The sequence below is a fragment of the Lissotriton helveticus genome, chromosome 10 (assembly GCF_964261635.1).
Source record: "Lissotriton helveticus chromosome 10, aLisHel1.1, whole genome shotgun sequence".
NCBI classification, from domain to species: domain Eukaryota; kingdom Metazoa; phylum Chordata; class Amphibia; order Caudata; family Salamandridae; genus Lissotriton; species Lissotriton helveticus.
In genome coordinates, this window is record NC_136071.1 from 1161019205 (window position 1) to 1161091293 (window position 72089).

Sequence of the window (72089 nt, forward strand, 5' to 3'; positions counted from 1 at the left end):
CAAATTCCTAGGGGGCCCTGTTAGTATAGCCCTAACAGCTTCTGGGTTCCTAAAGTTAATAACAACTATGTCACCCTCAGTGTTTTTTTCCCTGGTACCTAGCCAGGGCAGGCGTCTAACATGGACTATCTCCCCATCGATGTAGTATGGGAGTGGTCTATTTTGACCTAACCAATGTAGAATCTTATTCTTAAGTTGGGGATGGCCCTCCTTTCTGCCTGCTTCTAATGGGGGGACACCGGTGAGTACAACTACAAAAGGTAGAGACTCTGGGGGTAATTCTACATTGGGTCCGTGTGGGATACCATTAGTGGACTTAACAAACCTCCCCCTACTCAAATACTTGGTCTTAGTACTAGAATTAACGTCACCCGTCTGGGCTTCTCTTGGAGCCTGAACCATGATTTTTGTTGCTGTTTGGGCAGGAGCCTGGGCCTGTTGAGAGACCAAGTTTTTCTGCTGGTTGTTATTTGAAGACTTACTGTTTACAGTAATTGTCTTAGCAGTAGTCCTTGGAGGGTCTAAAGTGCCCTGTTTATTACTGGCAAGGGGTTTAGCGACTCTATTATTACCTCTATTAGAGTCATTTGGGGCCAGCGTAATAGGAGCAGAAACTGTTGGAGTCTGTGGTAAAATAGTCGACACAGGGGTAGACATTAAAGAGGTCATAGGAGCACTTGATTTACCGTTGTACAGAGCCTCCAAGTTGCCTAGTCGGTGCTCCACCCTTTTTAAGATATCCAAAATCGGGAGCATAAAGGACCTAAGCAACTGCTCAACTGTATTCCGCTCAGTATCAATAGGGGCAATAGTCACTAAACTTGCGATAGAAACAGCCTCATCTTGCCTCCCTCTGGTGTTACCAGGTTGTATGTTGTTAGGGTCTGGAGTTGGTACCGCTGTGGGCACTGAATCAGTCAGTACCGAAGTTTTAGGTGCGATTACGCCAGAGGTCTTAAGTTTAGATGTCTTGCCAAACTCAGTGTGACTGAGCTTGCCCCTTTGGGGAGCTCCTAACCCCCTCCTCTTTTTAGTAGGCGGAGGGCCAAGGGTTTTCGAAGTGGTAGGTGGTCTACCTAGCCTTTTCGGCTGCTCCTTAGGTAGAGAACAAGGTACATTGGCCACATTTGGAGAGGGACTAGGAACACATGGAAGCAAAACATTAGGTGAGGGAACAATTAATAGGGAGCCCATAGGCGGTGAAGTGCTTCTAAGAAGTAGTGGGAATTCATCCAGTGACAATGGATCGTCAAGGGGTGTGTCAGTAATAATGTCCGACATAATGGGTGGGGATGCCAGATCAATTAATGGTCTATTTTTCAAGGATTCGATAGAACGACGTCGTTCAATCCTGCGTTCGGATAATGAATCATCCTTATCCAGATCCAGAGCAGCCCTAGTGAAATAGTTGTCAAGTGTCCTTTTGCTGGGCCCCACTATGCTCGAGTTCTCAGAGTTAGCCGCCATGAGTAAAGGCCTACCTTACAGTTTGAGTCCAAAAGTGTTAGTGGGGTCGCCCGTCCCGTCCTCGGACGTCCCCGGACGGCCACAGACGGTCCCGCCCTTGTTCCGGGCTTCTCCCGGCGCCCTCCCGCTCGCTCCCGCGACGCGGGAAGCTGAAGATCTATATGTACTAGCCGAGATTGAAAAGGAATGGGAGGAGCCTGCAGGGAGAGCGTCCCAGCTGATGTTGATTGGGAGTAGTGGGCGCTCCTGGGACTTGGAGTCCTGCGCCCACAACACGCTCGCAGCCCTGCAGGTCCCCGCAGTTGGCAGTAAAAAATCCTTCAGAGAGGCAGAAGGGCAGTGGCCTCAGCGAAGCGGGACCCGCGCAGCGGGTTCCGCAAGCAGTAATCCGGCAGGGCAGAGAAACGAAGCAAAGCACTTCCCCACAGCGCACCCTGCGTGGAGCGCGGTCAGAACAGCATGTATCACAGGAATCCACCAAAGTAGAAGGGCGGACAGCTTTATTAGCCTCACAGCAATCCAGGGGAGGAGCCTGCAGGGAGAGCGTCCCAGCTGATGTTGATTGGGAGTTGTGGGCGCTCCTGGGACTTGGAGTCCTGCACCCACAACACGCTCGCAGCCCTGCAGGTCCCCGCAGTTGGCAGTAAAAAATCCTTCAGAGAGGCAGAAGGGCAGTGGCCTCAGCGAAGCGGGACCCGCGCAGCAGGTTCCGCAAGCAGTAATCCGGCAGGGCAGAGAAACGAAGCAAAGCACTTCCCCACAGCGCACCCTGCGTGGAGCGCGGTCAGAACAACATGTATCACAGGAATCCACCAAAGTAGAAGGGCGGACAGCTTTATTAGCCTCACAGCAATCCAGGGGAGGAGCCTGCAGGGAGAGCGTCCCAGCTGATGTTGATTGGGAGTTGTGGGCGCTCCTGGGACTTGGAGTCCTGCGCCCACAACACGCTCGCAGCCCTGCAGGTCCCCGCAGTTGGCAGTAAAAAATCCTTCAGAGAGGCAGAAGGGCAGTGGCCTCAGCGAAGCGGGACCCGCGCAGCGGGTTCCGCAAGCAGTAATCCGGCAGGGCAGAGAAACGAAGCAAAGCACTTCCCCACAGCGCACCCTGCGTGGAGCGCGGTCAGAACAGCATGTATCACAGGAATCCACCAAAGTAGAAGGGCGGACAGCTTTATTAGCCTCACAGCAATCCAGGGGAGGAGCCTGCAGGGAGAGCGTCCCAGCTGATGTTGATTGGGAGTTGTGGGCGCTCCTGGGACTTGGAGTCCTGCGCCCACAACACGCTCGCAGCCCTGCAGGTCCCTGCAGTTGGCAGTAAAAAATCCTTCAGAGAGGCAGAAGGGCAGTGGCCTCAGCGAAGCGGGACCCGCGCAGCGGGTTCCGCAAGCAGTAATCCGGCAGGGCAGAGAAACGAAGCAAAGCACTTCCCCACAGCGCACCCTGCGTGGAGCGCGGTCAGAACAGCATGTATCACAGGAATCCACCAAAGTAGAAGGGCGGACAGCTTTATTAGCCTCACAGCAATCCAGGGGAGGAGCCTGCAGGGAGAGCGTCCCAGCTGATGTTGATTGGGAGTTGTGGGCGCTCCTGGGACTTGGAGTCCTGCGACCACAACACGCTCGCAGCCCTGCAGGTCCCCGCAGTTGGCAGTAAAAAATCCTTCAGAGAGGCAGAAGGGCAGTGGCCTCAGCGAAGCGGGACCCGCGCAGCGGGTTCCGCAAGCAGTAATCCGGCAGGGCAGAGAAACGAAGCAAAGCACTTCCCCACAGCGCACCCTGCGTGGAGCGCGGTCAGAACAGCATGTATCACAGGAATCCCGCGTTAGTCGGACTCTCGGGAAAGAGACTTGTCGGAGGACACTCAGGTGTTCTAGTGTCACTGTCTGACTCTATCGATGATCGGACAGGCGACAGGACGAGGAGTCAATTAATTTATTTCTTTATGCATAGCTGCCAAGGTTTCAGATTGCTTATGTGTGACATTTCCATAATTTCAGTGTAATTATGAGTGACATTCAACGACGATGAGTGACACTTTCTCGAGATCAAAATCAAGCAATGAGGAAGTGGTAAACATATAAATATAAGAAATTACACTCATTTGAGCAACGAAAAACTATTAAAAGATCTTAAACTGCTGCACAGCACCTGGGAACTGAGGACACTGCAGGATGTATGAGTGTGTGTGTCAACCTTGCAAGACCCATCACATTAATTTCCTTTTTCTTTTCACTCACTTTTATTAGTAATGTGACTAGTAGCGCCACCTCTCAGTCCTGCTTGAAATCGTACTCCTAACCATTCACATCTGATGTGTGACATCATGACGAATGAACCAGCTACGTGTGTGCAGCAAATAAATTAGTGTGACAATCAATTTATCAAAAACAAGTGTGCAGCCATATCCTAACCAGCATTAGTAATACACTGGTTTGGCCTATGTGATTAATAATAAGCTGTTTTTGTAATAAGTTGTAGCTTGGTATTGCACAACTGCTTACTAAGCTACAACTTATGACAAAAAACAACTTATTATTAGTGTAGAAATGCTATCTTCTCTCATTTAAAAACTACATTTCCCCAGCTTGCCCTTCTTGCCCCTCACCCCTGTGAGACCTGGGGTGATGATCACTCCTTCCCACACTTTCCCTACCAGCTGCATCTGGACCGGCTGCATCTGGACCTTCAAGCTGTAACTCTGTCATTTTGTTTGTAAATCAGGATCTGTATACTCGGGCGATCCTGTTTCAGCGTGGTAAAATGGCTCAGTGAGTGAAGGCGCTCGCAAACATCATCGGGTCAGGCCTCCCTTACGTACTTTCCTCCTCACGAGGTAGAATTGAGGCTCACGGAGGTATGACGTAGTAGATAACAAAGAGAAGGTATTATTATCGGGGACTTCTATGTCAAACTATAAATCACCTTTATAGTTGGTCATTAACCCGAACAGCCTATTTCTTACTAGTAACTCACTGTCACCTAGGCTAAGAGGAACGAACACCGCGAGGCACAGCGTGCTGCCTGATAGCGCGCAGGCAGCCATATGTTTTGCAAATGTGTCATTTTAAAATGCAGGCTGGTACTTACTTGGACCGGAGGACGGTGGCGCTCCATTAACTGCAGGCCATTCACACCCAGTGTGTGCAAGGCAGGCTCAGGCCTTGAGCCACCGCGGGCTGCGGTAATTCGGATCTGGCGCCCTGGCCAGCCTCCAGTTAAAGTTGTCCGTCCAGGCTGAGAGGGGCCGTCCAGTGACAGAATGTCCTGGCGATAACTGCAACCCTGGTCATCACAGACTCCTCTACAACGGCATTCGGCGGAGGGGGGCGGGGAGTATTGCCGCCAGTTGGGTTCGTACCCTGCTTGATAAAATAACTGTCCCCTTGGCCTTGCACAACTTTGTCATGCTGCGAGCAGCCTTACCATTGCATGCAGCCTGCCACAAGTTTAGCCGCCAGCCCGCTCACGGCGCTGTAGCGTCATGACGCATTAATGTAAAGTCAGCAATCATGCTGCGTGCGTGTAGTGAATCGCGCAGTGCGCACAGCGCGCGGGGGCTGTCGCAGGGCCGTTACGTCATCATACGGTAAGATTGACGGCCCTGGGACCCAACTGCTGGCTGGCTGCCTGGGCAAATAAGTGAAACCAAACCCACCCATGAATGACTATGACTACTGAACTGTAATCATGTAAACAACACAGCGCTCACGCGCGCCGTCGCTGCCATTGCCCGGTCGGAGGCCGCCGAATCCTGCCAGGGGGCCGCCAGTGATAGTTCCGAATCCGATCATCTGATCCTCGGCTCGGTGAGGTCGGCGTCGTGGCGGCCCCTCGGGTTTGGTGGCCCTGTGCAGGTGCACAGTTTGCACATGCCTAGGGCCGGCCCTGCTTGTGTACCTTTTGTAACGTACCTGGTTCTTTTGTATAGCGCTCTGACAACTTTGGGTAAAGATTGTGCTATATAAAACTGCATTAAATAAATAAATAAATAAATAAACCAGAATTTCATCAAGGCCTCACTTTAACCCTACCCACCCCGGTACCCTCAAGTCACCCTCACTTTTCTTTACCTCTACGCACCCTGAACCTCTTCCTCCCTTTACCTCAACCCACTCCTCAGTCGTCAATTCAACTCCACCTCCATTTACCTCTACCCACCTCAAACTCTCAAGTCACCCACACATCCATGTACTTCTAGCCACCCGCGAACCCTCACGTCACCCTCACCAGCCACTCTCACCACCATTTTTCTCTGCCCACCCTTGAGCCCTCCGGTCACCCTCAGGTCACCCTGCCCACCCTCAAGTCACTCTCACCAGCCACTCTCACCTCCCTTTTCGTCTGCCCACCCTTGAACCCTCAGGTCACCCTCACTTCCATTTACCTCTACCGACGCCTGAGCCCTCAAGTTACCTCCTTTTACCTCTACCCACCCCAAAACCTCAAGTCACCTTTGTCCCTGCGCTCTTTTGCCGCTGTCCTGATGCGGGCCATCACTGTGAATGTCTTCTTAGTAGTAAGACAATTGAACAGTTTTTATTTTGTGAAGGCAGAGAATTCTCACCATGCTAAGAAAATGGATCACAACCCCTCACGTTCCAAGCTGACCACATCACAGCCCTCTTTTTCAAACTTTTATCCCTGCTGCGCTGCATCCACCCTGCTGTTCAACATGGCTAAAATAAATTGACAGTCAATAGCTCTCCCACAGGGGAGACCTATAGGCTTTGGCAATGCTTGATTTGTCTGATGTGGTCCTTGTGATTTCCATGCCTCAGGGTTCCCCCCAGACCTCCCCTTATTTCTACAGCACAAACATCAGGAATCAACTTCAAGGTAGAAGGAAAACACTTCTACAGAACCCCTGTGCAGCCAATCACATTTGTCAAAAGATTCAAATGTGATTGACAGGTTGTGTACCACTGAATCATCATTTTAAATGGCATATATGGATTTGCAGCAAGCCAAGGAAAGCACGGTTTCTGAGAAAAATTATTCTGTAATGCCAAGTTTGGTGTAAATCTGTTCAGCAGTTTTAGCTCTAGGTGCAGCAAAATGTCCCATAGAAGCTAAAATGGGAAAACATATTTTATTTAATTCCACCCACTTTTAACTTTTTTCTCCTGCATGGATCTGCGAGAAAGTTGGCATGCCAGACCTTAGCTGGCTACATCACATGAATGCCAAATTATGTGCAGATCTATCAACGGGGTCAGGAGTCAACAGTTAAAGGCAAATAAAAAAAGCCTCTCTGCGTCAAGGGAAGTAGCAAAGACAACATTTGGTCATGACAGGACACCTCTTCCTACAAAGAACTGTCATTAAAAGGAAGAAGGAAGAAGAAATTAAAAAATCGAAAGAATTGGTGTTATCACCACAAATGGAATGTAGACACAACCAATAGTCGTAAAGGGATTTGCCAACTGTGACCTTATATTTACAGGGACAAAGAAGATGCCACATATGGATATTAAACTCAGGTCCCAAGAAGATTGACTTCTTGCCCCACCTTTAGGTCCTCAGCCGCATCCAATTTGCTGCCAAGGGAGTGAACCAGGATATTCAGTTGAAAATGACTCAGTACCAGTGATTCTAAGAGCCCTGTTTACTTTATGTATTTGTGCCACTAACCTCAATGCCCTTGTTTGAGGCCAGGGGTACCAAGGGCAGTGCCAAAGGGTCTAAAGGACAAGCCAGGGATGGCAAGTTCCAGCCCTGGCTGCCTGAAATAGCTTTCCATGACTGAGCTGCTTCAATTCTGCAGCCCCCCCCCCCCCCCCCCCCGTCTTCAGCTGCATTTAAAGATACGTTTTGTGGAGGTTGAAATCCATATCTTTAATAATAGTTTGTAAACTATGAATGGCCCACCAGTACCCAGCATCCCCAGGGTAAGCCTAGTCTAGAGTTGTCAGGCCAGGCTTCTTTACCTTTGAGCCTAATACAATAATTGTGGCGGGGCTGGTGCAGCCTCATGATTGACAACTTTCAACAACTGCATTTGATAGAATATCCTTGACCAGAGTCATCATGGAGGCCTCAGGATCACTGACATCCTTATAGGGAGGGGCAGGTATAGAGTCACACTTGAGGCCTCAGGATCACTGACATCCTTATAGGGAGGGGCAGGTATAGAGTCACACTTGAGGCCTCAGGATCACTGACATCCTTATAGGGAGGGGCAGGTATAGAGTCACACTCGAGGCCCCAGGATCACTGACATCCTTATAGGGAGGGGCAGGTATAGAGTCACACTTGAGGCCTCAGGATCACTGACATCCTTATAGTGGAGGGCAGGTATAGGGTCACACTGGAGGCCTCAGGATCACTGACATCCTTATAGGGAGGGGCAGGTATAGAGTCACACTTGAGGCCTCAGGATCACTGACATCCTTATAGGGAGGGGCAGGTATAGAGTCACACTCGAGGCCCCAGGATCACTGACATCCTTATAGTGGAGGGCAGGTATAGGGTCACACTGGAGGCCTCAGGATCACTGACATCCTTATAGGGAGGGGCAGGTATAGAGTCACACTTGAGGCCTCAGGATCACTGACATCCTTATAGGGAGGGGCAGGTATAGAGTCACACTTGAGGCCTCAGGATCACTGACATCCTTATAGGGAGGGGCAGGTATAGAGTCACACTCGAGGCCCCAGGATCACTGACATCCTTATAGTGGAGGGCAGGTATAGGGTCACACTGGAGGCCTCAGGATCACTGACATCCTTATAGGGAGGGGCAGGTATAGAGTCACACTTGAGGCCTCAGGATCACTGACATCCTTATAGGGAGGGGCAGGTATAGAGTCACACTCGAGGCCTCAGGATCACTGACATCCTTATAGGGAGGAGCAGGTGTAGAGTCACACTCGAGGCCTGAGGATCACTGACATCCTTATAGGGAGGGGAGGTATAGAGTCATACTTGAGGCCTGAGGATCACTGACATCCTTATAGGGAGGGGCAGGTATAGAGTGACACTTGAGGCCTCAGGATCACTGACATCTTTATAGGGAGGGGCAGGTATAGAGTGACACTTGAGGCCTCAGGATCACTGACATCCTTATAGGGAGGGGCAGGGATAGTCACACTTGAGGCCTCAGGATCACTGACATCCTTATAGGGAGGGGCAGGTACAGAGTCACACTGGAGGCCTCAGGATCACTGACATCCTTATAGGGAGGGGCAGGTGTAGAGTCACACTTGAGGCCTCAGGATCACTGACATCCTTATAGGGAGGAGCAGGTGTAGAGTCACACTTGATGCCTCAGGATCACTGACATCCTTATAGGGGAGGGGCAGGTATAGAGTCACACTTGATGCCTCAGGATCACTGACATCCTTATAGGGAGGGGCAGGTATAGAGTCACACTCGAGGCCTGAGGATCACTGACATCCTTATAGGGAGGGGAGGTATAGAGTGACACTTGAGGCCTCAGGATCACTGACATCTTTATAGGGAGGGGCAGGTATAGAGTGACACTTGAGGCCTCAGGATCACTGACATCCTTATAGGGAGGGGCAGGGATAGTCACACTTGAGGCCTCAGGATCACTGACATCCTTATAGGGAGGGGCAGGTACAGAGTCACACTGGAGGCCTCAGGATCACTGAAATCCTTATAGGGAGGGGCAGGTGTAGAGTCACACTTCAGGCCTCAGGATCACTGACATCCTTATAGGGAGGGGCAGGTGTAGAGTCACACTTGAGGCCTTAGTATCACTGACATCCTTATAGGGAGGGGCAGGTATAGAGTCACACTTGAGGCCTTAGTATCACTGACATCCTTATAGGGAGGGGCAGGTATAGAGTCACACTTGAGGCCTCAGCATCACTGACATCCTTATAGGGGAGGGGCAGGTATACAGTCACACTTGAGGCCTCAGGATCACTGACATCCTTACAGGGAGGGGCAGGTATAGAGTCACACTTGAGGCCTCAGGATCACTGACATCCTTATAGAGGAGGGGCAGGTATAGAGTCACACTTGAGGCCTCAGGATCACTGACATCCTTATAGGGAGGGGCAGGTATAGAGTCATCATGGAGGCCTCAGGATCACTGACATCCTTATAGGGAGGGGAGGTATAGAGTCACACTAGAGGCCTCAGGATCACTGACATCCTTATAGGGAGGGGCAGGTATAGAGTCACACTTGAGGCCTCAGGAGCGCCTCTCTGCTGCGTGGCAGGCTGCATTGTCTATCAATGCCTTGCAGAATCAGGTTTAAAATCCTCAAGCTGGCGTTTAAAGCCCTCCACTTTACGGGCCCGGATTACCTCAGGAAGTGTATTGCTTTCTACGTTCCCCGGAGGAAATTGAGATCTGCCGACCTGGCTAAAGTGGAGGTGCCAGTGATCAAACGAGTGCGGATGGGAGGCCGGTCTTTCCAGTTTATGGCAGCCCGTTTCTGGAATGAGCTCCCTCTCTCACTTCGCAAGGCTAACAATCTTCTGGCCTTTAGGAAGGAGCTGAAGACCGTCCTTTTCTCTGCATAACCTGTGCGTCGATAGTGTATCCGCTTCTGGGTTTTCTTGGTTATGTTTCAGGCCTCTTTGCTAAAGCGCCGGGACACCCGTCCTGGGTAGCCGTGCGCTCAAAAAGAGCAGTATTAACATAACATAACATAACATCATGAAGGCCTCAGGATCACTGACATCCTTATAGGGAGGGGCAGGTATAGAGTCACACTTGAGGCCTCAGGATCAATCACTGACATCCTTATAGGGAGGGGCAGGTATAGAGTCACACTTGAGGCCTCAGGATTACTGACATCCTTATAGGGAGGGGCAGGTATAGAGTCACACTTGAGGCCTTAGGATCACTGACATCCTTATAGGGAGGGGAAGGTATAGAGTCACACTTGAGGCCTCAGGATTACTGACATCCTTATAGGGAGGGGCAGGTATAGAGTCACACTTGAGGCCTCAGGATCACTGACATCCTTATAGGGAGGGGCAGGTGTAGAGTCAACATGGAGGACTCAGGATCTCTGACATCCTTACAGGGATGTGAGGAACTGAAATCTGAATTAGGCCTAGTAAAACATATGGTAACAGTTGTTAATTAGCGTGATGTATCTGTTAGTCTAGTGAAGACGTTCGAGTGTTACTAACCACACACACATAGTAATTAAAGGGTCAATACATGTCTTATGCAAGTCATTTGCCCTCTTTTATAAGCAATATAGATTAACCTGACCAGCGCCATTTTGTGGCCTAGTCTGCTTGCGTCACTAGTGGAAACCTACCATTGCATTTAGTAAGAGTCGTTCTCTCGAGAAATAGGCTGACAAATGTAGCCAACTGCTGCTTCTGCCCGTTAGGCCTGTCAAGGTTGTAGATGGGGGTAGACTGGATAAGCACATTCCAGGAGGTGCTGTGCGGACTCTCCTAGCGCTGGCAGAAGGGAGTCACCCTCCTCGACCTTGCTATAACGAGCTGAGCTAAACTAAGGATGCTTTGTGTTCCATATATGGTCTTTACTTTGCACCAACCTGTACCAACTTGTATTTTTCCTTCTTAGGTAACGGTTTCGAAATGCAATAGTATATATGTGATCTGTTGATAATGTGCCAGCAGTCTTCTCGGCGGACCTCGAGGGGTTAGGTCGTGAGAGGCTCCTCTGGCAGAGTTTGTCTGTTTAATAAATGATTGAACCTTCTACACTGCCAACTGACTGATTATTGGTAATTGGTATTGGGGATATTTGTAAGTATAGCTCTATTTGGGTTGTAATTATTTTTTCGGTACTTCAGTTGGCGACTCCGCCGGGACTCTGCGTTGGGGTCGTCCCTCTGTAATCAGAACGAAACGGGACATTGGGAAGGGTGATTTTGAACGGGGGGAGGACCGACCGAAAATTCGAGGGTTGCTCCGCTCTCCCGGTCGAGAGAGCCTAAGCTGCTAGTGACCCCACGCCGGAGTCCTACGGGTGTAACCCGGGAACAGACCACGTTGAGTCTGCAGGAGTTGGCAGTGGAGAAGCTTGCAATCAAACCTGAGTGCACCAGGTGAGTGATTTGTTTTGTCTCGTGTTGGATATCATTTGGATTGAATTTGGTAATTGGTGGTTTCACGCCACGGGGAACCCAGAAGGGGGTCTGACGGGGCAGTATTGAGACTGCACGGGCAGATGCCCCTGTTTTGGAATATTTTGGAGAATAATAGAGATTGTGACCAGACACCTTGGTGTAACTTGTGGAAGAAGTGTGCACTCGGCCGGATTGCTCTCGGAAATGCTGACAGCTGAGATTGGGTAGCCCTCGGACAGATCTGGAGCGGCGCTTGGAAAAGCGGGCTCAGCCAGAATAGTCCGGGATTTGAACCATGAAGGCTGCCGGATGGTCCGTAGGTCGATCTGTGGTTTAAAACCTGTGTGGCTATCTCTAGGCAATCTAAGGACAAGACTGTTTGATTTTGATGTTTGATTTTTTGGGGGGGAATTTGGAAAATACGTGCGTTCTCCATAGGTGGGAGTTGACGGGCTCCACCTTCTGTTTGAAATACGTAGTTTGTCATTTATGTTGATGTAAAGATTGTTGTTGGTCCATTATGTGTGTATAAAGAGGGGCAATGCCGTGTTTTAGTAAGTAATGCTTTGGCTGTATTTGCCGGGGGGGTACGAGACTAGACGAAAGCCAGACGGCCCCTCCGGAGGGAAGCCCCAGCCATGATATGTATTGTAAGCATGGGATTGCCCCACTCTTATTCAATACCCTTTGTTGGGTAGCTGTGCGCATTACAAATGTAAACAAATAAATAAATAAAATACCCTATGGCATAAATACACCAAAGACAACGTAGCGTTACAGTGGCCGCTGACAAGCTCCTTTGATGAGAAAAAGATCCAGTATTTGCAAGATCGTCTGTTTGCTATACGCAGCAGACAGGCCATGTTTGAAACCCTCAATAAGTGGCAGAAAGAAGCAAAAAGGAGACGTATCAGAGCAGAGAAATTAGTGAAGATAAAGCAAGGACAGACCATAACTCAGAAAGTCGTTGCTCATGATAAGAATCAGACTGAACAAAATATTGAATGTTTAGATAGACAGTTTAGATTACAGGTGGACAAACGTTATGTGACCCGAAATGAAGCAGAAGATGAAATAGAGGATTTACTGGATGTTCGACCTCCCCCACCATATGCGCCACAACGCATATATCCCGCTGTACCTCTACACACGGCTACGGCGCCTTCAGCCTCCGCCCTGGAGGCAGACGTGTCTCTCACTCCTTTGGGTGCTACTCGTGCCACGACTACCTCATTGAGAGACATGGCTACCCTTATCCCGACACACGGCAGCCCCCGGGTACTTCCCGTGTCGTTTTAGCAGCGCCGAGTCCCATATGGACATCTCAATCAGCTGGTGCGACCCCTGAGGATAGGAATCGTACTCCATTGGGGGATCCAGGTGGGATGAATGCTAGGCGACTATTTACGAGAGCTTCACTGGGCTATAGTGAAAAAGAGGCTATAGCGGAACAGGCAGTGAAGTGGATGCGGAAGGATGTATATACAGTGGCCGATTTGTGGAGTACCATAAGGGATCTCGAGCCGGTCATGCAGCAACATGCTTTGCATCAAATGTCTCGATATCTTATTGACGCATGGGAACAATGTTTCCAAGACGGATCAGCCCCTCAAGTATTGTATGACATCTTGGACCGAGCTCATAAGTTCGATCTAAGTCCGGTAGAAGTGTATAAAAATGTAGAGACGCTGGTGAAATACCGAGGTAGAATGTTTGTAAAAAGTCCCAACTGGAATTTTCAACATCCCATGAGAGAAGTGCATCCTATTTTCCATCCTGAGGTAGCTGAAATACGTGATGGTGCTAACCAAGTTACAAGAGCCCGAGAGGATGCGCGGTTTCAGGAACAGTGGGTATATATGCCATGGAAGCGAAGTGAAGTCCTTGCTCTAAAATCACAGCTGCCTGACCCTCGTAAAAATCCCACCGCTTACTATAAAGATTTAACTGAAGCCGCAGCATCAGCTGTAGTGACTTTAGCTGATGTCGAATTGTTTTTCGGCTTTTGGTCCCTGTGGATATATGGCGACAGGTTCATGACACCGATCATGGAGCAGAATTAGGGGGAACCTGGAATCAGTTGAAAGACTGGGACCGGGACCGCAAGTCTGGAGACAAGCCTCGAGATGAAATTACTACTCTCCCTGCGAAAATAATTGCCTATATGCACACGTTAATTCCGTCACGCAAAGTCGACTGGGATAAATTGACTGCTTGTAAACAAAAGAAAGATGAAAGTGTCTCTGATTTCTTCACTCGATTTAAAGGTACTTTTATTGATTTTCGTGGGCAGGACTTTGCCACGGAAGGCGGGGTCCGGTTGTTTGTAAATCGCTTCGTGACCAACCTGATACCTGAAGTCTCTGCTCGGCTGCAAGCTGCAGGGAGTACCTGGACGACCTCTACCCCTTCCATAATACTAAGCATGGCCCAATATTATGAGCACAGGGAAAATGAGAGTAAGGATAAAGTAGAGAAAAAGGCTAAGGATCTTAAAACTCGGGTGTTGTTACAGCAAGTCATTCGAGGACAAGGAGGAGGGAGAGGAGTCCGAGGGCCCGTGTCCAGAGGGGTGGGGACAGGAAGAAGTGCAGGCCCGGCCCAGTCATTAGGGATAAATCAGTGTGCTTATTGTAAACAGGAAGGACATTGGAAAGCTCAGTGTCCATTACTGCTTGCCCAGAACGGAGCTGTCCGAGGACGGGGACGTGGTTGAGGTGGTCCGGACCGAAGCGATATGCGTAGGGAGGAAGTTGCCCAGGGCAGGTCTGAACGAAACCACTTTGATAACCCTCAAGGTAGGTAATATTTTAATGAGGATTATGCATTTGGGGATCAGGATGGGTATACTCATCCATAGGACAGCCAGGGACAGAGTAGGGACCAAGTGTCGATCCCAGTCAATCAGCAAGGACCATATGTGAAAGGGGAATTGATGGGGACTTCAGAGAATTTTCTAATTGACACAGGAGCAATGAATAGTTCTGTTGCTCGATCATTGGTTCCAGGGGCGGCTCTGTCCGGGCAAAATAATGTATCCGTGGGATTTTCAGGAGTTCCGGTGGTAAGCCCCATCTCTAAACCCCTCCCATTTACCATTGGCCCTGCTACCATTGATTCCCCCTTTTTGCTAACTTCACATTGTGGTGAGAATTTATTAGGTCTGGATATGTTGAAGAAATTGAATGCAAAAATATATTGTTCCCCTGATGGTGTTTACTTAACGATACAACCCTACACAGAGTTCGATGCTATCACTAACTTATTGTGGGCAACAGGGGATGCGGATGTCGGTAAATTAGACATCCCTCCCGTCCATATTAAGCTGAAACCTGGTGCGAAATTGCCAAGTATACCTCAGTATAAGATCTCGCCAGCTGGTGAACGAGCTTTACTTTCAATTATTCAGGATTTGATTGATAAAGGAGTGGTGGAGGAAACCGCTGCCAATATTTGTAACAGTCCTATTCTCCCGATTTTGAAGAAATCTTCCGATTCTGGATCTCCCGAAATATTGATGCATATCGTTTTGCAATAGACCTGCGGGAGGTTAATAAGATTGTAGTACCTCAGTACCCCGTGGTGACTGATATCACTACTATCCTCACCATGATCCCACCAACTGCCAAATATTTTTCGGTCATTGATCTGAAGAATGCTTTCTTCAGTATCCCGATTCATCCAGATAGCCGGCAGATCTTCGGCTTCTTGTTATCTGGCCGAAGCTTTAGATATTGTCGCGCACCTCAAGGCTATACTGAAAGTCCGAGCATCTATAGTCAGGCCCTTAAGGCCCTTTTGGATGATTTAGTTCTGCCCGCGGGTAATGTACTATTGCAATATGTGGATGACTTGTTGATAGCGTCCGACACCGAGCAAGGTTGTAAGGATGCCACTGTTAAGTTACTGCACCATCTGGCGGTGAAAGGTAATAAGGTATTCCTGTCCAAATTCCAATATTGTCGACAAGAGGTGACCTACCTAGGTCATCTACTGTCGAAGGAGGGTAGGTGTTTGACTCCGGAACAAATTACTACTATCTCTAACATGTCTGTCCCTTGCACCCAGCGTGAAGTTAGTGCTTTTCTTGGCATCACTTCCTACTGTCGCCAATGAATACCTAATTTTTCTCTTATTGCTAAACCTTTGTTACATTTAACCACTAAAGATGTGCATGAACCCTTCCCTGGACTGATGAATGTCAGCATTCTTTTGACTCTTTGAAATCTGCTCTTTGTTCTGCACCCGTCTTGGGTACTCCTGACTACCGTAAACCTTTTGTACTCTATGTGCATGAGGTCGACGTTTGTTCACTTTCAGTGTTAGCGCAAGGATTTGGTGGTAAGCAAAGACCTTGAGATTATTTCTTGGCCACATTGGATAATGTTGCCAGAGCGCTTTCTAGCTGTCTGAGGGCCACTGCAGTTATTGCGGTGGCCATCCGGCAGTCGAAGGGGCTCGTTCTAAATTCTAATCTGACAGAGATGGTGCCGCACGCAGTGGATGCATTGCTAAATAAAACAAAAAGGCAGCATCTTACAAGTGTACGCCTCACCGGTTATAATTTGACATTGTTTGCTCCCCATATTACGATCATGCGATGTGCCACGTTAAATCCTGCCACATTGTTACCTCTCCCTTCGAATGAAATTACCAATGATGTACATGATTGCATATTTTGGACTGAAGAAGAAACGAAGGGGAGGATTGACCTCACTGACATCCCTCTATCTGACCCCCAAGGGGAATTATATGTAGACGGGTCTTGTTTCAAGTTAGCAGATGGCACAACAACAGCTGCATATGCAATCACTAAGCTGAAAACGGTAGTTGAGACCTCTCGAGTTCCCTATCGAGCAGCTCAGGCTGCTGAACTAGTGGCATTGTTACGAGCTTGTGAATTAAGCGAGGGACTCGAGGTTAACATATATACAGACAGCCAATACGCCTTCGGCATGGCCCATAGCTTTGGGCGGCTGTGGAAGGAACGGGGTTTCCTCATCTCCCATGGTCAGAAAATACAGAATGGCCCTTTGGTGTTGCAATTACTTGCTGCCCTCACCTTGCCCACGAAACTAGCCATAATAAAAAGCAGTGCCCATAAGGAGGTGGTGGATGAAGTGGGCGAGGGGAATGCCTTTGCCGACCGAATTGCTAAACAGACGGCTCAGTCCATGTTATCAACTATGTATGTAACAACCTCAGCAAGATGGGTGGAAGAATCTGATTTGTTCAATAATACTATAGAGAGTGTGACAGAAATACAGAAGGAAGCTACTCCAGCTGAATTGACACGGTGGGAGCAGGAAGTGGGAAGGTTGGATGAAAATAACTGTTGGGTTGACTTAACAGAAAAACAAAGATGGTTGTTGCCCAATGCTTTGGTACAGGCCGTTGTAACTATGGCCCACGGTCCCGCTCATATTGGCGCTAAAGGTATCTGTGCTTTGTTGGACCCAGTATGGAATAACCCCAATATTCAAAGGACGGCTGTCCACTTAGTTCAATATTGAATGGTTTGTTTGCAACACAATCCAGGAAAAAGGGAAAGTGTGTTGAGTGGGAACTTCGCACCTCCGACTTTACCATTTGAAGTGCTTCAGATGGACTATATCCATATGGAGCGCGTCAATAATTTAAAGTATGTTTTGGTGGTGGTTTGTGCCTTTAGCAAGTGGGTTGAGGCTTACCCAACTAAAGACAACACTGCTTTGGCTACAGCAAAAGCTCTTATCAAGGAGTTTATCCCTAGATATGGGGTGCCCTGCTTGATTTGGTCTGACAATGGGGGCACTTCCATGGGGCTCTTGTCAAACATATTTGTGACGGGCTGCAGATACAACAGAAATTCCACGCAGCTCGACAACCTCAGTCAGCAGGATTAGTGGAGAAGTATAATGGGATACTGAAGCTGAAAATGGCTAAGATTCAAGAGAGTACTGGTTTGAAATGGCCTGACACCTTACCCCTGGCCCTCATGTCATTACGTGTTACCCCTCACTCACGTTCTGGTCTCTCTCCTTATGAAGTGATCTTTGGGAGACCTGCTAATGTATGGGGAGTGCCTAGACCACAGTCCTTTACTGATGTTGAATATCCTATGTTGATTGATTACTTGTATACCTTGACTAAAGACCTCCGTTCTATTCATCAGCAGGTAGCATCTGTACTGCAGCCCCTGCCAGAGGGTCCCGGACATCGATTGGAACCCGGCCAGTGGGTGCTAGACTAGTTAAGAAGTACGAACGAGACACCAGTTTGGCTCTGAGGTGGTCTAAGCCATATCAAATCCTCCTCGCCACGCGGACAGCTGTAAAGGTGGATGGGAAGAAGCACTGGAGCCACGTCTCTCACCTTAAGCGGTTGCCGCTCCCGCTTCCTTATGATCAGCAGCACCCGGATGGAATTTTGACCCAGGAAAGTGAAAGAGCCGCTGCATTTGTTCCTTTTTCCGACGCCTGTGAAATAGAGCCACGGCAAGAAGAAGGAGTGACGGGATCGGGCGAAACGGCCCCAGTTGAATCCGCAATTACCCCTAACCCTGTCACTGATACTCCAGTAAGCAGGGGCTCTGATGAAGGAAATGTACCTTCCTCTGTGCTATTTTCTGATCAGGAAGCTCCAGGTCATGTGCGATACAACCTACGGCCAAAAAAACATCACGGTACCTCAGACACCACGGCTAGGAGATAAGGAAAGACTTGAGTAAATAGGGTTTGCTAGATTTGTGCCTGAGGTACTGAGTGAGAGACACTGGACTGAATTTGTTGAGAGCGGGAACTTTGGTATTGTGCTCTGTTCAGAAAGAAAGACTGTCACATGTAAAAGGCCAGGTTGTACATCGGATTTCCACGACAACTGCGTTTTGTTTTCTTGAGATGAACGATAGGAGTCTGCCTGTGAGACTCTAGACGGACACAGGGAGAAGAACCCTCTGGCAGGACGGACTGCTTTACCCGAGTTTAGTTTTGGACTTTTAGTTAGGAATTTACCCTTTTGGTCGTATTGTACCTGAAGAAGAACGCCCTTTTGCAACACGATACTTGCCATTTTATGAACCAATGTTTTCTGCTTGGACCATGCGTGTAAAAATAGCATTTGTGTTAGTAATAGCCATTATATTAGCCATTTTCATGAGTATATTCGTATATTTGGAATATAAGCACCCAATGCAAACAATCATGCCAACCACCGTTGCCCCACCTGAGCATCTGATGTTCACCTTAGCCCCACATAAGGAAAGACATCGTCAGACTTACCCTAAGAATGTATTTGTAGAAATGCTCCACCAAACCCATAGCACCACCAATATGACCGATTGTTGGGTTTGTGGACTTCTGCCATCGGTTATGCATAAACATGATTTGTTTCTCTCTCTGCCATTATCATATTTAGGTAGTTGTGAGGCATGGTTCCAATTGTTCTTAGCCATGTATAACCATTATGTGGAAAACCCCAAACAATATTCAGAAAAAGATTATAGTATGATCTTAGCTTATATTGAAACGCACCAAGGGTTTGATCCAGCAGGAAATGGGGGGGAGGGATCATTGGATCCAGAGGCCTGTATGAACTTATATACGGCAAGTGAAAACAGTACTTGGTTGAAAGATGAACTTTATGATTTTTCTAATTTTAATCATTCTCAGTATTTCCATCAGTTTATTACCAGAAATGTTACTAGTGAAGGTGTCTTGCCCATCCCTATCTTGAATACTTCTTCGCCCTTTTGTGTGGCAGGGGATTGGGCATGTACAGGTTGGGAATAGCATCTGCAATTATACATATCGAATGAAGATTTCTAGTAGCCCTCCATTGTTAACTCCTCCGAATGTGTACTTTGTATGTAGGGAAAATGCCTATACCTGGTTGGCGGGAGGGTGGGCCGGCCAATGTTATCTGTCCTTCCTATACCCTCCTGTATATATAGCACCGTCAGACTATCACAAAACACATCAACTCCATAAAACAAAGGCAATTTCCAATAGGCAGCGAAGACAGCTCGGAATGATTGAAGTTGACCAAACTGACACTTCCTTGCAACAATTTACGGATTTTACTAAGGGTTTGGTCCCATTCTGGGGACCGATATTCAATAGTAGGGAGATAAAGCGATTGTCCAGAATAGTGGAGAATGTCATAAATATCACTACTGAGATTATGACAAATATAACTGAGGAGCTTCAGGCTACGAGACTCGTTTCTCTTCAGAACCGGATGGTTCTTGACGTCATCTTGGCCGATCGAGGAGGAGAATGCCGGCTGATCGGCAGCTCCTGTTGTGTTAACATTCCAGACTCCACCCCCACGGTCCATTTAGCTATCCAGAAATTGCACCGCATTGCTGCCGAAATGCACATTGAAAATGGGTCCTGGTCACTGTCTAGCTGGTTTTGGGGGCTTCTGTCTACCTGGGGTTGGAAGTTATTGATGATAGTTGCTGGAGCTACCAGTATCCTCTTTACTTGCTGCCTTTGCATGCAATGCGGTCCGGCCTGTTGCTCTTATTGTGCTACCAAATTGACAGCCATGATCGTCCCTTCCCCGGCCTTCTAAATCTCAGATGCTCCAGCAGGAGATTCGTGAGTTAATGGCCATCGATGAGGACGTTTTCCAGGATTAGTACTTTTCTTAGTTAGCTACACTACGCTAAAAGGAGGGTTTGAGGAACTGAAATCTGAATTAGGCCTAGTAAAACATATGGTAACAGTTATTAATTAGCGTGATGTATCTGTTAGTCTAGTGAAGACGTTCGAGTGTTACTAACCACACACACATAGTAGTTAAAGGGTCAATACATGTCTTATGCAAGTCGTTTGCCCTCTTTTACGAGCAATATAGATTAACCTGACCAGCGCCATTTTGTGGCCTAGTCTGCATGCGTCACTAGTGGAAACCTACCATTGCATTTAGTAAGAGTCGTTCTCTCGAGAAATAGGCTGACAAATGTAGCCAACTGCTGCTTCTGCCCGTTAGGCCTGTCAAGGTTGTAGGTGGGGGTAGACTGGATAAGCACATTCCAGGAGGTGCTGTGCGGACTCTCCTAGCGCTGGCAGAAGGGAGTCACCCTCCTCGACCTTGCTATAATGAGCTGAGCTAAAGTAAGGATGCTTTGTGTTCCATATATGGTCTTTCCTTTGCACCAACTTGTATTTTTCCTTCTTAGGTAACGGTTTCGAAATGCAACAGTATATATGTGATCTGTTGATAATGTGCCAGCAGTCTTCTCGACGGACTTCAAGGGGTTAGGTCGCGAGAGGCTCCTCCGGCAGAGTGTGTCTGTTTATTAATGATTGAACCTTCTGCACTGCCAACTGACTGATTATTGGTAATTGGTATTGGGGCTATTTGTAAGTATAGCTCTATTTGGGTTGTAATTATTTTTTTGGTACTTCAGAGGGGCAGGTATAGAGTCACACTTGATGCCTCAGGATCACTGACTTCCTTATAGGGAGGCGCAGGTATAGAGTCATCATGGAGGCCTCAGGATCACTGACATCTTTATAGGGGAGGAGCAGGTATAGAGTCACTCTTGAGGCCTCAGGATCACTGACATCCTTATAGGGAGGGGCAGGTATAGAGTCACACTTGCGGCCTCAGGATCACTGACATCCTTATAGGGAGGGGCAGGTATAGAGTCACACTTGAGGCCTCAGCATCACTGACATCCTTATAGGAGGGGCAGGTATAGAGTCATCATGGAGGCCTCAGGATCACTGACATTCTTATAGGGAGGGACAGGTATAGAGTCATCACGGAGGCCTCAGGATCACTGACATCCTTATGGGGAGGAGAAGGTGTAGAGTCACACTTGAGGACTCAGGATCACTGACATCCTTATAGGGAGGGGCAGGTATAGAGTCACACTTGAGGCCTCAGGATCACTGACATCCTTATAGGGGAGGGGCAGGTATAGAGTCACACTTGAGGCCTCAGGATCACTGACATCCTTATAGGGGAGGGGCAGGTATAGAGTCACACTTGAGGCCTCAGGATCACTGACATCCTTATAGGGGAGGGGCAGGTGTAGAGTCATCATGGAGGCCTCCGGATCACTGACATCCTTATAGGGAGGGGCAGGTATAGGGTCACACTTGAGGCCTCCGGATCACTGACATCCTTATAGGGAGGGGCAGGTATAGAGTCACACTTGAGGCCTCAGGATCACAGACATCCTTATAGGGAGGGGCAGGTATAGAGTCACACTTGAGGCCTCAGGATCACAGACATCCTTATAGGGAGGGGCAGGTATAGAGTCACACTTGAGACCTCAGGATCACTGACATCCTTATAGGGGAGGGGCAGGTATAGAGTCACACTTGAGGCCTCAGGATCACTGACATCCTTAGAGGGAGGGGCAGTTATAGAGTCATCATGGAGGCCTCAGGATCACTGACATCCTTATAGGGAGGGGCAGGTATAGGGTCACACTGGAGGCCTCAGGATCACTGACATCCTTAGAAGTGAGGGAAGGTATGGAGTCATCATAGAGGCCTCAGGATTCCAAGTGATTCAGGGGTATGTGTGAGTGATTCAGGGGTATGTGTGAGTGATTCAGGGGTATGTGTGAGTGGTTCAGGGGTATGTGTGAGTGATTCAGGGGTATGTGTGAGTGATTCAGGGGTATGTGTGAGTGTTTCAGAGGTATGTGTGAGTGATTCAGGGGTATGTGTGAGTGGTTCAGGGGTATGTGTGTGTGTTTCAGGGGTATGTGTGAGTCATTCAGGGGTATGTGTGAGTGATTCAGGGGTATGTATGAGTGTTTCAGGGGTATGTGTGAGTGATTCAGGGGTGTGTGTGAGTGATTCAGGGGTATGTGTGAGTGATTCAGGGGTATGTGTGAGTGTTTCAGAGGTATGTGTGAGTGATTCAGGGGTATGTGTGAGTGGTTATGGGGTATGTGTGAGTGATTCAGGGGTATGTGTGAGTGATTCAGGGGTACGTGTGAGTGATTCAGGGGTATGTGTGAGGGATTCAGGGGAATGCTTGGAGTCCATTTCCATGTTCCTTCTGATTGGATGAATAAAAGAGTTAGATAATCTCGGATATTCCAAAGCTTTAAGGGAGCCCGGGTGGCCCTTCCTGTCCTTATTTTAACTCCTCTCAGTGCATCAAAGCCTGGAGGCCGCGAGGTCATATCTTAGTCTCCCCCTGGTGACAAGGATGCCCTTATGCTGATATGCGTTGCCCCAGGGCCTGATCCGAGTGCCTGTGCTGTATGTAAGTCCCAACCTTGAGGGGGGGGGGGGGGGGGGTATGGGGGGTGTCTCTCCGCTTGGAGTCCAGCTCCGCCTTCGGTCCTGAGAGGCGTGTTTGTGTTCACGGATAGACCTGAACTGGACACAGCATTGATGCACCACACTCAGAAATCAGATGTATGTCTGTTTTACAGCTTTATTGACAAAAATAGGCACACAACATATGGATGAACAGTGATTTGAAAAGATACGGACAATAAAAGTATACTGACAAACACACATAATCAAATAAATTAAATAGTTTAAAACAGTACCATTGCAAGTGATTCACTAGAAAAACATTTCCATGAAAACATTAAATAGTGTGGAAGGTTGGACAATAAATTATTTGTCCCACTGCAGTGGCATTGCCACGTGGATGGGCACACCGTGTACATCTTAAAGCATCTTTCTTCGTCTCTGTGGGTTCTTCACATTTATAATTCACAGTACTACCTACACTCAGTGCTCCTAAGGGGGGAGGGGGGGGGGGAGGGTGCACAGAGTGGACTCTACACATAGTGTAAGGACACAGTCTCTCTGCCCCCCATGCTGCCCAACAGATGCTTTCTTTCTTCTCTCCCCAATCGATCGTGGCGAGAGACGGGGTACAAACCAAAGCCATTTTTTATTTTAAAAATCCTGTCCCCTTAAGGTAAGTGTCCCCATGAGAGACAAAAGGTAAGTCTGGGACTATCATGTCACGGACACATCATAGCGGCAAAGTCCGCTCTATAGCCGTGATTGCACACTCGAATACATTTCTATTGTTTCTTTCCATTGATAAGATTTAGTGCAAGAGACAAACGTTTCAATAAATATTCAAAAACTTTGAGCTAGAATCAATACAAAAAATAAGGTCACCCTCTCAAGTGGACCTCCTTGGTAACCCTCAAATCAGAGGAGTCGATACATAAGAGCTGCAGCTCAGCCTATGGAGCCGACTCTACACATATTGTACCCTGTGAGTCCACCAGGAGAGTCCATAGAATCAGAGTCCTTCAAATACCAAAATAAATAGAATTCATCATTGATGCCTGCATCAGATTCGAACTATAATAAATTATTATAAATAACATTATTATTAGAAGAAATGCACTATAGGATCAGACATTATAAAATATTTCACATTCTGTACAAAATGTCGGAGTCTGGTACCGCGCATGGATTAGGGGATCCTTCTCCAGAAGACATCGTCAACGACACTGACGGTGATCACCCTGAGTACCAGGAAGGTTGGAAGACAGGATCCATGTGAGTAGGATATATTACAAAAATAGACTTTTTTTCCAAATGTTTACAGAAATTTCAAACATTGTTGCCCCTAGTCACGCAGGTACTGGAAATCCTTCTCCATGAGGCCGTATTATATGGAGACATATACCCCTTTAAATGACAGCCAGGCAATAAGGTTCTGATATGGCTATTTCAAAAATTTAAAATGACATTGGCTTAGGTTGAGAATTGATCTGCTGATGTGGTTATTTGGAAACAGCTGGCTTATCGATGTTCAATGCGTGTCCACGCATCCTCAGGCCAGCGCGTTCTTCACCCGCTCAAATGTCTGCATGACGTGGGCAGTGGGCACGCAGCCCTCCCTAACGATGGTCAGGATGCCTGTGAAGAAAGAAGTACAGTGTCAGCAGATAAAGACCTCTGAGCATCAACCAGTAGAGACAAGTGAGCTGGTTGGGAAAGGATGGGTGTGAACCTCCTAGGATGTGAAAGGGCTCTCAATCAGCAGCCCTGTCTTCACCCTTCTTACAGAGAAGAGCCTTTTTATGGTGAGAGGTGGGATCATAACTAGATCTGTGCAAAACTGAAATTATGCGTGCAAAATTTATGAAATTTTGCACAACTAGAGAGACACTAGTTCATGCACAAAATATCTTCTCAAGAGACAGTTTCTGTAGAACTAGTCTCCTGCAAATACCTCACATTCATTTTATATGAGGTAACCCCTAACAGAAAATTTTCATGAGAAACTGGCAAACCCCACTTCATAAAATTCACATAATTTTGCATAATTTTCATTGAATTTTGCAAAACAAATTACATTATTTTGAAGGTGCTTATTCACAGGAGGGATGTGGTAAATTCTCATGCTTCATGTATTCTCCAAAAAGGCTAAAAAGCGCCATCTGGAGCTGGAAACAACACATTTCAAAAACCCATTCATGCTGAAAACCTTGAATCATATAGCTGTAGATAGCATATCTCCTTTGAGCCCCTCATTCTTTCATTCTTGTGTTTGTTTAAAACTCTCTTTACAGAGGGACAGAGGCATGTCACCAGCTTAGAAATCCCAGTCTGGTGACTGGGTATCCTGAGCCAAATTAGAGTCCGGGGGAACAGTAATGGGATAGAATTAAGCCCCAGCACTAGACTCACCTTCGTCTATCTTCAGGCAGTTCACCACGGTGGAGCCCACCAACTCGTTGGAGTCCCCATCGCACAGCACTCCCTCCAACTTGTGACTCAAACGCCTGTCGGAAAGAAGGGGAGAAACACAGACCTCTGTATGAGCTCTTGTAATAGGAATCGACAAAGAACATCTCCCTGCTCTGATCATCAACATGATGAGGACAGCCTACAATGAGCCCAAAAAATGTAACTGCACCCAAGTACATTAAAAGTGGATGACAATTAGGGTAATTTAAGAGAATGGAAGCCATGTGTGAGTAAACAGGAGCCGGTGGATCTACACAAACTCCAATCCACCAGGTTGGACTGGTCTGTTCATGTAACAGAGAAATATAATAAATATCCAGAGGGTGTCTATCATTAGACGCGGAGTATTAAAGAACTTTTTACAATTTCACTACCCAGTTATGTAGGAATACATGCTTTTGAGAATACAGATGTGGTTCAACACTGCAGTTTATTACAAACTAGATTACAAATCGGTTTATATCAGATAAAGTTTACACTCTGCTCTGCTACTCACATGTCAGTCAGAAGACTAATCAATTCTCATTATATCCATTTCCTTCCCAACTCCTCCCTGGCTCTAACCTCATCTCCCAGCAAGCCACCAACCCACAGCCTCTCCCACACTCTGCTCTCAGCACCTCTGTCTTGAACGGATACTTACGAGGTGACCATGTCATGGTGGGTGCTGTCACTCTCCCCGCTTGGGTTGGCTGAGGTGATAGCCAGGGGGCCGGTCATGTCCGTAAGGTGGGCACAGATACTATGGTCTGGCACTCGGATCATAATGGAGTCCTTGGTGCCCACAATGTCATATGCCGGTCCGACCCCTGGAAAGAGAGGAAACGAAAGCATCTTTTAGCAGCAGTTCAGACTCAATTGCATGAGCGGTCATTGGTTGACTGACTATATCTATATAGAGCCCTCCATACAGAGCTCTGGTGAGAGCGGATCTTAGAGCTGAATTGGTCGTGATCAAGACTTTTATCAGCTGGCTGAGGTGTGGGCCTGAGAAGCCATGTGGGTGCATGAGCCGTGGACTACAGATCATACTAGACAAGGGCCGGGAGACACCATGGACCACTGAGCTAGGGATACAAGAGCGGGGTGAGACGAGGGGGTGTACACTAGTGTTCATGGATACATTAGTCACGGTATGTGGAAGTAGGAACCAAGTGAAATGAGGGTCTCCTGCCAAATACCAGGGGGTTTATGGGCAGGGGTTTAAGGATGCAGGAGTTCAGTGAGGCAAGGGTTTATCAATAACATGAGCGTTTATGGACCATGACCTAGAAATGCAAGTGCCAGGTGAAAGGAAGTGCTGTAGAAACCTTGGGGGTGCACTAGAGTAGGGTCCAGCAATGCATGGTAATGGCCTTGGGGCGGGGTGGATTTAAACAACATTAAGATCATAGGCGGAAGATGACATGAAAATGTCCTCGCACTAGAGTGGGATGCATCACCAATGATATAGGGATGCAGGAGCTAAGAGAGAAGCACTTCTGTGGACAATTTGAGGGTCTATAGAATGTGGACAAGTTTTTGGTATGCTAAATGAGATGAGGGTCTGGAGAATCCACATGATTGTATGCACCGTATTCTATGGATTCGGGAGTCAGTTGAGATGAGGCTCTGTGCACACGAAGGGGTGCATTGGACTAGGGTTGAGAGAATCAGCCAGTGGGTGAAGAGCACATAAAGTGATGGATGGAATGCCTGTGAGGTAAGGAGTTCTTGAGAGCATTGTTCTCCAAGAAACCTGAGCTAGGTATACCACAGTCATATCAGAGGAGTCTTTATGTGGGAGGTTGAATCATGGTTTGCAAACGAGGTTATGTGGGAAGAGGGTCTGTAGACACCATGATGGTGTGTGACACTGGTGAGTGCATAAGTACATGAGATCAATAGTTGGGATAGCAAAGCACATTGTGTATGGAAGTGGAGCAGTAATTGGTCCTGAAATATGCACCACCCAGTTCTATTTCACGACCCCACCCTAAGCCGCAAGTCGCTAGAGTAGGAAATCCATACAGAGCTTCCTCTAGGAAGATGGCAGAGATGATACTCACCCAATCTCTTGAGCCACTCTCCTTTCTGAACGATGCAGCTGATGCCCCCGGGGTAGACACTCTCCATGAAGTCCCACAGGAGAGGGCTAAATGGGGGCTTCACGCTCCGCAGCTGGCCGAGGTGGGAGATGCAGATACAGATGGGCTTCTCCGAGGGTCGGTCCTAAGGGAGACAAGAGAGAAGCAGAGGGGGTGTTTAGCATGAGGAGAGGGACCGCTCCGCTCCTGAAGCATCATAGCACAAGACCTGGGAAGGGATACTGGGGCAACTGTGACACTTGATCAATAGTACAAACTTCTTCTAGAATGCTATAGTTCCCGGTCTGTAAATGAGACACAGAGTAGTGTCTAGCCAGGAAATAGCTCATTTATACATGATAAGGAGTGGACTAAGCTCTAAAAAAGTCAAACACTAGAGTTAAAGTGCATTCACAGTACCCTTAGCTGAGCCTCTGAGAATTAGTGTGTGCTTTGTATTGATCTGAGTGTCTCTAGATGCTGATGACCCTAAGAGATCACTGGAGGGGACATCATCTAAAATATGACAAGGACTGGTGAAGTTTTTAACCTTGTAAGGAAAGGTAAGGGGCCTCTTTGTTTGTTTGTCAATTTGAATCTTGGTTTTCACAATCATTGAAGAGGGTTGTTCTTTCCTGATCTTTTAGTAGACACTTGTTTAAATTTTTCTGACAACATAACTGGGACAAGTCAAGTAATACTTAGCCCACTTTTCCACTGACAACTACAAGAGTGATTTTTTAGTTGACAATTGAAGCTGTTTTTGAGACCTGAAATGAATGTGGCCTTGGCACTTGAGCTTTTAGCAACGTTTTTAAATCCTCTTTAGCTGTTCTCAGCTATCATGTTAAAGTATCTGTAAAACATATAATACCAGACCAGCCCATCACTACAGTCAACATTAAGCCTGGGTGCTACTCCTCCCACAGCTAGAGATGGCAGCTTGGTTTTAATTATAGCCTTAAAGACACTTGGGAGCAAATTTACTTAGTAGTCATGCAAAGAAGCATATTACCCAAAGTTGTTGCTCTGTCCTGCATGAAAGAGAGCGAGCATGGCAGGGTTATATCTCTTGAGATATGGTGCTGTTGCTCTCTCCCTCAATGCTGGCGCACTTTAGGCTGCCCTGTGCCATGCACACATCCTTGCACCATAGTGCATGAGTGTCTGTGTGATGCTCCTCAGCATAGATTTTTTTTAATTTGTGGGTACTCTTTCTCTACAAAAAAACTTTGCTTGAACTTAGTTGAAAACTTGTCCAACCGTGTATGTGTGATCTACAATACAGCACAGTACAGTACACCTGCTAAGTTTGAAATGTTTGAAGAAAAAACTTTTCTCCAACTTTACGCTTGCCTCGGGCGGCATACATTTTTGGCACAAACCCTGTCTACAAATCTTAGTAGATATACTTTGCATCGAAATCCCTGGGTGATCGTAGGATTGCCCATGTGCCATCTATGGGGCACCCCCTTGATGCAGAGTAGAGCAAATCAGCGCATCATGCTACTTTGTGTTACTTTATGCCTATTAATCGGTGCAAAACTTGTTTTGAGTTCGAAGCTAAATCCCAAGTCAACACTTTGCACCACTTTGCATCACTTTTGGTTAATCCACAATGACTCACAGTGTGCAGAAATCCGGCACATGGTTTTGAAGCTCCCAAAAGCTGGAAGCAGTGAGTTCTACAATAAAGATGACAACAGCAGTAGAATCTGGGGTTAAAGGCGAATGTATATTAGTATTATGGGTAGAAAAACTTTCCGTACCAGTTTTTTATTTATTCAATATAATTACATTTATTTAATTTAAAGTTTGGATTAGGGTTGGCACTAAATTCATTTAATAAAATACAATTTCCTTTCATTTAGGTTAAGGTTAAGAATAATTTATTTTACTATGCGGCAATCTGAATTAATTTAATTTACTTTAATCCAGTGTTAAAGTTAGAATTTATTTTATTTCATGTAATTTTATTTGATTTAGTTTAAAATTGTAAAATTGAATGGCATTTATTCTAATTTAATGGAACTAAGGATAACAGTTAGAATTACAGTTCAAAGAAGATTACTTATTTTCATTTATTTACTTTGTAGTACTTTAGACTAATTTAGGATCAGAGTTAGGGACAATATTAGTTACATTTTGTACAGCTGAATTTAATTTAGGGATAGAATTAGCTGTAGGATTGATTTAAGGTTAGGGAGGAGGGGGCGAAGTGATGGTTGGGGAAAATTATCTAGTTTAAGTTAAGGTCATTACAATATTAGGGAGAGAGAATCAAAGTAAAGGCAATAGGAAGTTATTGTGATGGAGTGATGATATGCAGAAATAATAGTTGAAATATACACATAACTCCCTGGCAGTGAGCAGAAACTTGACAAAGAAGATCTGGCTAATACTGAGTACCTATGCAAGACGTTCAAGTATGGTAGAACATTGAGGAAGTGGCTCTCATTCAGAAGTGAGAAAAGGGGAAAATCTAATCATCACATAATGTAGCAGACAAACTGAATACAAAGGAGGCCTTGCATTAGAAGATCAGCCGAAGTCCCAAAAAGTCCTTTATGAAATATTCACAAAGGACTAAGAAGGCGTGGCTTCAGAGGATTCTGCACTGGGATGGGTATGACTTTGGTGACGTGTGAAGTACTCTAAGATGCCCTCATCAATGCTATCAGTCCGGAAAGGCTCAGATCCATCCCCGATCAATAATGTCCTGGAACAAATCAGAGACTGGAGATGATTGAAGGAGGTCCCAATCACATGGAGGACGAGGAGCATCCACGAATCAGTATTGGTCATGGTGAACATTGAACCTCTCATTGAAACATGGAGCAGAACCAGGATAATGTGGGGAGGAATCAATCAATGCAGAAAAGAGACTCAGCTGTAGTATCAGGAGACTCTTGAGGAAACATCATACAAACAAAAGAGCACGCCCTCCCTCTCAAACTCATGACATAAAGAGAAGCTCCTCTGGAAAGCATGAGGCTTGATAGTATCCTGGTATCTCATGCTGCTAGATGGACCACAGGGAGAAAAAAACAAAGGAACCCAGAGATCACCACGCAAACCACTTCGCCTAACAAAGAGCGTTTGTGAACCTATCAAAGACAAAGTCAATAGGCTTCACATTCGTACAGTTTATGGGATCTTAACACTCAGTGTGCTGTGGTGCATGCTTACCTTGATGGTGTAAATCTTCTGGATGGCCTGTGGGTGTTTGCAGGAGGCTGCCAGGGCATACACTGTGTCCGTGGGGACCCCACACACCCCACCATCATCCAGCAGGGCGGCGATGGTCCTGAGACTGCTGGTGCGGCGGGAATCTGGACACACGCAGGAGCTGGACACTTCGACTTTCTCCTTGGGCTTCATCTCCTAAAAGGATGCAGAGAAAAGACAGACTGAAGCAGCGTCTTCCACAGCTCCAATGCAGGATACACACACATCCCTGGAGTACTGTCCCTGGGTGGGTTCTGTCAGGTACAGACAGTGGGGAGGACACCGTCCCTGGGTGGGCTCTCTCAGGTACAGACAGTGGGGGAGGGCACCGTCCCTGGGTGGGCACTCTCAGGTACAGACAGTGGGGCAGGACACCGTCCCTGGGTGGGCACTCTCAGGTACAGACAGTGGGGCAGGACACCGTCCCTGGGTGGGCTCCCTCAGGTACAGACAGTGGGGGAGGGCACCGTCCCTGGGTGGGCTCTGTCAGGTCCAGACAGTGGGGCAGGGCACTGTCCCCGGGTGGGCTCTGTCAGGTACAGACAGTGGGGCAGGGCACCGTCCCTCGTGGGCTCTGTCAGAGGCACTGACTCTGTAGTGTAGCTCCTATTTTCCCAATAGGCTCTGCGCATTGGAATAGTACCTACAGCAGTAAAGGCCTAGACCAGACGTTAACTAGGTCTACTACTGTCGATACTAGACTTAATCTTTGGGTTTGCCAGCTAAGCTCAGAGTTCGCTAGAAACTTTCTCGAATGTTCAAGGAAGGATTAACTCCCCTGATTAGACAAGAAGGGATTTAGTTTCTGACAACCATAGAACATGACAACTTTGCTCTCCCCTAATCAAGAGTCAATCTCAAGAGTCGTGTGAGCACAAGGCAATTATTTTACTCAGTCAGTACGTGCATTCTTAGTCTCATCAGAATGTAGAGAAAAGGAAGAGACGGGCGTGTTCAATAAAAGATGTTATTTATTGATCAGTCTCTTTTCTCGTACAAGAGAAATGGATCGATATTATTGCAATACTTATAGTTAAGTAAAGTGCATACATTAAAAGCAATAGTATAAAATAATACTGTAAAAACATTGATATGGTTTCTGAGCCATATGATGTTTAAAATGATTAAAATATATTTACATACACATATACATTTGACTAAACGTACTCAACTGGTGTTTCTAAATACGCCTACCCCGTGTACCTGACCTAAGTCTAATACGTGGGCGGGAATAGAAAGTTACAGTTTAAGTTAAGTTTGTTTTTGCCAAGTGAATAACTAAAGAATTCTCTGTGAGGGGTTATTCAGTTCTGTACCTGGAATTTAGGATGAATGAGGAATGGTATCTCTTTCTCTGCTCTCGATATTCCAGGCTGCCTGCGAGGGCTACCCGGAAGCGCCGGTGCTGGGTCTCTCGGCTTGAGATAGCAGCGCGTCTCTCAGCGCGTCAGGAATGCGGGGCTGTTGCCTGCGGGGTCTGCTTCTGCTCTCTGCTTCGGCAAGTATGGCTGCTCCGTCTTGTCACCACGCGTGTGTTTGCATAGGGCAAGGTCGGCAATATTTATACCTTAAAGGTGCCGGGATTGACGTAAGGATGGACATAGGTACGTCAATAAAGATGTCATACGACTTGCTCGTTAGCACATTCTTTACTAAAGTTCTCTGTGAAATCAAAACAATGGCCGCACGGATTATCCAGGTTGTCATAGGTTTGATTTGTTATGAGAACGTCGTATGCCTTATCAGGGGCTGGAGGAATGTCGCTTGTCTAATTAGATCTCAAGCGTTATGACCTAATCAGATAACACGTTCCTGTGCCGTAGTGTGACTGCGTCAGATAACGGTATCTGCATCATGGGGGATTTCTTGCCTCATGGGCTGACTGTTAGTTAACTAGCTAGGTAGGTTAACCAGAATATGGTCAGGAATAGGGGGATCGATTCAGAACCTATAGAAATACACGACACCCACTCCACGCTAACTATGGTCATATCTACTAATCTATGCATAGTATAACATAGTACAACATACTATAGAGTATAGTGTATACCTTACCACCCCAAAATACATAAATGCATTTTGAAATTTTCAAATATACTGAAAAATTGCAGTCATATATATAGTATGCACTTAAGCTATGAATTAAATGCAAAAGTAAACATGCATTGTTATGCATTATTGCTTTTTGGTGTATGAGAAATACACATGAAATGGCTCTTAATATGGCTATACAGAAAAAAAGTCGAAACCATTTCATCACATAAAAAATATTGTGAACATACCAGCGGGCAGCTAAAGTCTATATAAAGTCTATAAAGTATCTAAAAAAATAGAAATCTTAGTTCTCTAGGAATAGTTTCTTACTTTAAGCAGAAGATCAGTGTCCCGGGGAAAAATATATAGAAAAATATTTTAAGGGCTTGCTGAAAAAAGTTGCTGTCCGTGAACTGGATTGTAATTGTTCATGTGACTTTATTTTTTAAGTTGAAGGCCGGATTCAGGGAACGCCGTGTGCGAGTTTACTCAAAAGTCTCTATTTCTGTTCCGGAGAGAACATCATATCATTCAGGCTTTCGAAAAAACTGTCAACAGCTTCATGGGAAAGTTCCACTAAGTCGGAAATAGGTGTAACCATGCATTCATGCGCATGATTGTCTGCATAGACATTCTGATTTGCATTGCTGACAGAAGGTCGTACCTGTTCGATGCTGCTTTCATCTTGAACTTCACTACTCTTCAATCGCAGTGGTGAAGATTCCAGGAATGCCGTCATCAGAATTGGCAGCCTTTGAGGGCAGCACAGTGCGTGAACCTTGGTAGGAACCAACAGTGTATCTGCATCCACCGGCGCATCCGATTGTAGCGTCAGACAGGTGTCTAACACGCATTCTTCTCCGCATAGCAGACACCTTAGTACAGGTAAAACACACCTTTGCCACATTGGTCGAAATGATAGAAACCAAGTCATGTTTGGGTCTCTAAGCCGGGAAAGTCCCAGGATTTTTGATATCCGGTCCCGGTATCCAATGGCTAGGATCGTTTCTTCCATTGTCGTGAGAGTTTGTTCTGTGACATGGGTTGCCATAACGAAAAATAAGGACTAGGAATAGGATTCCTGCAATTAGTCCCAGGATCAAGGGAAGTCCGCCAAAAATCGAATGGACGAAATCTGGAAAAATACCCAGTATGGCTTTGAATGGTGTTAATGCCATCGAAAATACTGTCTTAAATACCTTTGAGACCCCTGTGGTATCAGAAATATTTAAGATTTCGCTCAGGATTTCCGCGAAATGTACGGGGGAATTGGTTGATAATAATGTATGTATCTCTGCAGTCGTCCTTGCGACTTGTAGATCATACGTTTCTTTAGATGACGTGAGCCTTGTAGGCGTCTGAAGAAGCACTGTTTTCATTCTGCTTAAAGTGTCTATTCGAATAGAAGTAATTTTCAAACTGGGCCATGCCCTCGCCTCCCTGTCTGGAAAGGAGCTGGGGAACAAAGAACGTCCACAGCACTTGACCTTCGCCGTCGTAGTGACGAGATAAGGAGTCCCGGGCATAAGACTACAACATCTGCGGTCTACAATAAGAATGTAACTCCCATTATAGAGTCTTTGAAAGAATGGTTCTATTTCAGTTGCAGGTGCGCCTTGCTGGTGACATGAAAGGTTGTATGAATTCCCTTCACAGGCTCCGTGCAAACTAATACCGTTACACAGAAGCGTGCCGCTTAGTGACATAGCACAATTGTTGCCACTAAGAAACACTTTCTGTCCTTTATTACTGACACATGCATGTGAATAGGGCAGGTTCCATGTTGTTTTAAGGTACCCCTTTCCCAATTTCTCGTACATGCCAGCCTGTATATATTTTTGGCAGTATTGAAACCTGAAGGTTGAGATTGGAATATTTATGATTCCGTGGATTATCCATTCACTGACAGGTCGTTCTGACATTGTCAACGGTAATCTTTCTAGTTTTTCAATGCTCAAGATTGTATAATCAGCACCCTTCTGCGCCATACCGATTTGTCTATCAGTAAGGTTAAAGATTTGGAATAGTGACGTTGTGTTGATTAAACGCCAAGGCACATAGCCTGAACGCAGATTTTGTAACGTCCAGCCAAGCTGTACAATAGAGCGCAATTGTGACTGACCATGTTGTAATAACAGTAAGTCTTGCGATAATATATCGATTGCTGAAGACACAATGCTGTCCAATGAAAATATTCTGGAGGACAGAGTCATTAACCCATTGTCCACTACAGAAAGTGATTTTTCCAAATTGATACGGTCAATTTCCCGTATTCTTTCTGCTGTCTCAATTTGAGTAACCTTCCAGGCCTCATTGTATGCTGCATATACAGAGGCTGCTATGAAACGCTTTTGACGCTGTTTGCGTGGTCCCATTATGAAATCACGCAAGTCAGCACCATCAGTAAGTAAAGTTAGGTGTTGCTTAATTTCAGGCAGTGTGGAAGTTTGTAGCCATTGAAGGCATAATTTGCCCACACTGTAGGTTGTTATTATCCCTGGATGATGTCTTTGGGGATATCTAGGGTCTGGCCTGGTCATTTTGAAACCCTGTGTTTTATTCAGGAATCTATCTTGACAGTTATTTGTATCTGTGGGCCAGATCAACCATTGTTTCCAATCAGGATTTGTTCTGTTTTGGTTAAGTATATGGTTTATGTCTATTCCTTCATCTGTATCAGATTTATTGCTAAACATTGTTGGCTTTGGAATAGACGGGTTATTTAAATCTTTGATTTTGGCTAAGCCAAGACAGGTGGTTTGTTGAACAGTGTCATTTAAAAATATCATTTGTTCTGGGATCATGCAGGCTCTAAACAAAGCTTCTAAACCCTGTACTTGCCATTCTTTTGTGCCCCAAACACTTTTCAAATCAACATTTTTGTCCCAATAATCGAATCCAAAAGTATTCATTTTTTCAAAGAATGAATCAGAATAAATCAATTTTGTGTTGGTTATCATGGTTTTGGTCCCTGTCTTGTTTGACAATTTATAATAAAATGTTTCAGCATTACTAGTGTTAAAACCTTGAAAGTATGAATATTTGTCATAAACGGTTCTAGAGCTCCCTTTTGGAGGTGTAGCACAATGTTCCCATTGATTAAAATTTAAAACATTTCTAGGTTGTGCAGATTTATGCAAGAAATGGTTACCATAGTGGTTATAGCAATACATACTATCATAATTTGTAGAACCTTGCAAATAATCATGTTTTGTAAATTTAGCAGACATTACTAAGTCAGACATCATATTGTTTATACTTTCAAAGTCCCAATCATCAGCAAATGAGTTTGGTTTCGCAAAGTCACTCAAAGAGATCTTAATTTGGTGTGGATATTTCAGGATCTCGACCGGACCATAAATTTCATAGTCAGTGTTGTCCCAGGCTACCCCACCAGGTATTGGAATTGCTGTGAAGTTGGCTGAAGAAAGTTCTGAAGAAAGTTCTCTTTTCTCGACGTGTGAAGATGTGTGTGGTTTGAGGACCAAGTTGATGTTCTGACTTGCTGTGTCCATTTTAGCATATTTTCCCTCAATGAAGCGTCCCAAAGTAAATACCATGATGAGCCAAAGTATGAGGATAAATGCACCAAAACCCACCCAAAATTCAATCCATGGAGAAATCAGATATGTTTCTTTTTGTTGTTTCAAAAGTTCCTTCGCTTTGTCTTTAAAGGATTTTGATGATGGCTGTGTCTTTTGTTCGCTGAAGCCTTCAGAGGAATCATCGAAGTTGATGAAGTAACCGGATGCAGTTCTGTCAATTGTTCCAATTGGTTCAGGATTTTTGTTTTTTGCATTTTCACTTGGTACTTCAGTATAGATTGGTGTGTCTCTGCTAAATGTCTTTATTTGGGTTTTCAGAGGTCTAAGTTCTATTGCATTGTTGCATAGTCCTTGTTGTTCTTCTGTAGGCGTTTCGAAAGTGATGAGCCTCTTTGTTAGGACCTCTGTACTGGTAGCAAACCTTGGTGTTCTGCTACTTATTGGGAGTCCACTTGGCCTACTGTTTGTTATTGGCCACATGTTGTGGTTTTACCAGGTCGATTGATACAACTCGGTTCTCCTTTTTTCCAGCAAGTGGCGGTAGTACAACTGATCTTGTCCCGTTGACAGACAAGACAGGAACTGCTTTTCTGTAAGAAGGCCCAAATTCCTTCTTTACCGCGATCTTCTCCCTGACTAGATCCCCGACTTTTGGAATCCAGACAGGTCTTGCTGGGACAGGTGGTGATTCTTCAGTGGTTGTTGGCTGTTGTTTCAACTGTATGTTGCTCAGGTCTTTTCTTGTTTTGTTTAAGTCCTGCAAAATAGCCAAACGGTCTTTGACATCAAAGCTTTTTTCTGTTACCACTGAAGTCTGACTATCAAGGTCAGAGATCAACATCCTAGTTCCGAATAATAATTCGTACGGACTGAATCCCTTCAGAGAATTTCTTGGCAAGTTATTTAGACTACGTTGGACACTTATTAGCTGTTTGACCCACCCAGCTCCCGAACCTAATACCTTTGCCGTTATAGATTGCTTTATGTCACGGTTTTTTCTTTCAACAATTCCGTTCCCCTCAGGGTGAAATGGACAAGAGTACCGCAATTGCACGCCCATGCTAACCATGGCCTCCTTATAAGCCCGAGAGCTAAAAGCAGGACCATTGTCCGAATGCAGAATGCCAATTGCGTATGTGCCGATAAGGACCCGCAAATCTTTTATAACAGTTCTGGCGTCAGCCGTTCGCTGGGGCCACATCCATATGAATCTCGTGCATGAGTCCACTGCGACCAAGATATATTTATAGTTACCATCCCTTTGTAAGGGACCGCAGTGGTCTAGATAAACACAGGCTAATGGTTTATCCGAGATTAGAAGGGGCTGGACGTCTCACAGTTGATACTTTCATTTTTTGACATATTTCACATGCTAGAACATAGTTCCTTGTTTGTCTTCTCATTTGTGGCCACCAGTATCTCTGTTTTAATAATGATACTGTGGCTGAGACGCCAGCATGGGTAGAAGCAAGCCCTTCGTGTGCCGCTATTATTAGTCCTAACCTATGTTCCATGTTTGGAATTGCCCTATCCCCCACTCCAGGGATTTGAGCAAAAGGAACATTGTTTGCATCAGTTATGTATGAGTACTTTACTGGAAAGCCTTTAGGGAGTGGTTCTATCGAATCCTTTTCTGAAGCGCTGACAGCTTGTAATATTTCACTGTCTATTTTTGTTTTTGACCGGGTGACGGCAGCTACGGAAGCCGTTTGCACAGCTGCCTTTGCGGCCTCATCAGCCAATGAATTCCCTGCAACGTGAACGCCATCACGTTGATGACTCAGTGTATGTATCACGTGAGTCTTTGGTAGTTCTTTTTGAAAAAGAGCTACTTGTTCCCAGAGCATTTTGTGCTTGATTGTGCCACCTTTCGCATCCTTGAAACCATTTTGAAGCCAGATCTGCAAGTATTCATTGTAAGATTGAACGCAATAATACGAATCGCACACTATGAGTGTGGGGAATTCTCGATCCGTATTTTCAAGCGCCATCTTGAATGCTAGTAGTTCAGCTCGCTGAGCTGTACAATCTCCTAGAGATTGTGTTTTAGTTAGGGTTGGTTTAAATTTCCCTTCGTGCCAACGACCTTTAACAATCGCGCACGCAGCACTGTAAGCTTGTTTACCCCCTACTGCGGGTTGTGCTGATCCGTCTGTATATATTATACAGCCGTATTGGTCTAGAGGCAGAATTTCGGTTGGCAGAGGACATTCGAATTCATATTGTAGAAATTCTTGTGTTTTTAAGTAAGGATCAAATTCGTACACCACGTCTGTTGCAGCAAGAGAGTTAGCCCATTGTATCCATCTCGGATGGAGTGCTTTCGCATTTGGAATGCTTGCCTTTGTTACCGCCTCTAAGGCTGGTATTGGTGTCACGATTATTATTCGTTTACCTTGTGCCAGGGCTCGTTCTTTTGCTATAGCTGTCTGTGTTGCTGTAAGAATTTTTTCCGTTGGGCTAAATTTCATTTCAGCCTTAGTGTACAAGTGTGATTTGAATGCAATTGGTACCTTTTCTCCCTCATTAGAGGTCAGGTATGTGAATCCGCATCTCCCTGGGATGACTCGGATCACAAGGTTGCGTGTATTATCACGGGTTTCTAATTTTGTTTTAATTAGCATGTCTGTTTGTAAGGATCTCAAAATTTCTGTGTGTGTTTGAGTCCAACTGGATCTTTTAAAGTCTGGTTTAATTAGATCGTAAAGGGGTTTGACCCTTTCTGCGTAATTTGCAATGTAAGTTCTTCCGAAATTTAGGAAGCCTAGAATTGACTGTAGGTTTTTTAGTGTTTTAGGAGCTTGGATTACGGCACATTTCTCTAGGAAATTGTCTGCCAGGCTTTTACCTTCACTTGATAACTCATATCCTAAGAATAGGACCGTCAGATGGGCAATTCTGGATTTTTTGAAGTTGAATTTGTAACCCTCTGCAGCGAAACCAAGTATTATGGTGTTCACTCTTTTCAAGTGAGTTTCCAAGTCATCATCTGTTAAGTAAATGTCATCGACATAAGATAATGCTTCATCATCATATTGTTGTAGTAATTCTGTTACTCTCGCTGAGAATACCCCCGGGCTATTCTTGTACCCCTGGGCTAACCGACAGAATTGTTTTTGAGTGCCATTTACTGAGAAAGCTGTTAAATATCTGCTCTCTGGTGCTATGTTTTAACAAAAGAATCCATTGGAGATGTCCAAGGTTGTTTTGTATTTTTTGCGCACTATGTTATTCATTAGTGCAGCACTGTGTGAGTTTTGCACTGCAAAAGTTTTGCAACATGTGTTAAGGTGTCGGTAATCCAAAACGAACACCACCAAGCAACTAAAACAACCAAAAAAAATCCCGGATTGCTCATTTGCTAAATTCAGGGACGTAACGAAGGAAGAGATAACGGATATCATGAGACAGGTAAAAACCGGCTCTTCCTTAGATCCTTGCCCCCCGAAAGTTCTTTCTCCAATTATAGACTTGGTAAGTGAAGTTATCACTCCAATATGTAACGCCATGTTCCATGCTGGCATCTTCCCAGATAAGCTAAAAAATACTTTATTGAAACCCCTCCTCAAAAAAAGTGGATTAGAGAAAACAACTCTCAAAAATTACAGACCCATCGCTAGCTTGCCTTTTCTGGCCAAAGTTGTGGAAAGAGCCATGAACAGCCAATTGGCTGAGTATATAGAACAGAACAGTCTCCTGGACGAGTCCCAGTTCGGATTTCGTAAACTCCATGGAACCGAGACCGCTCTTATAAAGGCTGCCGATGATATAAGAACCATTAGAGACCAAGGAGGAACAGCGATACTGGTCCTACTGGATCTCTCGGCAGCCTTCGACACGGTCAATCATACAGTTCTGATTGACCGTGTCGAGGAGATGGGCATCTGCTCACTAGCCAAAGAGCTCTTAGCCTCTTTTCTCTCGAACAGGACGCAGGCAGTGACTTTGGGCGTATTTCAATCCACCGAACTCGCCCTCCCATGTGGCGTTCCGCAAGGCTCATCCCTAAGTCCGACACTTTTTAACATCTATGTGTCGGACTTAGCTAGGGTAATTAAGAACTACCGGATGAGCCTTACATCCTACGCCGACTACACCCAATTGGTGATCGCGATCAAGAACGATGGCGAAGAAGTATCTGCCAGCTTCCAGGAAGGTATGATAGCCATTAAGGATTGGATGGCCGAGAACTGTTTGCGCCTCAACTCAGACAAAACGGAGGTAATGATCTTCGGAAAGTTATCCCCACACTGGTCAAATAAGTGGTGGCCAACCTCGCTTGGAGCCCCCCCAGAGCCGGTACACAAAGTCAGAAATCTGGGAGTTGTCTTTGACGACAACCTCAGTTTCGTTAACCATGCCAACCAGGTAGCGTCCTCTGCTTTCTACAAGCTTAAGATTATCAGGAAAATATTGCCATTTTTACCCGAGAGTACAAGGAAAACAGTGGTGACTTCTTTAGTACTCTCGTCCCTCGACTATTGTAATGGACTCTTTGTAAATGCGCAGGCAAAGGTGGTGGCCAAACTGCAGCTCATTCAAAATGCTGCGGCAAGGCTGCTAGCAGGCATCCCCAGATTCCAGTCGACCAAACAGGCAATAAGAAACTTTCATTGGTTAACGGTGAGGAACCGCATCAGATTCAAGACCCTATGCCTCACTTATAAAGCTCTCAAAGGTCAAGGCCCAGCGTTTCTTAAACAGAAATTATGTTACTATCTCCCGAAAAGATCGCTTCGATCGGAACAGAGACTTCTTCTGGTGGTGCCTCGAACCAGGACTGTCAAATGGGGCGATCGATGCTTCATCAACTCCGCAGCCAAACTCTGGAACATGCTTCCAATGGAATTAAAATCGGCACCTTCACTAACCCAATTTAGAAAACTTGTAAAAACATGGCTATTTGACCAATAACTATCCAATACCTCTCTTCTCAAGGTAGACTGCATGATTAAATGAGATTGCCAGCTTAAGTCGCAGCGCCAAGACACCCACGGGTATTTGTCGCGCTTTAGAAATGTTTAAAATAAATAAATAAATAAATATGAATTGTCTGGTTTGGAGACCGGAAACAAAGGGTTGTTCATTTGTGAGGTGCAAGTTTCAATCACCCCCTGGTATTCTAGCTGATCTAGTATTTCATTTACTTGTTTTTTAGCTTCTTGCTTAATTGGGTACTGCCTTTGTGCAGTTGGTTGTGATTTTAACTGGATTTTGTGAGGAGGAGAATCCTCATCACATCCTACATGATTTTTATATAAAGCAGGTGCTAAGGCCACTGCCCACTTTCTAGCAAGTGTGTATTTTTTATGAATCGGGATTTGATTCGAGAAGGCAGGCATAATTACTTCTTCGCCATGAGGGCACTCCCTGACAAACTCTGGTGGCCAGTCTTTTTCAGCTAGAAGGATGTCATAGCCCTTGGATAGGTTATCCCAAAATAGTCCCCTTATTTTCCTAGTCTTATCTCCCTCTATACGTAATGTTATCTCGTATATCTTGTGGGGCTTGCTAACTCTGGTATCTGCAGTTTCCACTTGAAGGTATTCATTCGTGTCCACTGTCTCCAGATGATTCATAAGGACTTTGCGAGCTATGCTCACCTCTGCTGCGCTGTCTAGCATTGTCTGAGCCCACTCTCCGTTTTTCAGTTGTGTCCTCAGTATTCTCGGCATTGTTAACTACCTTGATACTGGCTACCTTCTTTTTTGGAAATTGTAATTTCTTTTTCAGTTGAGCAGGTTCCTTGTCTTTGGACTTGGCGTGCTCTTCTGATCGTCCTCTTCTTTCCGATTTCTGCGAGGAATTCTGAAAAGATTGAGAGGGACGTGTATCAATGTCTTGATATCTATCAGGTTTTTTAATATTATCCCTATTTCTAAGGTTATATCTATTCCCAGAGGGTTCACTCTGAGGTGACCTTTGTCTCGGGTTTGGAGATTTCTCTCTTCGCCTAGGAGACCTTCCTCTGGACTGGAATTTCTTTTCTTTTGGATTGGATTGTTTGTTCCCATCCCAGTTCTTTTTTGGTGAATTATTATTATTATTAAAAAACATTTTTTCTGGACTTGTAGTCAGTTGCGGTTTTACTGGTATTCCACCTAGACTATCTCTGCCTAGTTCTTCATAGGATTTTTCTATGATTCTGGCAATTTCAGCTGGTTGGTCTGCTATATCTGTCTCTTTTAACCTCTGGCGGATCGCCACGTTTGCTGCTTCACCCTTTATGTTGGCTAGTAATATAGCCGAGACCTGCTTGAAGTCTTTTAGTAATTTCATACCAAGAGTTAAAGCAGGTTCTGGACCGTATTCATCTTGAATTTGTTTTAGCACATCTGGTATTACCGAAATGGATGGAACACCGTGCGTTTTTGTGTAGATGGAAGCAAAGACTGTACCCCAAGTGTCACAGTCCTCAATGTGTGGTGCGATTCCCATTGGGAGACATATAGTCAGAATCCTGTGTTTTTCCAGCGGGGTGGTGTCAGGAAACACCGCCTCTATTTGGGTAATTTTCTGTGCCAACCAGAATGGTATCTGTTCCCGTTTAGCTGGAACTTTACCTAGGCAGGATTGGATGTTCTGTGGTGTAATTTTATTTGTGTTCCCCTGGTGAGGGGTCAGCTGTGGAAGTTTAATCGCTGGCTGAATTGTTGAAGTCCGCATTACATACTGAACTAATTGTCTGTGAATTTTTAGTAGTTGTTTTAGCTGTATTAACAGCTCTGCTGCAGGCATTCTTTCGATGTCTGGATATGGTGTGTATCCGGCTAAGACCGGCCACGTTGCTCCTGGTCTTCCTAAAGGACCGAGCCTTGTAATGTGATTATTATGTTTTAGGGCGCCATCAAATAAGAGCAAATGCTCTTGGAATTTGAGTGGTACTTCCACCTCCTCGAAAGGAGTGTACTCATTAGGAGGTTCCTCTACTTTGTAATAGTGGAAGTACTTTGTTATAGTATTAGCTGCTGGAAAATGTATCCATGTATAGTATACCTCTGTCTGCCGATATTCGTGTGCCTCGATTACGAATATGACTGTGCCACCTCTAGGTGTCAGTCCATTTTCTATAAGTTTTAAGGTTATAGATCTCCTTTTGGCGACCGGAATGAGTATTATATCCGCGTCTGCTGCTTGCATGGTAGCATCAGCATCTGCTATTTCAGTAGCTAATCTAGTAACCTCTCGTTCTTCATCGCTGTCCATTTTGCTGACAGGATGGTATTATGTTTATTTGCAGATCAGGTTTCTTTATGGAAACAGAGATTAGATGCACAATATTTTGGAACAGTGTATCCTTCAACGTTGACTTAGACCAAGAACCATATATAGGAGTTCCCTCCTGCGAGGTTTTGGAGGATATTATAACCTTTCACCCACTCCAGACGTCTTTGGAGTATTTGGGAAAAGGGGTCTGAGTGAGAAAGCACGACTGAGTTACTCTAAATGTCTTACGTTAGTTTTATCGCCCTTTCCAAACACGTTGGGCGCCATGTAGTGTAGCTCCTATTTTCCCAATAGGCTCTGCGCATTGGAATAGTACCTACAGCAGTAAAGGCCTAGACCAGACGTTAACTAGGTCTACTACTGTCGATACTAGACTTAATCTTTGGGTTTGCCAGCTAAGCTCAGAGTTCGCTAGAAACTTTCTCGAATGTTCAAGGAAGGATTAACTCCCCTGATTAGACAAGAAGGGATTTAGTTTCTGACAACCATAGAACATGACAACTTTGCTTTCCCCTAATCAAGAGTCAATCTCAAGAGTCGTTTGAGCACAAGGCAATTATTTTACTCAGTCAGTACGTGCATTCTTAGTCTCATCAGAATGTAGAGAAAAGGAAGAGACGGGCGTGTTCAATAAAAGATGTTATTTATTGATCAGTCTCTTTTCTCGTACAAGAGAAATGGATCGATATTATTGCAATACTTATAGTTAAGTAAAGTGCATACATTAAAAGAAATAGTATAAAATAATACTGTAAAAACATTGATATGGTTTCTGAGCCATATGATGTTTAAAATGATTAAAATATATTTACATACACATATACATTTGACTAAACGTACTCAACTGGTGTTTCTAAATACGCCTACCCCGTGTACCTGACCTAAGTCTAATACGTGGGCGGGAATAGAAAGTTACAGTTTAAGTTAAGTTTGTTTTTGCCAAGTGAATAACTAAAGAATTCTCTGTGAGGGGTTATTCAGTTCTGTACCTGGAATTTAGGATGAATGAGGAATGGTATCTCTTTCTCTGCTCTCGATATTCCAGGCTGCCTGCGAGGGCTACCCGGAAGCGCCGGTGCTGGGTCTCTCGGCTTGAGATAGCAGCGCGTCTCTCAGCGCGTCAGGAAGGCGGGGCTGTTGCCTGCGGGGTCTGCTTCTGCTCTCTGCTTCGGCAAGTATGGCTGCTCCGTCTTGTCACCACGCGTGTGTTTGCATAGGGCAAGGTCGGCAATATTTATACCTTAAAGGTGCCGGGATTGACGTAAGGATGGACATAGGTACGTCAATAAAGATGTCATACGACTTGCTCGTTAGCACATTCTTTACTAAAGTTCTCTGTGAAATCAAAACAATGGCCGCACGGATTATCCAGGTTGTCATAGGTTTGATTTGTTATGAGAACGTCGTATGCCTTATCAGGGGCTGGAGGAATGTCGCTTGTCTAATTAGATCTCAAGCGTTATGACCTAATCAGATAACACGTTCCTGTGCCGTAGTGTGACTGCGTCAGATAACGGTATCTGCATCATGGGGGATTTCTTGCCTCATGGGCTGACTGTTAGTTAACTAGCTAGGTAGGTTAACCAGAATATGGTCAGGAATAGGGGGATCGATTCAGAACCTATAGAAATACACGACAACTCATGGTCACCTCTGCTAGGAATGGAGAAAGTGTGAGTGCATGCTGCTGCCTCTGGGTGTATTCAGTCAGAGAGAGATGGGTAGTACTATCCCTCAAGTGGGCTCTCTCAGGTACAGACAGTGGAGTATGGCAGCATCCCTGGGTGGGCTCTGTCAGGAACAGACAGTGGGGTAGGTCACCATCCCTGGGCGGGCTCTCTCATGTACAGACGGGGGAAGGGCACCATTCCTGGGTGGGCTCTGTCACGTATAGACACTGGAGTAGGGCACTGTTTTTGGGTGAGCTCTGTCAGGTAAAGACATTGAGGTAGAGCACTATACCTCAGATGGGCTACGTCAAGTAGAATGTGGGGTCACTCACTGTCCCTCAGGTGGCCTCTATAAGGTATGGAGAGTAGAATGAGGCACTGCCCTTCGGGTGGGCATTCTCAGGGATATAGCAGGGGGTGGTACATCCTTGGGTGGAGGGGGACTCTACCATGGCACCTATTATGCTCATCCTCACTTTACCTTGACTAGAGGGGGCCCCATGGGAATAAGGTCCTTGTTGAAGAGGCAGTTTCCGAGAGATGCCGCTGCCCCGTAGACGCAGATGGAGCTGAAGACGGCCAACACTGCAACTGGAGGAACAAAGAGAGGCAACGTCAGGCAAACTCAACCGAGACTCACATTCGAACAAAGTCCAGAACCCAAACACATATACCATGAGCATGTACATCACTGCAAGCCACAAGTACATCACTGTAAGCCACTAATGCTCAAGAGCTTGAAGGCCTGAGTTGATACGCAGGCAGGCAATGCCTACTTTCAGCTGGGCATGTGATAAGACATTTAGGGTAGCAGCTTTGTCCTACATGGCCACATGGCCTCACCCTGATTCACCATTCATCGGCTAAACGCCCGTAGTACTAAGGCAGCTTTCACCACATCTGATATGCTCCTGACACAGTGCATCACACCATTGGCATTTCAGAGGCAATAATCGGACAGTGAACCTCCTCGTTTTACATCCATGATGTCGTCCAGTTAACCTCTGGGAGGAACCATTCCTGATGCAAGCATGAAGGATATTCTAATGAAGTTGCTTGCTTTGTTTATAATGACTTTTCTAAGTTTCCAGTTCCTCAGAAACACACAAGAGCCTTGATAATTGAAGTTGGACTTGGTGATGGACTAGATACTCAATTGAACCCAGAGCTGCCTCTATCAATGGCCAGCGAGAGCCCCCCACAGCCCTGGGCAGGCCCATTCCTTCATTGACACTTACTCTCGAGCGGCAGGGGCAGTCGCTCCAAGGTGAAGAGCAGGAAGCAGGTGACGGCGGCTTCCATCAGCAGGGCCAGCAGGAAGAAGACCACGTTGGCGTAGGCGACTGTGGGATGAGAAGAAGTAGAGGGCTTTAGGGGCCAGAAGCAACAGACATCAGAGGCTGCTGGGTCTGCAGGGACTTTCTTCACTCATTAAAGAGGGGGTGCACCACAAGTGATGCGCATGGACCACAGAGGTCATAGGTGGACAGCGGGAATGTGGCCGGCACCATTGTATGGATTCATTCAATCGTACGGATCAATCCAAACTCACTAAGGTTGGACGACCATCCATCTCCTGGGGCCGCTGGTCCTTCAGCGTGCACTGAGGAGATGGACCATCAACCACCACCTGAGCAGACTTACCCAAAACCATGAGGAAGGCGTTGACGATGAGGAAGGCGACGGCACCAAGGGCGAATTCACCACGACTGGCAATGTCGATATTCAACAAGGGACCTGGGAGGGGGCAAGACAGAGAACAGGGCGTTAACTCACAGTCAAGAGCACATGGATTGGGGCATGTCATCATCTTCCTTCAAAGGCAGACTTATCTATGACTTAAACCAATATGAGGCACTTTACAGTACTTATGCGTTTACCACCTTATATTTCATGTCGCGGTTTTAGATCTTTTAGTTATTTCTCTTGTTACAGTAGAGTATGTTGTGCCACATACATGTATTTATTGCTGCACTGTAGTAATATTTCTCTACACCTTGTAGAGTCTTGAATTATTTGATGATTTAATAAACATAAGCCTATTAATATGTCTAGTGCCAACCACTTTCTAGTAAACATATATTGAGCAATATGCTTTCAAAAGCATATTTTGTCTTCCTCTGATGAAAACTCTAAGATACTGTTGGCTCACTTGGTGTGCTCACTAAGTGTGTGACTATGGGCCCTGCCTGCATCTCTATGATTTTAATAAAATGACAACCTTGTCCTCAAGGACCCTAAAACAGTCAAGGCCAGTAGCTTGATTTATAAATACCTTTTCATATGTGCCTTAGCACAACAAAGAAATATTTACCTGCGAACCGTAGCCAGGTCCAGGTGGCCCACACCACGGCGTAACAGAAGGGCAGGACCGCCCCAAATCTTCGCCCTCTCTGGACCACGATCCTGGAGACGTACAACTGGAAGAGAGCACCTGGGATCAGCACCCAAGGGATGGAGAGGTGGGCTCTGGTGGGGTCACTGAGGGACCCCTGGATGGCAGACAAGGAGGCCAATCCGTTGCAGATGAAGAACAGAGCATCAGGGAGCTGGCTGCTGCTGCCCTGGTCCTCAAGGTCTTCTTCTTTAGATCTTCTGGTCACGCGCCTCAGACCCAGAAGCAATCTTTTAAATGTCGCTGATGACATCACTTGGTTGCCAAGAGGGATCAGAGCTTTATCCGCTATAGAGTTAATGAGGCTGGCAAAGGTGGCGTAGAGGGAGATTGCCGTGTAGAGGCTGCAGGCCACCGCTAAAAAGACGCGGGAGCCCAGGAGGGGGATCTGTTGGATGGTGGAGACAGTGAGGAGGAGGAAGCCGGCATTCTGAAGCACCTCCAGAAGGTCCCTATTGAAGGACATGACACATAGGATGCCAGCGGTGACCAGGAAGAACCAGCTCCCCACCATGCCCGCTCGGCTCTCGCCCACATCGTCCGTCGAGAGGAAAACGGTCAGGGTGAACTCTTCCCAGGACATCACCAGCCAGAACAGGCTGTGGAGGCCAAACTTGGTGGTGTTGTAGACGTCGTCACGCAGATAACTGTAGTAGCTTGCGCAGAGCTGGGAGAAGGCATTGATGCTGACCCATATGGCACCAACGTAGAAGGTCTTCATGTACCCAGAGCCGTAAAAGACAAAGATGAAAGCGGCCACTGCGTCCGCGATTTGTCCCAGGGCCATGGGCTCTGCGTACTTGGAATTCTTCTTCTTCTCCTCGCCGATGCTGCTGGAAGTCTTGCTGTTCGCGGTGCCTAGAAGTAAGACGCTGAACAGCGAATTGCCGAAGCCTGGGAGGACATACCTCTGTGTTAGACCCTTCAGGAGCAGAGCGGTGGCCCCATAGAACCCTAGCAGCACAATGAGAAGCTCAAAGACCCCGGACACGACTAGCGCCCACTGACCGAAGAGCCCAACGGCCTCGAAGACCAACGTGATGGTGATGGCACCGAAGACGAAGGGCATGATGTAGTTGACAGTGGCGGAGCAGAAGGAGAGGATGAAGGCGATGACCGTATATGCCACCAGCCCGGCCACGGCACTCTCGGTGACTGGGAGAGGAGAGGCGGCCATGATGGATTGGTCAATGGAATTGTTTGCATCCTGTGTGCTGTTGACCATGGAGGGGTAGGCTCCTAGGACGATGCGGGTGGCCCCGTAGCTGCTCCAGAGGGCGGCAAAGGACACGAAGGCGGTGCTCCCCAGGTGATCATACTTCCGGAAGCAGAGAAAGCCTGCGACGAGTTGCGTCAGTCCTCCAATCAGGATCAGATGAACTCCTGTAAAGCAGAAATTGAAAGACATTAAATACGTAGTCAGTGAATATTTGAGATACTTGCTTTTTATATCTAGTTTTGGTCCTGAAGAATCGCTAGTTATTAGACACAAGCGAGAAACATGTCGACCTAGTAAAAGTACACACTGGAACGGAACCCGCCACTGGAAGCATAATATTCCAGCGAGTACCTTTCAGGTTTATTTTAATTAGAGCAGGGGACCCTCAGAATAAGCTTTCTCTCATGGTACCTCTAGCTTTATTTTAAACTCACATTTACACGTCTACGCTCCCGTGGCCCAACACCCGCACTTCATCTATACGGCTGTTGGATTGAAGATCTCCGCCAAAGAGCCCCTCTTTGAGGTGTTGCCCGTTGGGTATTGCACCACCAACCCAACGAGGAGCAAGCCCAGATGATGAAGCATGACACCTGAAAGGGTGTGTGAGGGCATTATATCCAACAAAATGGATGCCCAACGGTAGTACTCCACGAGACCTTCCAACATCCTACACGCCTTAGTGACACGTACCTTCCTACATAATATTTAGGAACAGCACAGCATTCCTTCTATTCTTCTCCTTGGATGCTCGCTTTCCCTCAGGTGCTCACTTTGACTCCTGGATCTTGCACTTATTACCAAGCCCTCCCTCTTACTGCAGCAGCCCCATGCTCACCTCCCAGGATGCTCGCTGTCCCTCAGGTGCTCACGTTGACCCCCAGGATCTTGCAGTCCTTCCCCATCCCTCTCTGGTACTGAGCCAGCCCCATGCTCACCTGCAAGGATGTTCTCCACCCCTTCAGCGTTCACCTTGGTGTGGAACGAAGCGAAGTTCTGTAGCGCCACCAGGAAGGCGCTGATGACGTTGGCGAGGAAGCCCAGGACGGCGGGTTCACTGTAGTACACAGAGGCGAAGCCTTCCATGGTGAGGGCAAAGCTAGAGGAGCAAGAAGCAAAGGTACAATGAGGAATGGAGATGGGTGAGAGGGGGCAGGAAGTGAGGCAATGAAAGAGGAGGGCAGGAGGCGGGACAGACACAGAAAGAAGGTGAGAGGAGGAATGGGCAGGAAGTGAGATCACTACCATGCAGGAAGTGAGACAATGAAAGAGGAGGGCAGGAGGCGGGACAGCCACAGAAAGAAGGTGAGAGTAGGAATGCGCAGGAAGTGAGATCACTACCATGCAGGAAGTGAGGCAATGAAAGAGGAGGGCAGGAGGCGGGACAACCACAGAAAGAAGGTGAGAGTAGGAATGGGCAGGAAGTGAGATCACTACCATGCAGGAAGTGAGGCAATGAAAGAGGAGGGCAGGAGGTGGGACAGACACAGAAAGAAGGTGAGAATAGGAATGGGCAGGAAGTGAGATCACTACCATGCAGGAAGTGAGGCAATGAAAGAGGAGGGCAGGAGGCGGGATAGACACAGAAGGAAGGTGAGAGTAGGATTGGGCAGGAAGTGAGATCACTACCATGCAGGAAGTGAGGCAATGAAAGAGGAGGGCAGGAGGTGGGAGAGCCACAGAAAGAAGGTGAGAGTAGGAATGCCCAGGAAGTGAGATCACTACCATGCAGGAAGTGAGGCAATGAAAGAGGAGGGCAGGAGGCGGGACAGCCACAGAAAGAAGGTGAGAGTAGGAATGGGCAGGAAGTGAGATCACTACCATGCAGGAAGTGAGGTGTGGAGGACAGCTGGGGTAAGAACTGATGGTAATAGGAGGGTGGGTCAGGAACTTAGATGGTGAAAGGGCGAGAAGGTAGACCTGTGAAGGGCCTACGTTATGTTTGGCGAGGGATAGATGGATGGATGAGATTAGACAAGGATGTGAGAAAGGAGCCGGAGGTGGATCTGGATACCGCTGAGGGGGATGTATGACGTTACAACGCCTACTTTTACAACACCTACCTTTACATCGCAAGTTTTACAACGCATACCATTACAACGCATAGTGCTTTTGGGTGCAGGATAGTGAATAGTTTAATTTACTATTCCAACTCCAGTCCCCGTGGATAGTAGGGAAGGTGTTGGATAGTAAATTAAACCTATTCCCTATCCTAGAGCGCCCCCAGCGCAATGCGTTGTAATGGTTTGCGTTGTAAAAGTTGCGTCATAATGGTAGTGCGTTGTAAAAGTTTCGTTGTAAAGTCTGTTCACCCGCTGAGGTGTGAGAGAGGGTAGAGACAGGAGATGTGCCCAGGAAAGGCAGGGGTGAGATGGGTGAAGGACTGGATGTCAGATGAGGGAAAGGCTCGAGGTAAAATGGACCCCACGCCAGGCCTCGCGTGTCTATGATGGAAGACAAGATGCTGAGCCTGGGAAGAGAAGCCGTGAAGAGAGGACTTTGCATCTCTGGGTCTGGCTGGAGGTTTAGAGTCACCTGACAGGAGCAACAACCAGACATTGGAAGGCTTTATAAGTAAGTGTAGTATATATTTATTGTGGAAAAATAGAAAGGGCTTGGATAACATCAGACCTAAAATGCCAGGAGATAAGACAATACTGTATGTAAAGTACATATTGTAATTGATAATTATGTCTGTTGTTCTCTTCTTGTTGCAGGTTTTGTAAAGACTCAATGGATTTATCGACTGCTTGTCACCTATAGGGCACAATTTTAAATCCACTCAGTCTTTCATCCTTCTGAGGTGGATAAAAGGATAGTCCTTTAGTTTAATATTATAGGGTAGACTGGGCCTTCAAATGTACATCATCAGAGTATGATAAGCCCCCGAGGAGGTCTGTGGCAAAGAAGACAAGACCACAGGAAGAGTGCTTGGATTGGCACAAAATGTGTAGTTACTGAGAGTGTGTTATTTTAAATTGTGCGTGCGTGAAAAGAGGTCGGTTTTAGCACCGTCCTTTACGCCACCTCTTCTGCAGGACCACGTGTGTTTCTATCGACATTTCATGCTAGCTTGAGCCCCCTGAGCTGTTCATGCCACGCACTGAGGGGGTCTCGAGAAGGAATGAGAAACCAGTGTGACGTCACAGCTATACATGGCAGAAAGTCCTCTTACCCATCAGTTCACGCGGACAGGAGCAGCCCCGGGCCAAAGGATGCTGCAGTTTGGGCCCAGAGGGGCGCGGGCAGGTCCAGCGGGAGGGGGTTGAGGGGTGTTATCGTTTACTAAACTGTGAACCATGCACTGTGTAATAATAACTAAGTAAAGCGCTTAGAAATGGCTGAGATGAGGCAGAAGAGCTACATAACAAATAAGCTGTTATGGAAGGATTTTTAACGCCTGCCTCATTAAATATTGTGCCTTAAAGCTCAGGGACGGAAGCAGAAGGGCTTTAACCCTTTAAACTTTAGCTTCCAGTGCGTGCAGAGACATCGCATAGTGACAAGAAGGTAGCGCCTTGTGCACGGTCCAGGGTCATGAATCTTCCAACTTTATTTTTCCCTCCAAAGTTCAGCTAAAAGAACAAGGAAACATTCACCTAAATTAACCCAGACCTATTGGTTTTGCCAATCTTTGTTTGATTCTTTTTGGGGAGATAATTCTGTTCCGCATCAGTAGCAAGCATTGGCAAAGCCAAGTGGTCAGCCGCCCCTTTCAATGCCAAGAGCTATTGGCCCGGCATTTCCGCGGACAAACTGAAGCCTCTGAACTTTGCGTTGCAGAAGAAGCGGCGTAGAATATTCCGACAGACACAAGTGCTGAAGGGTGGGAGTGCTGTGAGACAAGGGACAGACACCCTTCACCTCCGTAGAGGCAGAATTCAACAGTAATTTCAAAAGAGGATTAGACTGAACACCCCCGCTCCCCTCGCGTAGGATTCTGAGTTTTAGAGTTAGACCCCATGAAAACTTGTTCCTTAACAACCTTTTGGTTAAAATACGATTTTGACTCTTATGGACCTTTTAAAGGGCGGGTCGTAGTCACCCTGTTAACCTGCTGACACCCCACTCACACAAGAGGGCAATCTGGGCGGTTCCAGGTAAACCTACGGGTTAATAATGGGAGGGGCTCGCTGGCCTTATCATTTGAAATTAATGTTCAATTGTTAAAGACTCTACCGATTATATTGTTAATAACTGACAAGGCAGCGCCACCATGAGTGAACTGTGATAACTGTCATAAGTGCCGGTGTTTCATATAAATCCTGCAGCACCAGCAAACACCGGCACAAATTAAGCACTTGGGTCCGTAAAGGAAATTATTTACAAAGCAAGTACGGAGTAGGAACAGCAAAATAGTAAATAATTATTACAATTAGTTTTAAGATAGTAAATAATGAATATTAAAATAGTAAATACCGATTGTTTTAATTGAGAATTAATTATTTAATTGAATATATATATGCATAGACTTTTTAATGTAAATTAATGTACGTACCTTCTGGCAGGACGATGCAGGGACACCAGATGTGCACCCCAAAACTGGCTCACCAGCTCTCGGTGCCGGTGCGGTCTCCGGAGGATGCGGCCTCGGGGTGGTGGTGGGTCCTACGGCTCTGCTGCCTCCGGTGGCGGCTCGGATGTCGGCTGTGTCCTCTGTCCCTGTCGCGTCCCTTCTGTTTTGAGGACCCTTATGGGGACTCTGTCTCTGCTCCTGTCGTCTCTGGTGGATGCTCGGATGTCTCTGCTGTGCCCCTGTCGTCTCTTGTAGATGCTCGGATGTCTCGGCTGTGCCTCTGCCGTCTCTGGCGGGAGCTGCTTACCTGAGGTCTGTACCAGCAGACACAGGTGTCCCTCTTCCTCGCCCTGTGATCTTGGGCAGCTTTTATACACAATCTAAAGACGCGGAGGCACGTACCTGAAGGTGATCTGGGAATTACCGGATCTCCTCACTCCCCAGCAGGGCATCCTGCCCTCCTCCCGCCCATCAACACCCCACGCCCTGTCCCACGCGGTTGGCACCCGGGCTCGAGCCTATTTTTAGCATCTCAAAGGCACAGAAAAAAGAGCTTTCTTCCTCCTCAGATAGGAGCGCTTCAGAGGGTGGCACCTGCCACTCATCACACGCACCCCAGTGTCTGCAGTGACGTCAGCACTGACAGTGCAGACCTTCATTGGTGTATGGGGACATAAATGAGCAGAAACTCTTGGGAAACGGAGGTCAGAGGTCATCTCTACACAGGGTGATTTACATTACAAGTATACCACTGTCTTCTGGAATGTTTGCTCCCTGGCACCAGATGAGGATCAAGCAAGGTTCACATTCCCTTGCAACTTCTCACCTAATAAACAAACATTGGCAATGCCAATACTGTTACATTTTGTACCTTGGTTTCATTTCAACCTTTCAGTCGTCTAATGGGCAAGATAGTGGGGAATACCTAGGTGGGCACGTGCAGGTGAATCAGTGCTTGTGAGTGAGTGTGCATCTATGGATGAAGGAATGGATGGACCTCTAAGGGTCACATAAATTAGCGAGTAAAAAGTGAATAAGTAAAGGAAAGAAAATTGCTTTGGTGGATGGATGGGTGAAGGGATACCTCACCCCCCCTCCGCATCTGCCCCTCCCCGTTCTCTATCTTACATTATTTCCCTCTTTTCCTCTGACTTTCTCTCTCTCTTGCTCTCTCTCCATTTCACCTACTGCCTCTTTCATCATCCCTCCTTCTTCCTCTCTCTGCCTCCCCCTCACTCTCCCTCCACATCTGCCTTTCCCAGTTCTCTATCTTCCTTTATTTCCCTCTTTTCCTCTCACTCTCTCTTTTTCTTGCTCTCTATCGCTTTCTCTCCATCTCACCTACTTTCTCTTTCACCTTCCCTCTTTCTTCCTTTCTCTGTCTCTCACTCTCTTTCACTGCCTGTCCGCCTTTCTCTTGCTCTCTCTCTCTCTCTCTCTCTTTCTCTCTCTCTCTCTCTCTCTCTATCTCTCTCTCTCTCTCTCTTTCACTGCCTCGCCCCTTTCTCTTGCTCTCTCCCTCCATCTCTCTCTCTCTCTCTCTCTCTCTCTTTCTCGCTCTCTCTCTCTCTCTCTCTCTCCTCTTTGTGTATTTCAAAGCACATTGCGCCAGTAACATCGGTCAGAGCATGATGTAAACTCACATTACCTGTTTAACACCTGTAACCTCCTCTTTCCCATTTTGCTCTATTACAGCCCCTCGTTCTATCTAAACCTCCCTTTTCCTCGATCTGTTTCCTTCGAATTTTAAATATCAGGAGACGAGAAATATCGTGATGCAAAAATATCGTTGTTAAGAATGTCGTTTTTAGGTAAGTATTATATTTTTTAGGAATATCATTGTTTTTCAGATAGTTTTCAGCAATACAGGTTTAAAAAGCAACACTTTTTAATTATTTTAATGTGTTTTAGTTCATATTCTAATTTAATGTTACTATTGTTTGTAAAATTGCTATGCATATTTTAAAATATAGTTTGTAATTTTAAGCGATTCAGAATTTTTAAATTTAATTGTTCGCAGCAAGGCCGAATTGACTACCGGGCGTTTTGGCATGCTGCCGAGCTGGGGGCTGATTTCGTTGATGGGGACCTGCGTGTGCTGAACGAAATTCGTTTTGCTTTGTTTATTTCGAAGCACAAGCAGGTCTCCATCAACGAAATAAGCCCGCACCGCAGTGACATCAGACCCCAGCACGGCAGCATTCCAAAACGCCCGGTAGCCAGTCCGGCCCTGGTTAGTGGTAATTTATAGTGTTGCACTGGGTTGTCAGTATTGTAGGGGGATAGAGTGGGATGTTAATGAAGTAATAATTAAGTATTAAATGAATTAATAATTTTGTTATTAATTATGTGGTGATTGATATTAATAATATTATTTGTGTAATAGTTATTTATTTTAGTTTCATTTTATGTGCAGGTTGATAGGTTTGTACTGGTATAAGCTGAGAAGTTAGTTAACCCCTTCGATGCTGATGACAAAGCCAGCTCGTCATCAACGTTACCTGCGGTGCGCGGATGACGAGCTGGCTTTGTCACGATCAAGCCATTTTTGAAATTCCCACGTACCGCGGAAAACGCGGTAGCGCGGTAGCGGTTAAGTAATACATAAATAACTATTCATTGTTGTTTCATTGATTATCAAGTACATAATTTGTACTATTCCTATTTATTTTAGTTGTATTTTAGGTGTGGACTGCTACATTTATAGGCATGTAGGTGGAAACGTAATTATGTAATAATTAATTAAGAAATGTATTAATCATTTTTGAAAATAGTAAATAATTATTAAAATGATTTTTAAAATAGTAACAAATTAAAACTAAAATTGTACATTACGATTTTTTAAATTGAGAATCAATTTATGAATTGATTTTCAGTTATTTAAATTGTTAATAGTTTTTGATCTTTTTAATAAATATATATGTGTGTGTGTGTAAATATATTTTGAATGTAAATTAATAAGGTTTATATTGAGTTTAATATGTTTTCAACATTAATACGGTTATTCAACTATGTAATGTGCTTGAAGTGAAGTACTTTCCCCACTGTTGCTTAGACTGTAGAGGAAATAGTAAATGTAACCCCTCCAAAGTCCAAAAATGTCCCTACCATTGAACAGACTGGAGTGGGAATAGTACATTTCATCCCTCCGCAGTCCAACATTTTCCCTACCATTGTGCTTTTTGGAATGGGAATAGTAAATGTAACCCCTCGAAGTGCAACACGTTCCCTAATGTAGCACAGACTGGAGTGGGAATATTTACCCCACCAAAGTCAAAGACTTCACCTGCTATTTAGTAGACAGGGGCAAGAATAGTAAATGTAACCCCTCTAAAGTCCAACACTTTCCTTAATGCTGCGTAGACTGGCGTGAGAATATTAAATGTAACCCCTCCACAATCTAACGCTTTCCCTACTGTTGCTTAGACTGGAGAGGGAATAGTAAATTTAACCCCTCTGAAATCCAACGCTTTCCCTACAGTTACTTAGACTGGAGAGGGAATAGTAAATGTAGCCCCTCTGAAGTCGAACGCTTTCCCTGCTGTTGCATAGACTGGAGTGGGAATATTAATTCTAATTGGTCAGAAGGTCAACTCTTTCCCTGCTGTTGCTCTGTTTGGAGTGGCAATAGTAAATCCATCCATTCCTACATGCAACACTTTCTCTACAGTTGCACTGTTTGGAGTGGAAATAATTAATTTAGCCCCTCCGAAGTCCAACAGATTCCCTACTGTTGCTTAAACTGGAGTGGAAATCGAATATCTAATATTCCCGACTTCAATACTTTTCCTATTATTGCTTAAATATTTCTTATTTGTTTATTTAACATTTTTTTTATTGTTTCACGTTTTTAATTTGTTTAATATTTTTTGAAAATGTATTTTGTTTTTTTACTTTTTAATATTTGGTAATGTATTTAATATTTTGTAATTCAATTAATAATAGTTTAAAAAAATATTTTATGTAAAAATATATATCTATATACATATATATATATATATATATATATATATATATAGATAGATATATATAGATATACACACACATAATGAGATGTAAAATACATATTTTTTCATAATTGTGGTACACTACATTTATAAGCATATATTTATATTCAGTGTTAAGTATTGGTGGAATGTATACCATTTTTTACATTATATTAATGTTGTATACTAAAAGATTTAGAATTTACTTCTTTAAACTATGTATATATATATTATTTTTTAAACTTTTTGTATGTATTTGGACAATATTAATGTTAAATAATATTTTAGTTCTGATATTTCTGTACTTAAACCATCATAAGTATAGGGACACAATATTTTGGTGAACTATATTTTTGACACAACATTCATGTCAAACAATATTATTTACCTCAATATTGTGTAATGATCCATCTCTCTTCCTCTTCCTCATTCTCCTGTTCTCTCTCATTGCCTCCATTTTCTCTTTCTTATCTCTCTTCTTTTTCACTCCTACTCTCTCCCACTCACTCTATCAGTCACTGTTTATCTCCCTTTCTTAAAACAACCACCTTCTTCCCCTTCAACTCTTTCTTGTCTACACTCCCAGGCAGACCCTGTCTGACTCTTTCTTTGGGTGCGCATTCTCTTCTATTCTCTGTTACAATTTCCCTTTCTCTATCTTCATTCTTATAGGTCTCTCTCTAGCCCTCTTCTCCCCATGTCTCCCTATTTATACAACCTGCCCTACCAATATATTCTATATTTCTTTTACTCTTATTCCTACGTGTAGCCGAGGGAAGCATTAGCTCTGAAGGTCAGACCGATGGGAGTGCAGGAGAATAATATGGAAATATTTGGAGAGATGCAGTAGTAAATACAACCAATCACATCATTTTTGTGAAATAATGTGGAATAACACTGTCATTGGAGTTCAAGCAGTGCCTTGTGCATAAATATTACAGGCCATTGGTGTGCAGTGTGTGTGTTATAGGAATGTAACTTAATGGGGGCCGTGGACTCACAAATTATAATATTTCAGTATTTGAAGAGTCCTGAAAGCATGAGACCGAATGGAAGGTCAGCTTGAATCATTTCTTCACTGAGTGGAAGAATCGTGTATTTATCAGTTTGTAGACCAGTTGTACAAAACACACAAAGATGCAGCTGGTGAGACAAATCCTTCTATGCAGCCTCTGACTTTCCAAAAGAGGGGGCTGTAAAGGACAGATTCAGATATAGCACCTTTTGATCCAGGAAAGGAATGCAAAGCACTATCAGCTGACAGGGAAAGACAAACATGGCTTCCTTTCTGATCTAGGTGAGTAGATCAGGCAGGCACAGAGCCTTCTTTGCAGATCCTCTTGTAAAAGGGACACTCAGCACAGACTGTCATCCATCGATATAACAGGTGCAGACACCATTTCAGTCTATTAGAAAAGTTTACAGAAATTATTTTCTGAAAGCTAGAACAGATGGTTTTGCTGTAAAGTTTGAAATGCAAACATCAATAAATGTGGTTGGGTATGGGAGAGAAGGAACAAGACACAGGGGGTCATGGTGAGCAGTAGAAAGCAGGAGGTTTGACACAAGGCAAGGAAAGCACACAAAGATGTGCTCTTGAGAATGGCTTTGGACTCATTTTGGAGAATACTCAAGAGACCTACTTGACTTCATTGTTTTGAACTTTTATTGACTTCCCAGCCACTGTTTTGAGAACTGAGAATATTAGTATGGCAACAGTACTGTTGTTGAATGGGCGTTTCCTGCCTTTTCTAAACTTTTGTTTGGCAGTTGTGTTTAATTCCGACCGTGAGTTCTCTCTCACACTGCCCATTTTGCTAATTAATTGTACAATAATTTCAATAATTTCAGATGCGCATACTCCATAAAATATTGGATTACATTTCAATGTGGTGGTTTGTTGTTCTTTAAAGCCAAAGGAATCCATGTTTAACAGTTCAGGATATCACAATTTATTAACAATAGTGACTATCTTTTATTCTCCACATTATTGACAACGCTGACTACTTTATTTATTTACTATTACCCAGAAGTCAATGGTGTCTACTTTTCTTATGGTAGTTTCCTATTTTACACGTACCCATATTATAATTTGCTTAGACTGTGATAATTAAGGGTCTTATTATGATATTGGTCGGTCGAACCGCCGACCTCTATCGCAGCGGTCTGGAGACAAGCCGTCGGCGGTCCGACCAACGCACTAAGATACGATCGCCAGGCTGGCAGTCGCAGTGATCCTTTACACAGCAGCTTGTCCTGTGGCTCTAAATGGTGCCACAGAAATTGCAAAAAAGGTAGAAGGGTCTGTATCATTTACTCAGGAAATTAGAAGTGATCAAACACGGTATGTCAGTATTGTACAGAAGAAAATATTGATGATAAAAATAAGAAATGTAACAATGCATGGATATGAAGAAAAAACATACTCGGCCTGTTACAGATGTGGGAATCAATCACCTTTAATCAATTTTAACATTTGTCCTGCTTTAGATAAGATTTGTTTGAATTGCAAAAATATCTCATTTTGCTACAGTATGCAAAAGTATAGAATTCAAAAAATAATGAAGATGACAACAATGTTTCAGGATTCTGTTACTATGCTAATGTTGTATTAAGTGTGGATGACAGTGATAGTGTGGCACTGTAAAATAAGAGTCTTCCCCCATGTATTGTCAGAAAGGATGATAAATCCATTTCTATTCATGTAGTTTCCCGCGCCTCGTTCGCCATATTAAGCAAGGGTGTTTTTGAGCAAAATTGGTCAAACAGAAAATTGTCTGCATCTGCTGTCTCTTCTGGTGGTCTCACTAGTCACAACAATAATCCAATTGGCTATTAGCTGTCTAATATGGAATTTTCAAGTAGACGTACTGGAGGAAAAGTATACCTCTCAGAAAAAGGACGGTCATTATTAGGTTGGCCTCATCAATGGAAATCATGCCTGAGCCCAGAGTCGATCCCCCTGAATTCATAGTTCTGTACAGACAGACTGACAAACTCAACCAAAAATGAACATTTACCAAGGATTCTAATGAATTTATGGCCACCTTCAAAGAGATTTTAGTTCTGTTTCTGTTGACAAGTCAGGTGAAAACAAAGGATTTAAATACACAATGATTTAAAGGGAAAATGCTAAGCCAGTCAGACATAGAGTCAGAAATGTTCCCCTAACACATAGAGGTAAATTGAGGGACATATTGACTGATCTCATGAGTGAAGAGATAATTTGGGCATTTGGATCATCTCCATCAGTTTCAAGAGTAGTAATCTTTGTCATGAACCGCACGCTCAGGATGCTTTTCATCAATATTTTATTAGCAGTAGACTATTTTGAAATTAACCTTCTCTCAGGGACTTTTTCAATGAGTTATTTTTAGTGAGCTATTATTGATGTAAATGCTATTTTTAACCCTTGTCCTTCCTTTAGTTGTAGCCTGTTGTTCTCTTTTCCCTTTTTGACTGGAATGTACAACACACACGTGTTGACAAGTGCCTGGAAATTTCCAGTATTTTTCTGTCTCACTCCATTGCAACACAGAGCCTTCTTATTAGAAAGATATGCCTCCTGGGCAAGATACTGTGGATGCATCATATTTTGTGTGACTCATTGCCTACTCGTCTCGGTGAAACATTTATTAGGTGCAACTGTTTGGGTACATTTACCTGCAGAACCTGCTACTCCCAAAATATCTTTCTTCGCCACAATGTGTCTCAGACCTTCTCCTGAGAAGGAGAAGGTCTGAGACTTTTGCTATTAAGAATCAAATATATTTAAAGTAAAATCAACTCCCTTTCTACACCTTGCATAGACCCCTTCTTTTCTGTCCAACAGGAAACAACCCAAGACCCATAATTTCAGTGGTGCCCTGATCTTGACGATATCTCCCCACCTCGTCAGTATATGTGCGTTTACCACTAACCTGTAGAGGAGTGGGCACTGATTACTGCTCCAGTGTTCCAAGTCTAGTCTGGAAAAATAGACCATGAGAGCTACAGAATAACTCTGATTATTGAGATTCATAAAACACAATATACACTCTGTTCTTGCGCCCCAAAATAACATGCACGCAGTATGATGGGTGCTGGATCTTTGTGTTGATTTACACAGCACCTTTCACTGCAAAACATCACAATTCTATACTCCTGAACAGACCATGGCATCACAAAAAGCCAAGGGACCCTAGCAACTTACTCAGGCTACGGCATATACTCTCCATTACATATACACCTGCCCTTGTGGCTTAAATTAACACAAGTGTGGTTAAGTTCACAATTCGTCCGAGCACTACAGCCAGAGGTGCCCCTTACTCTTTGCGGATCCATGACCAAGAAGTGTCCTGTTGGTAGCAGGATAAGTAGAAAGACCCTATGTGACAATTTCTGGGGAGATGTGAGGTCCACTCATGTGGAGCCCACTAAAGCGCCATGTAATTAACTTGCTTCCCCCATGTTAGACCTGTCAGCCTTAGGGGGTCCTTCCCTAAAGTTTATGTCTTCCCCCCATCTATTTTTGCAGAATTCGTTTGTGTTGGCCATAGGACTCTGCACACTTTACCACTGCTAACTACTGCTAAACTGCTTGTGCTACCTCATTCAAACATGGTAAAGTCGGCTTAAACCAAGGCATATTTAATTTATTTATAAATTCCTTGTAGAGGGGTATGCATATACCCAGGACCTGTAAATTAAATGCTACTAGTTGGCCTGCAGCACTTATTGTGCACCCACTTAAGTAGCTCCTTAAAACATGTCCCAGATCAGCCATTTCCACCTGAATGCAGTTTACACTACCAATTTATATTGCATACAACTCTCCCATAAGGTACGCCCTAGGTAGCCCATATGGCAGATTTGATTGTAATTGAAAGGTTGGTCATGCACTTTAAAGTTCTACAAGTCCTGGCAGTGAGAAATCCCTAAATGTGTTGTTCACTACTGTGAGGCTTACCTCTCCCAGAGGATAACATTGGGTTGCCTTATTACATTATACAGAATAAGTACTAACGTTTGATTGGAAAAAGGTAAGCATCTCATATTTGGTGACTGAGAAATTGTAATTAAAATCCTCTTTAATGGTAAAGTTGGAATCTAAGTTACAATTTTGAAAGTTCAGCTTTTAGAAAGTTGGCATTTTCCTGCTCTAAACTATTTGGTGCCTGCAGCCTGTTCCTGGGTCACATGACTGGATGTAGTTGACAGTTGGACTCTGTTTATTCCTCCCAGACAGCAACACATTAGAGGGATTAGGTGTACCTGGATGGGCCATCAACTAGCAAGAAGGCGGCGGAGATGGGTACAACCCAACTTGCAACTGAATAGGCAGTGCTCTGACTTCCCACAAAGGATTGTCACCCCTGCGTTGTTTATGCAGCCAGCTTTGACCCAGGGCAAGGGAGTCAGGAAACTTCAAGCACTTCAAAGGAAATTCTCTAGAAACTTCTGCTACTTCAAAGAAAGCACCATGTATAAAAAGAGGGCCATCTGACCGATTCTTCAGTACACTCCTGAACCTGCGGATGCTGCGGAAGAACAATTGTTGTGCTGCTTTGCTGCCAGAAGGACTGCCACTCTGATGCCCTGCACCTTCGCTGGTCTGTGGCCTGCTGCCCTGCCTGCTAAGAAGGAATACTGGTCCTGCACCCTTCATCCCAGGCTGAAGTGACTCCAAGGGTCTGTATATTGACCTCCAGCTTTGAGCTACAGAGACATACCAATCTCCAGAGGTTCCCTGCAACTGCACAGTTGACCTGTTGCCTGGACCTGCAACTGGAACTGTCTGAGCTCTGTTGGCCTCTGCTGGAGTGAGACCCTGACTCCCGAGAGGTGCCCCACAGGTCTTGGACAGTTGATGTGGCCTCAGATGAGCTTCTCACCAAAGAAAAGGAGAAATCCTGAATTTCTGGGCTCTTTGTGAATGGGAACATGCCCATTCGCTCTATGGTCTTGCCGTCTACTAACACGAAGTTCCAATGACCCCAGCTCTTTGCTCCACAGCAATCGCTTACAATACCAGGCAGTGCCAGAACTGTACTTCGCAGTACCGCATCGACAGCTCACTGCGACCGCTAACGTGAAGCTCCCGCAACAACCACCTGCAATGCCCTCCAGGATCTTCAGCCTACAGTGATGGCCATCTGAGATGCTGAGCCTGCTCTTTGTGCTGCATCTACGACCATCTGTGGTGCTCTCCCTGCGCCTCGCAGTCCCTTCCACCGCAAATGGAAGTCCTTGTGCTAGCCTTTAAAGGTAACTCTTTCATCGGGACTAACCTGGTCCATTTATCCAGCCCGTCCCCCATCATGGTCAGCCTGAAGTTGTGACTTTCACATGGTCTTGCACGACTAGAAACAGGGAGTAGCGTTTTCTGCCTTTAGGCACTTTACTTACCCAAATTCTTTAAAATTGCATATCTCCAGTTCTACCGATTGGATTTTTTTCATTTTTGTGTCAAATAGTTTATTGAAATGTACTCCATTTTTCTAAATTGGTGTGGGGGTTTTTCTTGTGTTGTGTTTCATTTTATTACTGTTTGTGTGCTGCATAAATACTTTACACATTGCCTCTAAGTTATACCTGCTTGCATTTGTGCTGAGCTTCCAGAGGGTTAAGCACAGGATATTTTAGTGAATTTTATCGGTCACCCTGATGAGGATTTTGGCTGTTGTTGGAATAAGGGTCATGCACCCCCCCCCCCCTTCAACCAACAACCCAATTTCTCACACCCTACTTTTCTGTTCAGGAAAACGTTCAAGCAATGCATCCATCATTGTTTTGTATGCTTTACAATTTAATTGAGAGCACTTGAGGTTCCCTATAAATGCAGTCTCCATTTAGGAAAAGGACGAGGCATCAATTTTCTCCACATTAGATTTTGTGAGTGCATATCATCAGGTTGCATTAAACGATGAATCAAATCACTTGACATATGTCACCTTACAGGGTATGTTGCTTTATTGTAAAATGCCTTTTGATCTTGCCAGTGTAGTGTCAGGCGAATGAAAGAAACTTTAGAGACCATTCCTGGATCAGTCACATTCCACAACAGTATCGTAGTCTTTAGGGAACATGTAACGGAACATGGCTGCACAAGAGGAGGAAGGCTCATGCTAAAATTGTCAAAGTGCAAATTCATAAAACAGGAGGTAGAATACATTGGGGACAACATTTCTCCCTTGGGAATTAAACCAAAAATGTGTTAGGTTGAATCCATAGTGAATGCTCCTTCGCCAACAACCCAAAAACAATTAGTAACAAACATTCCTTGAATGTCTTTATGTTCTCTATGATTGTATGGTTTAATAATCATTCATATTTTATGCAATATTAGCTCAATTCAATGTGTGCCTGACTGCATATGCGACATTTCTTGACTTGCTGAGTCTTCACTTCGTGAGAGATTTCCTTAATATAACCAATAACATGAAATTGTGTTTTCTTTCCTGAGTTCTCATGTACTGTACGAGACACATTGGTACATCTTTTTGTTACAATCGTGAACAGCTGCCTGGGAAACTGTCCTCCTGAACTAGCTTATGTGCTTTCGCCAAAGGAACATTGTTCCGACGTGTCACATATTGGATTGCTTACGGACTGTATAATTGTCGTAACTATTCCTCTACGTTTTGTGTCTTCTTTATGTCGCCTGACAGTCCTCCCATACGAACTGACCAATTAACTGAGTGGTCTGACCAGAAGGGGACTCCAAGAGGTGTCATCCCCGGAACTTTATGAATAAAATATTGCCTGATTGAACTGACAATTGCAGACTGGTTGGTATGCAAGCATGCTGATGGTGATGGACGAGTTGCTGGCTATCCCATGGCAGAGACTTTGTGGAACTTCCTTGGCAATCTTGACTTGCCCAAAGCAGACTCATCTGGCTTCCGTTTCGATCTGACACATACGCCGTATGCGCCTAGTGGTCTCTTCCTTCTTCGGAGACTGCTTGACCTGGAATGTATCATCTCCCTTCCTGAGCTCTTGAGCTTTGGAATCTTATCTTGAGTGTCTTATTAGAATTTGACCAAATCATCTTATAACTTGATGCAAATTTACTCACACTTGTTTTACCTTAACTTTCTATAAACTATACATATCGACTCAGCTAATATGATATTTTCTATTCAAGTGAATGTTAATTCTTGACTTGGATTCATCAATGATCAGTAGAGCTCATTTTAGAGAGATCTCAGCATCAAATACTAATGCTATGATTCTGTATAGCTTTAACTGAGCTCTTAGTGTGTATGATATTGGCTCGCCTACATTTCTTCAGGATATTTGGGCTTGCCGTGATAATCCTTTATCATTACAGCATAATTTTGAGAGTAATTTACATGAGTTTAATTTCTATTTTGTAATCCAGTAATCCAATTTCTATTCCTCATTGGATGGCTGTTGGGACCCTTTATATCCGCCCCCTCTCAGCACAAAACAAGGTCCATCGGAGGACCAAGAGAGTGTATTAAATAAATAATAGGAGAAGAAAGAAAGTTTCCAGGGGCCCAGATATGCTACAACATACTCGAGGGGGTATTTTTGTTGTAAGAAATAATGCTAAGTGCAGAATTATTCTTCCTGTGCAATTCAAGCTTATTCTTCTGGAATTGTTAGGTAATTATGAGTGATTAGGCTATACTCAACTACACGAGTTACGCCCACCCCTACTTTTATTTCAGATTCAGTAAACTGTTTCAACAGGAATGATTGTAGGGGTCCCCAAAAGTTTTTCAGAAGAGCCTTAGGGTGCCCAACAGCAGAATTTACATCCATATGGACACTAAAGCCCACCATATCCCGGAACCACATGGCCTGCTTCGGCAATTTGCTGCTCACCCAAAACATTGCTTCAGTTCTTTTGAGCAGCAGCAATGCCATAGACACAAATCTAAACATTTTCTTTGGGATCTCATCGGTAGGTCCCAGGAGGGCGAGTTCAGGTGATGGGCCATGATGGTACCCAACACAGCATTTAAAGATGGAAAGACCTCAATCCAGAACTTAGGCACCCTAGGACATAACCATGACATGTGAAGGTAGGAAGAAATGCCACATTTGTCTCTGCACTTTTTATATTCTACTTTCCCATTCGGAGAGAACAGAGCTCTGCGTGCTGGGGTGCAACATAGAAGATAGTGGTACTTGGACTGGATTTCTGTACATCTATCATAAATCGGCTGTCCTTTACTTGAGCACTACAATATTCCCACCATTTATCTATGTTAACCTGATATCCTAATTCAGTTTCCCAGGCTTGGTTGACTGAGTACACCTGCCCACCCCTTCCACCAATCAATTTCTGCATACAAGAGGGAGATGGTGTGACCCTCATACCTTCTTTAAATCATTTTTGTGAGCAGGTTACGTTCCCTCGGAGGGTGCGAGAAATCTACAGCGACAGCCTTCATAGAAAACCATATAAAGTATTAGAACATTGGAACGCTGAGAGCTCTATTGAAGACATTGGAGCAGCACCGACCTATATGAACTGGTGTGGCCCACTGCTCTCAACATTACAAGCCATAAGGCTATAGTATAACAAAATCACTAATGCAGTGTTATCCTCCTCTTTCTTACATTCTAGTAGACTCATAAAGCCCCCGCTAGGGAAGAAATCACCCAGTACTATTAATCCAAGTTCTTTCAACATCTCTGCTCCGTTGTTCTCTGTTGTAGGCGGGAGAGGCGCATTCATGCTACAATCAGCAAGGTTGACCATAGCAGCTCACACTCAGTTTGTTTTGCTAATTCCCACCAGGCCCAAGGAGTTACTACAATCTCCTCTACATCGTGACATTCACTAGATGATAGTTTACACATTACCTCCTCGTCCGTCTTCCTGGCCATATTGGAGGGATAGGGAGACCAGTATGTAGCTTTTTACTTGGAGTTTTCTATAGGAGCAGAATGCTCACTATTATTACTGTGGCGAGGAAGACTAGAACTCGGAGTAATGAAGATTACCGGTAAGTAACCTGGGCATTAGTGTCGACAGTGAGCTGAGTCTGGCCAGTGTCCGCTCTATCCTTAAATGTGCTAGTGATGTTTGGTTCTTAAACCTAGTTTAAAAAAATGTGCTTGAGCAACAAAGTAATATATATACGGGTCTGAAACAACTGCCCTCTCCTTCATTGCCCATTTAATACGTGGCTGTATACACCCAACAAATAAACCGTAACAGTAATCGCCTAAGTTGATGGAAAAATTCCACCGGTCTGCAGAAAGGGAAGCTATCAAGCAGTTCCAAAAACCTTGCCAGCATTATAATCTTCATAAGCGAAATCCACCCCATCACTGAGTGTGAGAGCAACAACCATCGCACAGTGTGTACTCTGAAGGCCGCCAACGCTGCAACGAAATCACACCCGATTGCTTGCACAATGGTGATGAAATACATCCTAAGAGGAACATGTTCTGCAGCTTTAGTGGACACAGTTGGATGTAGTAAGTGTTTCACTCTGAGGAACAGTCGAGTCACGCACGATTAGATGCAGCCAGAGTGAGTTACAAGATACTGGGCACACTCAGGGATATCCTTAGAAGAGGTCTCTGTTGCCATGGAGCAACAAAGACATTTCCAGTGTGATCCCTAAGGGGCTTATCTCAAAATGGATTCCTGAGAATGAGCCTCAGATCACAACAGCCGTCTGCCTGGAGCATGTTGACAAACACACACACACTGGGTTCCTGACTCATAAAGAGGCTGTGAATCCCAGGATGAAGAGGCTGATACCTACTCAGGGGGAGATTTACAACACCTACTTTGAGTCACAAAGGCCTCAGGCATCCTCCTGCCGAAGTTGGGATTTTAAGAACTTTCCCAGGATGCAGCAGAGGATTGTCCACACAGAAGAAATTCCACAATTGTAGGATTAGGAGTCTGTAACTATCACAATGGCACAGGCATATATTGTCCCCTTCACTTGGAAAGCATGGGAAGTCTTCTGGACGCACCCACAGAAAATGAAGGGCGCTATTTTGTACTTTCACAAACTACCGTCGCTTCTAAACTTATATCTGTACCACACTGCACATGTGGTGTCGGAAGGCGGGGTGCATTTTCCATAAAAAGGGGACAATGGTGCAGGGTCCCACTGATGGTTAATGTCACCCTTCTGGGTAGATGGTGACCCACCTTTGCTTTCCTGCCATGAGTCACGTGGATCCAGGTCAGGGCGGGGTGAATTTCCTTTACGCCAGCGTTCTCTTGAATGACTTTGATAATTTCACGTTATGTTTGTCACTCACATTTTCCCAAATCAAGCTACTATGCCACAGCATGTTATTTATGCGCTATTTGCAGCAAAAACAATTCAAGAGTGATTCAGAAAATGCAATGACCAGATCACGAGCAGCTGATGTTTACAACGCATTTTTGCACATTATTATAAAGTGCAAATGCTGGTTTTCCATTTTACTTGCTTGTGCATAATTTCGCATAGTGTTTCCAAAATTCCATGTAATTATGCAGAACCAAATGATATGAATTTCACACAGCTCTCGCCCCAACCACTGCCCTCCCTAACCATCAGCATTTACAATAAGTGAAGCGATGGCACGGGACTCAGGAGTCCCTGGGAATCTTCTCACCTGTGGCTCCAACCAAAGTTTACCTGAATATGTTTTTAAAAACATGTTCTTTCTACAGCCCAGTGTACTGATCCACCTGTTACCTGGTTCATACGTAACACAATTGTATAAAAAGTATAGAAATACATCCAATGTCTTACTTACTGTGTGACTGTACTCATGCAGACATACAAAACATGCCCTGGTCTAAAGACTCCTCTCACCTGTAGGGAGGAGCCCTTTAGCCTGAATTTCTCTGGTGGGACCTTTAACACCCTTTTCCTAAACAGAGGCTGCATTTCATAGGGAACCCCAAATGCTCTCAATTAAATTGCAAAGTACACAAAAAAGTGATGGATGGAAAGCTTAAATTAATCTCAGCCACTGGTAATTACTAGTGACTGCATCCCAATCCATTGTTATGTTTCATACCATGTCACCTCGTATGGCCCAGGCTATATGCATAAGAGTCTTGACCCTGTTCCATTCGGAACAGTCCAGCTTGAACTGCCAAACCAGGTCCTCCCTGAACCAGAACACAAGCAACCCAGGACTGGTTTCACCCTAGTTATGGGCTCATCAGCTAGGCACAGCTTGGTTCCAGTGACACAACATGAACGGGACTCCCGTCTGGGTATACCCATCGCACTTAGACACACTGTGTCACTGGAACCAAGCTGTACCTGGCTGAGGAACAAATAAACAGGGCAAAACCGGTCCTGGGTTACTTGTGTTCTAGTCCAGGAAGGGCCTGGCGTGGCAGTTTGGGCTGGACTGTTCCGATTGGAGCAGGTTCAAGACTGATTTGCATGTAGCTTCATCCATACTGAGTTGACGGTGCGCAAAATAATGATGGGTTGGGATGCAGTCCGAGTAATTACCTATGGCTGAGAATAATTCAAGCAATCAATCCATCACTTTTTTGTATACTTTAGTGTGTCACCCTAAGAGGGACGGTAATGCCCAGACGTGAGGTCCCAAGCACACTTTGTCACGGGAACCAAACTGTACCCGGCTGATGAGCCTATAACTAGGGCAAAACTGGTCCTGAGTTACTTTCGTTTTAGTTCTCGGAGGAACCGGCTTTGCGGTTCAGGCTAGACTATTCCAATTGGAGCAGGGTCAAGACAAATTTGCATATAGCTTGATCCAAACTGAGGTGACATTCTGGGCAAAATAACGATGAATTGGGATGCAGCCCGTGTAATTACCAGTGGCTGAGATTAATTCATGCATTCTATCCAATACTTTTTTTGTATACTTTAGTGTGTTGCCCTAAGTGTACAGGTAAGTCCAGGCTTGGATCCCATGCACACTGTCTCTGGAAACGAGCTGTCCATGGTTGACGAGCCCATAACTAGGGTGAAACCGGTCCTGAGTTGCTTCTGTTCCTGTTCAGGGAGGGCCTGGCTTGGCAGTTCGGGCTGGACTGCTCCGATTGGAGCAGGGTGAAAACTGATTTGCATATAACTGTGTCCATACTGAGGTGACATGGTGTGCATACATCGCGAGTAATTACCAGTCGCAAAGATTAATTCAAGGACTCCATCAATCAGTTTATTGTAAACTCAAGGCTATATGCATAACAATCTTGACCCTGTTCCATTCAGAACAGTCCAGCCTGAACTGCTACACCAGTCCTCCCTGAACTGGAACACAAGCAACCCAGTTTCAGGAATCACATGTTAAAATGGATCAGTTAGCGCCTCTCAATGTGATAACACCATGGGCATTAGTCCACAGAGTCTGATGACCGAGTGGACTATTGAATTTACTTCAGGCATCTATGTTTGATACCAGTCATGGGTATGAAGCTCGACAGCTCCGCTCAGCCTTTTATTCTCGTGAGATTCCTCAAATGAGTTCCATTCAGCTAGATAACAACAAGAAGTTGGTGCATAGTGCCAAGAAACCACTTGGGGGGAAAATTGAGCTTTATGAATACATGTTAGGTAAAAAGATTGTGACCCACCAACTGGCAAATGATATTCAAAATACTGCCCAACTTTTAGTGGGGGGTATTTATATAGTGCTGACCTAGCCCCGGGTGTAGCGGGCGCTTTACAGAGTATTGGAAGTGACATGCCACTGTTGGCAGGGCACAGAGGCACAGGGAGATATTTCCAGAAGAAGAGTGAATATACGAGAGCTCTTTGACTAGTAACATTGAGGTATTCACTGCAATATTATTAATACTCTCAGATAGTTCCATGGCCACTTCTAGGCGCTGCAGGGGTCAGGAGGAAAAGAGGCAAAGGCCGATGAGTCTGTCTACCCCCTGTGTTTGAGAAGCCCAGGAGGAGACACATCATTATGTATCCTGCCAGGAAGGAAGGATGAGGGTATTCAGTGTGAATGGAGCTGAGTTCAGAGGGAGTGGCAGTGTCTGATGGGATGTCATTCTGTCCAGTCAGGACAGTGGCTGATGAGTGAGTGCATCAGTGATCTGAAGATCTCCAGCTAGAAGGCTAAGCACGAGGAGCTTCTCGCTGCGCGTCTCTGCGGGGTCTTGATCCCACCCAGACCAGCATGGTGGGCAGGAATACCCCAGGCAAGAGATAACACCCACCGTCCTAGAGAGTGGACAAGACCTCAGGGACCCAAGGGCTGAACTGTATGAGGCTTGACCAGCTCCAAGGCATTGGAGTCACAGGGCCATCATGTCAAGCTCATCCTCACCAGACATGAGGAGCAGAGGATGGGGAAAGTCACTGGCACAGGGTCTCACTAATTACCGCACAACCAGCAAGTGGGCAGTACTCTGTGGGTCACCACTAATAGGGTAAAGACCCTCAGTGCAGGGATTTTAGGGCAGATGGTGGGATCCTGGGTCACTGCCAAGGCCTCAGACTTTCACCAGACATTGACCCGCAGCTCGGCCGAAGGCCTCTCGATTTCCAGAACAAGTTCATTACATGGCTCTTTAGCGGGCTACATAGGAAGAGACCTTACATCTCCCTTAATGTCATTGAGTAATGTCTCACTGCTTATCCTGCTACCAGCCCAGGGGATGTGTAGGACACTTCTTGGTCATGGACCCGTAAAGAGAAAGGAGGCCCCTCTGGCTGTAGTGGTAGGAGGAATCGGGAACTTACACACACTTGTGTGGATTTAATCCACAAGGACAGGTGTATGTGTTATGGAGAGTACATGCCATAGATTGAGTAAAAGGCTATATTTACTTGACTATTCAGGATGCCAAGGTCTATACAGGAGTATACAATGTGAATGTTTTGCTGTAAAAGGGGAATGTGTAAATCACCATAAAGGTACAGCACCTAAACTCTGCTTATATGTTCTTTTGGGGAGCAACAACAGAGTGTATATTGTGTTTCCTGGATCTCAACAACCGGAGGCATTAAGTAGATGTGAAGGTGTATTTTTCCAGACTAGACTTGGCACAGTGTACCAGTAATTTGTGCCCACTCCTCTACAGGTTAGCAGCAAACACA

General features: G+C 45.2%; 1 protein-coding gene across 1 annotated transcript; it reads right to left on the reverse strand.

Moving 5' to 3' along the window:
• Positions 1-22871: 22871 nt before the first annotated feature.
• On the reverse strand, positions 22872-53525 carry LOC144785666 (uncharacterized). Its single transcript, XM_078664465.1, has 11 exons — positions 53066-53525; positions 49506-49666; positions 47268-48731; positions 46598-46690; positions 46192-46296; positions 45435-45544; positions 30439-30633; positions 27232-27394; positions 25827-25992; positions 25124-25218; positions 22872-24349 (listed from the first exon to the last, which is right to left on the reverse strand). Exons 2-11 carry the CDS (start codon positions 49651-49653, stop codon positions 24264-24266), a joined length of 2625 nt encoding a protein of 874 aa, XP_078520591.1. The 5' UTR covers positions 49654-49666; positions 53066-53525; the 3' UTR covers positions 22872-24263.
• Between the last annotated feature and the right edge of the window lie 18564 nt (positions 53526-72089).

Excerpts from the sequence above, each read along its gene's own strand:
- LOC144785666 (XM_078664465.1), bottom strand. The coding sequence starts at position 49,653 with ATGGAAGGCTTCGCCTCTGTGTACTACAGTGAACCCGCCGTCCTGGGC. Across the intron at positions 25,993-27,231 it reads AGAGTGGCTCAAGAGATTGG|GGGTCGGACCGGCATATGAC; the intron begins GTGAGTATCATC and ends CTCTCTTTCCAG. Across the intron at positions 25,219-25,826 it reads CACCATGACATGGTCACCTC|GCGTTTGAGTCACAAGTTGG; the intron begins GTAAGTATCCGT and ends TCTTTCCGACAG.